The 64,385-nt window shown below is 36.1% G+C and overlaps 1 long non-coding RNA gene across 1 annotated transcript; it reads right to left on the minus strand.

Moving 5' to 3' along the window:
- Positions 1-28,301: 28,301 nt before the first annotated feature.
- LOC137440661 (uncharacterized) lies at positions 28,302-57,937 on the minus strand. The gene is made up of 3 exons (XR_010987216.1): positions 57,825-57,937; positions 38,021-38,137; positions 28,302-28,484 (listed from the first exon to the last, which is right to left on the minus strand). It is a non-coding gene; the product is annotated as an uncharacterized lncRNA (long non-coding RNA).
- Positions 57,938-64,385: the final 6,448 nt, after the last annotated feature.

The raw sequence follows: 64,385 nt of genomic DNA on the forward strand, positions 1-64,385 counted from the left end.
TCAGGATATTTTGACAGCTGCCATTGATCTCCTAAAGCTTTTGACAGAAAATTATCTAACATATTTTAGTCTCTGTATCCATTTCTAATGTTACCTGTATAACAAGTTTACTACTGTCGAGATTCTGATCCAGAAAAATAAGTAAATGCTTAATGTGGTCTCAGGAGAAATATTGAGCTTAATAGGAGTCAAACTGAACACTGAAAAATATATTTTATCTTAATTGATAAATATGCATTTAGATACATTTTTTATAAAGATGCATGAAACAATTAAATTGTGATCATTTACACTAAAAGAGTAGATAATATTCTGCAGTACCTTACACAGCTATTTACATGTTTACCAGCAACCTGCAACACAGAATTGCAGTGCTTATCATTCAGTTCAGACAAGAGGAAAGGGTTACAAATATGTGAAGTGAAAGAATATGATCCAGTATTATTGAACTGGGTAAATATAGATCTAAAACACGCTGCTTATAATCCTCTCAACATTCACATACCATGGATTCACTATATTGCTTTTCAGAAATTGAAATGCATCTCTTGAGTTGTGAGTTTCTACAGATTGCTATATTTAGAAACATTCCTCAGTGGAGAAAAAAATTAAAAATTCATTTGATTTTCCAAATTTTTTTATAGATGCCCTGCAAAGGACAGAAATGTTATTGGTGCTGAACTACATTACGAAGTCTTTATAAAGAGTTGTCAAAGCAAGAACACGTTAACTTTGACCTTGGCACAAGGCAAGAATTAATGTGCATGTTTATCACAACATGTAAACAGTATGCACTGAAGTTTGAAAGCTGGTAGAAGATAAGTTTTCTGCCAAAAACGCAGTGATATAGCAGTACGTGGCAGAGATCCCAAGGCTGAGGCACCAGATGTGAGTTATATAATTTGTGAGGAAAAATGTTTAATGTGCCCACTGCACAGTCAGTGCAAAGTAATACTTGAACAAATCACTTGCTGTTTACATAGGGGACTATGAAGTGATAGCATTAAGTGTATGATTTGGTTGGGTTAAATTAACGAGGCGGGAATTACAACTATGTAGTTATCTTTATTTTTCCCAAAAGCCCCGCCCCAAATTTATGTGTAAAATTTATTAAATTATTTACAGGTTCTATTCAGTCGCGAATTTTACCAGGATGCTTATGGACAACATTAGTACAATTTAGAGAATTCAGAAAATGAAAAATAGCTTTACCCCACTTATAATCAGAGGCAAGCCAAGAACCTTAGGAAAAGCCGATGAGAACTCCAGGTTGTACTCAAGAGGACAGAGCAGGAATTTGGCGACGGTACTTAGGTCTCTTGTCAGTGGCAGGCTCCAGGAACATGCAGGGTTTATAATCCAATTTGTGGCTAATGTGGCACAATGCAAAGGAAAAGGGACCTGCCAGAAGCAAAGTGTCCGTAGACGCAGGTGCTATGGGGCAAACTCGTGAGCAGCAGCACTGAACAGTTGAAGAAAGCCGCAGCTTCACAGCAGGCAGGGTCACTCCATGGCAGGCAGGGGAGAAGCCAGGTCCAAGTGGAGCAAGCAAGGTGGAGGCGAGAGAGCCCCAACCGTTTTCTGGCCACTCTATTTAAGGCATTTCTAGACAATGTGTCCAAGGCGAATGTATCATGGACGTGAAGTACCCTGCTAATCATAGCTCCCACACCCAGCGGACTTCCCCCACAGGGAAGGAACCTCTGCCCTGGTGGGAAGAATGGGCGCTAATTACCAGTCTCCAGGTGAAGGGGAAGGCAATTTTGCACCTTGGAAGGCAATTTCATGCCTTTGTGTTTCCCCATTCAAACCTCCGCTGATGGAGATGGAGGAAGAGGGGTTTGGAGCACACCCTAACAGTGTACACTGGTGAATAACATTTATTCCCCTCTGTGGTGGTCTAAAATGAGTAAGTGTGATACAAATTACTCCATGCTCCTGGGAATAATACCATACAGATCTTCAAGACAGCAGGAGAACACAGAGCTGATTTTTTTGTAACTTGCATAATATTTTTCTCAACTGTAAGGAAACATATATTCAGTTAGGCAAGAAACAATTGTTACTAAAAGTGTGAAATAAACTCTAACAGGAGAAAACTTCTGCCAAGCAGCCCATTCCCTGTAATCCTAGCCTTTAAAAGAGTTAAGAAACAATTGAAGTTTAATAAGTAGAAGTATAAATTAAGTATAAAATCAATATTTTGTGAAAAATGAAGAAAAAAGTAGTCAGTGACTTTACTATGTGCACTTCTCTGACTTAGATGCTTCTTTTGTCATTCACACTTCTCCATCGCTATGTTGTATTTTAGGCCCTTGTAAGCAACCTGAAAAGAGGCAAATTATTTCACTAGCTATCTTCTAAGAAACTAAGTAAAACATTAGTCTGCCGCCTAGAAAGAAGATGGTTCCCCACAACAATTTAGTGAAAGCGTAGCTAACATTACTCTATAATGGAAGCCTATAGAGTACTTAAATTGCAATATTAACACCTTTTAGTTATTATGCAGAGAACCTTTTAATGCTTATATTTGTTCGCTTATTGATTATACACACACAGAGAGAAGGAAGTGGCGAAATTTGTCTATCCATTCTGAGGTCAACTTGGTTAAAATATAATTCAAAATCAGCATCGAAGAGGTTCTGTCATTTCACTTCCTCTAATACTGAAGTGTACAAAAACTACAAAGAAAAAAAAAGGTGCATTCTACCAGCAAAATACTTAAAAAAAAATATTCTGAAATCTACTTATTGAGGGTAATGAAGTGGCAAGATATCTTGGTGCTAGTTTCTTGTTGTCTAGGTAAGCGCTCTGACCGTTACCTTAATAACTGAAGTTTTCTTCTGTGATCAGTTTACACAATAAAAAATGCATGATTACATTTTCATTGGAGCCAGATCAGGCATCCCTAGAAATTACACCTTCTCACTGTGTCCCAGAGGAGCTCAAGTGGAATAAAAGTGTCTAGATGCTCAGCCAGTGTGGTATTTTAGATTACATTTTTGGACATGGGTTTTGGATACCAATATCCTTTTTCAGAGACAGCCCCTGAACTATAGTGATTGAAATCAACCACATCTGGCAATCAAACACCTAAATAAATTATGGTCCTAATCTAAAGTGACCAGGCTGAAGTTTTCCTGCAGATTTCTCTGGGTAGAGGATTCTGAAGTGTTCTGTTGCTTGTGCTAAACGCTTTCAACTATTTGCTACTGAATGAAAGCTGCCAGTAAATATTTCTTTAGCTCTTCAGTATGTCTTTGAAGTTCACATTATTTCATTTTGTAGATCTATGCCTCTCACGGTATTCATCACATGACAAGTTAAAATTAATAAAAAGTCTGCCTAGTTTCTTTCAAATAGTGACTGATACTGTTGTATTTACAGATGTATTTGTGTGAAGAACACTATATTCATGTACACAATATTCATTAGAAAATTGAAAAGCATCTTTTACATAATATTAAAAAAAAATTCTTCACAATATCCACACATTTCTTGATTCTTCTTGATGTGCATCAAAACTATGAAAGTCTTTCTAATTATTGGTATCTGCTAAAAATCTAGTGACTTATGCTCACAATGATACCATTTTCTACTGGAAAACATAGAGATGCGTAACAGAGATTTGTTAAATTACAGCAAAACCAGTTTAGCTGAAACTAATCCTATTTGCTTCTAACTGAATTCTTGATGTACAAGTAGTTTCCCTAAATGCTACTTAAACATAGCCTATATCATAATGTTAGGTTTTCAAAGTATTGCATGGTTCTGAAACATGCTTCTATTCCCCAGTCTTTAAAACTATTAATGCCTTTGAAAGTGCTGTGGATTAATTTATGCCTAAGGCATTTGGACTGCATGTATTAAAGTTGTTCAGTAAGTGTTTGTTAATTTTCATTGCTTTGTTTGTTCTGCAGGTAGGCATAAACAATTATTTTCAAAAAGGTTTAGTGATTTTACATGCATGCAATTTTTGGTACCAGCTCAAGAGGCTTTCACTGGGCATGGATTCATGCTGTTGGAGATGATTAAACTGATGCCCAGAAATCAAAACAGTCAGCCTCACATACTGGAAAAATCCAGGATTATTGAGTAATCTTAAGCATCTGGCTGCAAATTTATTGTAGCTATAGTAGAAATTAATATATTGTCAGGAACTCTGAAAAGGTAAATAACAAAATACTACCAAAATTAAAATTATGAGAATACATCTACTTTTTATCCCTCTCTCTTTAGTTGTTGGAGTTGAGAAAGGATCTTTAATAAACCGCACATTCTTGAAGTGGTTTTCTATGTGATGAGAGTATGCCTCACCATAATGATAATAATTTTAAAAGGCAAAATAGTAAAGATTTTTAAATGTCCAGCCACAATACAGTTGGTCAGCAGAAAAGTAGTAGCAGCATTGACACAGCTAAAAGAAGAAAAATATTTAAATATGAAGGAGTCTCTTAAGCTTTTAAATGTGGTAGCTGGCAAAATTGATTCAATGTACAATGCCAATTGTAATCCATTCTTCATCCTGAAAGTGAAAATAAGTGAAACTATACTCCTGCAATACATTTTGACTTTCACTGGAGCTGCCAATAATAACAGAAAATTTTATAACCTATTTATATCCTTTTGGAAAACATACAGCATTAAACTGGGTATCTCAGTAAACTCTGATATTTCTGAACTAACTTCGGGGATCTTCCCATTTGATTACTTTTCAGCTTGTAGCATAGTCTAGAAGTATTTAAATTAGCTTAAGAGTGGTAAGCTGTGATTTCAATTCTTAGATTGTCACCAAAGGGAAGTGTCAAGATTCTGAGTGCACTAATAGTGCCTTGGTCTTGGGAAGCTGCCCTCCAAATACTGACCCACCAGTGGAGGACCCCCATTTCAGCTCAGCCCTTAGCCTGTACTGCCTTGGTTACTGTAAGGGAACTGCATTGGCTCAGGGCTGTCCATGGGGTTGGGCAGGGCAGGGCCTGACAGCCAGGTTCTGTCCCACTGCCCTACCTAGGGAGCAGAACAGCCAAGGAGGCAACTGCAATCAGCCCCCATCCTGGGCAGCAGGCATCTCCCTGGGAATGTGGGCCCAGTATGGCAGGGCCCATGGCCAGGCAGGGCAAGGCTCTGGGGAGCAGGAGGCTTGACCTGCTGCTGCAGCATCACTGGGGCAGAGGCTGATGGCCCTGGAGGGGGGCAGGCAGGAGTACTAGGCCTTAGTGCTGCCCTCAGATTTCTGGCAGGAAATTGGGAATAGGAGCCAGTCACAATCATGCAGATTTACTGGCAATGTTCAACATCTCTCACCTAGGCTAAAAATGAAAGGCATTATCTGAAAGTCCTTGATGGCTCCCTCATCTTTTCACTTTTTCATGTTGTTTATGATGTGTCTTACACTATAGTGAGAGATGCTGAATTTATTACTCAAATGAGAGCTGTGCACCCATTTAACATTCCTATAAATAATTTTTCTTTTATTACATTTAGGATTCTTACTCATGGATGCTGTCATAGAACTTACTCAAACTGATTTTCAGTGAGCCTGAAGTGTGATTTACTCTTTTAGTCACTGGTCTTAATATGGGAAAAGTTTTTATTTATTTATTTTCCTTATTATGGCTAACAAATGACAGTTGCCACATATGTTCTAGTCATACTTTTATCTCCTTTCTTGGCTAGTTATATAAAATGTTTTGCCTGAAAGTGGCTCCAAAGTTCTACTAACAAAGCTTAGGTTATCTTTGATTTCTTAAACCTCATGGACATGTTAAAAGAGTTGATATAATGATCTATGGTAACAAAAATACAGAGTTATAAATTAGATTAAATTGTATTTTGTGTTTCATGTTTCAGTTTAAATTCATTGAGGTAATCTCTGTATGTTCATAGATTAACATTTGTTTGAAAAACAGATATGAATCATTAGCTCTGGCACCAAGTTTAATAGAGCTGGACAGGCACCATCAACCATGAGTTGCACTGCTATTCAAAATAAACTTCAGTCTTCCAGTAGATCATTGCTAACTTTTCCTCTAAATCTCCACCACTGTCGGGATGAGTTAGTCAATATGTGAGCTAGTCTGAATCCTACGCAGGCTTCAAAACCAGGTCAAATGTAATCTGGCTCAGGCACAGTGTATGTTGAGCTGCAGTAGCTACACTGCTAGTAGCACTCCAGCTAATCAGCTGAGGCATAGCACAGGTATCTCACTTAGAATTCAGCTATGCAAGCAGACTCTGTAAAATGCGTTGTCTTGCTTCAGTTAAGTAATAATTGCTGTAGCCATACAAGAAAAGCAAATTCACTTAAGTTTCCATTTTCAGAGTTGTGAAAGAATTCAAAATAATTCTGTTGTCCCTCTGTTCTACTTTTGATGGAATACAAACATTGTGCAATCAGTACCCCAGAGCAATGTGCTTAACATTCCTGCAATGAATTTAGGTAATATGACCCAGAGGGGCTGGAGGAGACAGGGACACACAGAGAGCTCCCTTTTCCCTGGTAGTTCACTCATTCTGGCTGAGGCTGTCTTTAAACTTTTCTGCTGGATTTCCTCCCACAGTAAATACTACTTGTCTGTGCAGATGAAATAAAACTAATTTAGTGTCATTTTTCATAAAACATTCACACTTTGTTGTTTAAGTGTCTGGTTCTTGCAGAACTCTGAACAGATTGTCTACTATTTTAAAGAAAATTTAATCTTACCTACTGTTGCTATGATACCAAGTCAAACTTTCATCTCTTGGTTTTAGTACAAGCCCTGCGAGGAGAGGTTGAGGGAGCTGGGGTTGCTTAGCCTGGAGAAGAGGAGGCTCAGGGGAGACCTTATTGCTCTCTACAACTACCTGAAGGGAGGTTGTAGCCAGGTGGGGATTGGTCTCTTCTCCCAGGCAACCAGCACCAGAACAAGAGGAAATAGTCTCAAGCTGTACCAGGGGAGGTTTAGGCTGGATGTTAGGAAGAAGTTCTTCATAGAAAGAGTGACTGGCCATTGGAATGGGCTGCCTGGGGAGGTGATGGGGTCACCATCACTGGAGGTGTTTAGGAAGAGACTGTATGAGGCACTTGGTGCCATGGTTTAGTTGATTAGATAGTGTTGGATGATAGGTTAGACTCTATGATCTTAAAGGTCTCTTCCAACCTGGTTAATTCTATTCTATTCTAGTCTAGTCTAGTCTAATTTTATTCTATATCCTGTGCAATTTATCAAGTAGTAGAAGTCAGGATTCTGACTTTTGTTGTTGGATACATGATTTGGGTATGCTGAAATATATAATCCAGTTTCAGTAGCTTTATTTAAAAAAAAAAAAAACCTGTCATTTTTAAATCATTGAAGGCAACGCTTAAGTAAAGTATTTAAATAATGTCTTAGTATGCTGGATTGAAATAATCAATGTCCCAGGATCTCAGGATGTTAAGGGTTGGAAGGGACTTATGGACTTCCTTGGGTCCAACCCCTGTGCCAGAGCAGGACCATATAATCTAGCGCAGGTCGCACAGGAACTTGTAACTTCAAGATTCAATAAGGAAAGTTTGTTATATTAAACAGTGTTTAATATAAATTCTTATATGTTTTAAATGAAAGAATAATAGAGTCATTAAGGTTGGGAAGGACCTTTAAAATCATAGAATCCAACCATAAAGAACACTGCTAGGTCCACCAGTAAACCATGTCCCTACACAATATATGTCCAGGGATGGTGACTCAAACACTTCACTGGACAGCCTTTTCCAATGTATGATAAGCCTTTCACTGAGGAAATTTTTCATAATATCCAATCTAAACCTTCCCTGGCTCACCCTGAGGTAATTTCCTTTTGTCCTATCACATCTTACTTGGGAGAAGAGGTTAACACCCAGGTCACTACAACCTCCATTCAGGTTGTTGGAGAAAGTAATATGGTCACAGCCTCCTTCTTTTCAGGCCAAACAACTCCAGCTCCTTCAGCTACTGCTTGTAAGATAAGTGCTCATTGCCCTTCATTGCCCTTCCCTGGACACAATCCAGCATCTCTTTCTTGTAGTTAGGGGCCAAAACTGAATAGAGTATTTGAGGAGTGGCCTCACCAGTGCCTAACTTGACTTCTGTAAGACTTTCCACATTATGTCCCATAAAATCATTGTAGAGAAGCTGTCAAAGTTTGCTGGATGAACAGACAGTGAGGTGGACTGAAAACTGCCTGAAGGACTGAGTTTAGAAGCTAATGATCAGTGATATGAAGTCCAGTTGAAGCCAGTAACTAAATATATACCCCTGAGGTCAATGCAGGGTCCAATACTATTCAACATCTTCATTAATGATGCAAAACTGGAAGGAAGGACTGAAGCACCCACAGGTTGTACTGACATCCAGAGTGACCTGGACAGGGTGGAGAAATGGGCTAATAGGAACTTCAGGCAGTTCAACAAAGAGAAGTGTGAAATCCTGCACCTGGGGGGGAACAATCCAATGCACCAGCACATGCTGAGGGCTGACCACTTGGCTGCATTAGTAGGAGAGTTTGAAGTAGGTTAAGGAAAGTGATCCTTTCCTTCTGCTCAGCCCTGGGGAGGCCAAATCTGGAGTACTGCGTCCAGGTGTGGGTTACTATTACAAGAGAAACATGGACATACTGGATGGTTCAGTGAAAGGGCACTGAGATATGTAGACTAGTGCAGGTCTCCTGGAAGTACTCTCTCTTCTCTTTACTTTTCTTTGTAACTCAGGCACTTGTGCCTGTAGGGTTTCCATCTGATACTCATATTGTCTCCATACTCACACAGGAGAGACCACAGGGTTCATTGTGGCATGTACTGTTCGTGTTCAGCTGTAGGAGAGTTCAACTCTGCTAGCTAAAGCCATTGGCTCATCTGCAGTATAGCAGTGTCCTGGCTTCACACAGCCTGCTTTCAGAAGCAAGTCCCTTCCTTCACACACAGATGAGCTTGAAAATAACCCCCAAAAAATACTCCTCCATGTTGAGATAAAGAGTTTACTGAGATGATTATGCTATACAATTGCCTTAGAAGAAGCTGTGTGGGCTTTTTTGTTTATTGAACTTTAAATCGTGTTTGGGTTTGTCAATAAATTATCTAATATCCAAGAGCAGTGAAACATCCTGAAAGTAGCCATATTAAGCACCTAACAATCAGTAGAAGTCAATAATTCTTATTGGAAAATTATTTTATTATCCATTTTCTCAATAACACTGGTTTCACAGTCTGCCCCTTTTCCACCCCACCCCACCCCACCCATCCCTTTTTCCCCATTTTTCCCCTCAAATCCCAGAGCACCTGGGCTCTGTTGGAGTCTCCTTCTACCCCATGTGTGGCCACTTTGACCTCCCCACCCATTCCCCTTTTTAATCCCCCCCAGGAAAGGCAGAAGCTCTAAGCTAAGCCCATCTGAGCTGAGGGATCCTCTTCTCATCACTGGTGAGTCCCCATGGTTTGCACCATGTGAGTGGGGTGGGGGAACAAAGGCCAGGGGGCCTGGAGGCCCCCCGGTTAGGTAGGAAGAGGGTTGCTTGCTCCTCCAATATAATTTATGGGTGCTGGCTGGGCCTTCTTACTGGGGCTGAGCTCTTCTGTGTGGTAAGCTTTTGTACTCAAAATCTAACATTTATTCTAATAAAAACAAACTTTAGTATTAAATTGGTTTGTTTGTTCATCATGGCAAACAGTTGTTGCCAGTAAGATGTCCATCTTGATGTCTCTTATTGATCTCTCTGAAAAGAATCTCAAGAGGAAAAAAATGTCATTTCTGTGGAGAGAAGGAACAAACATTTGAATGGAATTAAGGGTTTAAAAGCTGCATGCAAAGAAAGGAAAAGTAAACTCTGCATCATACTGAGGCAATCGAAAACACATTTCAAATGGTAACCATTTTCATTCAGCCTTAAAGAAATTGGTTATCATTGAGGAATAAGGTATTTTTGCATTCAGCTCAGGGTTTCCCTTGACAGTTTGGAAGAAACACTTAGTCTAGAACCAGGTGTGTTATATATCTGTTCATCTGGCTCACTTGTTCTCCTCCCTAGTAAAGTAAAACACTACTTCTGCTCCCTGTTGTTTTGGAAGGAATATGTCGCCTCTAGTCGCAAGTTTAAGTCTATCCTGCCAGTACTAAACTGAAAAGCATTTTATTAATTCCTTAATTCCCCCTTTAGTTGAGATCATAGAGAGTTCCTCAGAGAGAGAGAAAATAATGTATTTTCTGAAAAAAAAACCTTTTTTTGAAACTTAGTGGCATAATAACAATAAAATGTGGTTAATTTAGAGAGGGCAGGGAGATAATTTGGGGGTTATATTTGATTATTTAAGATCATGGGGAAGACCCAAAAAAGGGGAGGAGGAGGAAGGTGACTTTTTAAAATCTTGTGGTTTTATTATATTTAGAATTGCCTATCTCTGTCCTTGAGTTTGGTATCACTTTGAGACTGGGATTCAGAGACAGAGGTATCATCCTAGTCTGACATCTTTCCAAACAGATGATTTAAGGATAGGAATCTCATTATCATTTTCAGGTACACCTTGCAGCCATTGTGAGTCTTGCAATGTACATATGAAGGCACAGGTTAGTTTAGGTGGGAGGTGCTCTGGAAAATAAATTTGAACTCTTTGGACTCAAGTACACCTCATGTCCTCAGGAATTCCTCCTCCATCAAAAAACATGAGGATCTGGAAGTGTGTTTTTGAATGCAGGCAGTTAGAACAACTTGGGCACTCCCACTGAGTGTTGGACATAGTTTGAGTATACTTACTAAAGCTGAACTGTGAGAGAAGGCAGTCAGAAGGTTTCTTAACTTATGAAACATAGACTGTTTTAGAGAACAAGATTATTCATCTCATACAAAAAGATAGGAATTGTGAATGTAAAAAATAAAAATAGAATTTTAGTAAGTACCAAGTTGAAGAGTCTTCAGCTGAAATAGTTCTCTGCACAACTCCTTGTAACTGCTCACCTATGCGCCCATGGCATGTGTTCAGTAATGTGGAATTAGCATATGTGCTGGTTTTGGCTAGGATAGGGATAAATTTCTTCAGAGTAGCTATTGTGTGACTATGTTTTTTATTTGTACTGTATTGGTAACATAGGGATGTTTCAGCTATTGCTGGGCAGTGCTTACACAGTCAAGGCTTTTTCTGCTGCTCATTGCTCCATCTGCAAATGGGATGAGGGGGAAGCTGGGACAGCTGACCTCACCTGACTGAATGGTTATCCCATACTGTATGGCATCATGCTCAGCGTAAAGAGCTGGAAGGAGGGGACATTCAGAGTGATAATTCTGATAGGAACTGATTTTGAGAAAATTGTTCCAATGTTTCACAGACACCTTTAATCTCATATGAAGAAAACACTGTATATTCCCAGTACTCTTGTTTCCTTTTGAGTATCTTTTAAGAACTGGAAACCTTCCCTCAGTACTTTTGATCCTCAGAAATAACCTCCCAAACTTAGATATGTATTACTACTAAAGTAATCGCATCTTGTTTTACAGCTTTCCTATACATTTTCATGCAAATTCTCCATTTTTTTGAACTATACCATAGCAACTAGAAATGTTCTTCTCTGATAGAAAATGGGAGCACAGTAACATTCTCTGGATAATGTTCAAACAAGTGAAGCAACAGCTGGATGAAGTGGAAGGCTATGGCTTCCTCTTCAACGGAAAGAATTTAAATCAGAATTTGCAAAATACATTGTGGTATTGGACAAGCTCATAGGAATGAGAGCTAGTCCAATACAAGCCAAAATATGTATATTTTCACATGTTTCTGGAAGACAATATTCCAATTTTACAGCTTTCCTATAGGAAATTATTTCCTCCGCTCCAATATGACCCGTATGTATATGGTTCAGTGCTAGAGGAAGCCTGCCAAAGGTCACTTCAGGTGGAAAAAAAATAGTAAATACAGTTCTTGTTAGAAATTGAGATTGCAGAAACAGAGTCTTAGCAGCAGCCAGGAACAAATAGAAATAACCCTGGAAGAAAAGAATATTCCATAATTCTCCTAAATTTTTGTCCAGTCTTACCATGCTGCAAAAGAGATTACAACAGTAACAGGAACCTTCCAAATATAGACAATTTCCACTGCATGTTCTGTCCTACAAAATGTACTACAAAATGTTATAAATGTGTTTTAAGGCAGATTCAGAAGGTAATAAAGAGTTGAGGAAAATAATTAATACATTTCAGAGAAGAAATCCAAACTAAAAACTGATTCCATGTAAATTCTTAGGACTCTTACAATTCTTGTAGACAAGATTTTTCTTGTGGCTGAACATAGTCTGAATATCTAATTTGATATATTAACATAAATGCAGAGCTAAGTCTATGATATTCCATTAGAATTATGCAATTTCACATGAATATGTAAGTCAGAAGGAAGACTGACGTAATGGCAAATGTTATACTGGAATAGAGCTGGTTTATAAAAGTAACATCTTGATTGGTAGCTCAGTCACTTCACACTTCTGCTTATTTAGAGCTAATAAATCACTAATTTTATCTCATTTTTTTCTTTAGCTTTTGTGACTATAGATGAGGAAAACTAGACAGGTATGAACAGAACCTGGTGTGGATGTAAAGAGCATTCATAAATAAGCAGAAAAAAAAATTGAATTACTGTGAATATGGCATACACATTTCAATTTATAAAAATCATTGCTATGATTTAATTTCAGTAGCATTGGGAATTTTCCATTCCTGATGAACGGCCCATTCTAATGGGAGCAACTGAATTAAGCTAAGATAAGAAGCTCTCTTCCTGAAGCAGAGTATTTAGCAGAAAATCCTGCGTGGTGTATATGTAATAGAGAGCCACAGAGCCTGCATGAGTCAAGGTAGAAAAGACAGAAAATCTGTATACATGTATTTATTTATCTGCTAATTTATGTGTTTTGATGATTTAAGATGCAGAAATCAGGTAGATGTCTAGAAGCATCAGAATTGAGCTTATTTTAAAAGCAGATTTTTTAAAATTAATATAAATTTGCTATGAAACAATAAAAGCTATATTTATGCTGAAATAAAGGCTTCTCCTAATAATCATCTGCAGCCATAATTTTGGTAACTGCATCCTTAATGATTTGTGTTATCTTCTTTAAAGTCATGTAAGCTATAAAGTTTGTTTTTTTCCAATCAGTAGACTAGTTTGTCAAAAGAGTTTAATTTTTTGTTAATAAATACTTTATTTCCTTTGAAATCTGGTCACCGTTTGTAAGGATAAATCATAGCCAGCTTATTTCCTTCATAGAATACTTTATGAAAATACAGAGATTTAGCCTATGTCTAGGATTAATGTTCCTGCTTTTGTGCAGAGCTGATAAATTTAGTATAACATGATAGTTTCTGGGCAACTGAGGGGAAAAAAAATCCTAATGCTTTTAAATCAAAATTATGAACTACCTGAACCAGCACTGTCTTTATTGGCATGAGTGGAGTTATTTTCCGCTTTTCCTATTTAACTTTACAAAACCACTATTTTCTTTATGACAATCTTACATTTTAATCTTCTATTGGATACAGTAAATGAAATTAACTTCCTACAGTTTCCAGGATATATATCCTTTTTATGATTTACTGAAACAAACCTGTACTCCTGGATCAGGCCATTTAGGATCTCCATGTGAGAAAAAGGAGTGGCTCACAGCATAAGTGTCATATCAACACTGACTAGAAAACTATTTGTGCTGTGAAAAAACTGCACCCATGCTAATAATTTTAAGAGTTTCACAGAGAAAATGTGTGTATTTGCATATCAGAGTCACCCAGACCATGGCTATAGATTTAACTGGCTTCATAAACTACTAAAATATTCTCCTGTTGTACATACAGTTACATCTTTCAATAATAAATAGGATAAAGAAATTCAAATTTTATTTCTTGTAACCTCCATAAATAGTCTATAACTGAAGGTAAGTGATTCATACTCTAGTGTAAGCAGTTTGCAGGCCTCCTTTTTGTTCTGGAAGACTGAAACACAATCTCCAAACAGCTGCAATGTAATTGAGGTAGTTCTATGGTATCATTGTAGATTGTGTAAATGTAATGGAGACTTTTAAGGTCAGGTTTCACAGGGCTCTGAGCAATCTAACCTAGTCTGAAGTGTCCCTGCCCATGGCAAGAGGGTTGGACTTTGAGGTTCCTTCCAACCCTGACAATTCTGTGATTCTATGGCAACAGACACAGAGCAAACAAATAAAAAAGTGAATCCAAGACAGCCAGCCAACCAAAACCAAACCAAAAAACCCAAAACGCAACAATAACAACAAAAAAACCAGCAACCAAAACCCCAAACAAGCCTGAAAGCCACCACATATAACTTCAGCATATCTTTCAAATATCTGTTTGACATTTGTTACTCCCTTTTATTAAATATTAATATTTTCAATATTATCAAAAAGAAGCTAACAAGGTAGCCAGGTACAAACATTAAAAAAATAAAAGAGAAAACTACATAGACATTGAGCTAAGAGTCAGGTTTATAATACTTAAAATTATTTTTTCTCAGTTTGCTTTTGTGGGGTCACAATAGTGGTTTTCATATAAATGATCAACATTGTCACACATAAATATTCTTCATAAATATATACACACACATAGACATATGTATTAAAAGCTTTTAACCCTGTAAGTCTAAAAGATCTTCACTTGTTTAGATAGTTTCTAAAAGGGGGGTCTGTTGTTTTATTTGGGGTGGGGTTTTTTTTTTGCCAACTCAAATATCAGTTAGGTACTGTAATTGATGGAAAAATGATTGCCACAAACTGATACTAAAAAAAATTAAAAGAGCTTCCCAAATCTCCTAAAGAAGCTATCACCACCCTTACATCTTGGCATAAATTCAACATTGACTTTCACTTACTCTTCTTAGTTCAATAATGTAATATTGAGCAAACACTTAGTAATCAAAATAAATGCTATGCTTGAACTTGTTTTCTATAAAGGATAAACCATATTTATCTGATCTTTTGGAGAGTTTAAGGCTTATTAGGAATCTTTTCAATCTATCTGACATTATTTATAGTAGCTTAACAAGGCAGTGCAAAACAATGGCTCCTTAAGTAGATGCATAAGTGGACTGACATGGTTGACCTGTAGCACTTTTTTGTAGCATGTCATTTGACATAGAACAAAAAAAAGAACTGATGACAGTGTTCGTTATAGTAAATTGTCATATTGTGTGTTTTATCTTCAGGTATCTTTTATATTTCATCTTTAGTATTTGTTTGCATATGTAGGTTTCATAAACACTCCTGTCATTTGTGTTGTATAGTTTGTATTTAGTATTTTAATTGCCTTGCATAATTCCTGATCACAGGAATTCTTAGAATAACTGGTAAGGTGGATAAAGACATACCACTAACCATCTTTGTATGAGGAAGAGCAGTGGAAAGTAAAATAGACCTTTTGTGTAAATTACATAAATAATTCTTTATCCTTAATTGTCATATTCTATTAAAAATATAGGCCAACATTTCTCTAAGTGCAATTGCACTTTGAACTACTCAGATGATATTTGGGTGTTTTATAGTGGATTTGATGTTGGTTTGGAAGAGGGCATATAATCTAAATGTTTGTGTTAAAGCTGGCATTGCTTTTCTCACATTCAACTTCAGATAACATTAGACAAATAGGAAAATAATTATTTTGTAAGCTGAATTTAAATATTTCTGTCTGCAAATGTAAGCTGATTTTAAAATTTCCATAACCCACCTTATGCAACTGAGTCATACACACTTTTCTGAGCATTAGAAGTCTGTGACGTCCAAATCTAGTAAATTATCCAAGCATAATGAAAATAAAATATACAATAAAATAATGTTTAATAATGTGGTTTGAAATTCATTCTGAGTGAGATGGATGATGAAGAAGAAGAAAATGGAAATCAAATCTTTGTCTAATATAGATTAGTGTGGTTCAGATTACTTTGATGGTTTTTCACTGATTTATACCAGCTGAAGTGCTGGCCTCTTCACTGCGTATTCAAAATCACAGCTGGCTAATTCAAACCATTTATTTCACCTCATTCATCCAATTTCAGCTCTATTGTGATTACACACACTATTCTGAAATTCAGTGGAGTTTTCTCAAATTTCAGTTTTCAATTTAGATTTCACACCATGTAAATGCAAAATCCATCAACACAAGGGAAAGCTCTGATAATGAATACTATAAAGTGGGTTCATCATAATGAAATTTAAAATATGGCGTAAGTACTCATCTAGAAACTTATGTATTGTGTTAGGAACAATGTGCCAAAATAACATATGTGAGCAATCTTAAGGGTCACAATTTTTGTTATATAGAATACATATATGACATTCTGTAACGTTCCAGTGGGTATAGGATATATATATAGGGTATATCTCCAGGGACGGAGACTCCACAACCTCCCTGGGCAGTCTGTTCCAGTGTTCCATCACCCTCACAGTGAAAAAAAATTCCCTCATATTTACATGAAGATTCCTATGCCTCAACTTCTGCCCGTTGCCCCTTGTCCCATCATTGGGCACCACCAAGAAGAGCCTGGCTCTGTCCTCTTGGGCCTCACCCTTTACATATTTATAAACATTACAAACAGTTTCTTCTTCCCTAAGCTAAAGAGCCCCAGCTCCCTCATTCTCTCCTCATACAGAATGTGTTCCACTCCCTTAATCATCCTCATGGCTCTGCACTGGACTCTTTCAAGTAGCTCACTGTTTTTCTTGATCTGAGGGGCCCAGAACTGGACACAATATTCCAGATGCTGCCTTACTAGTGCAGAGTAGAGGGGGAGGAGAACCTCTCCTGACCTACTGGTCACACCCCTTCTAATGCACCCCGGAATGGTATTCCTACCAAAGAAACTAGTTACAATGTCACAGAATGGCAATTATTATTTTTACTCAAAGCAATGTAAAACAAAAACCAGTTTCTGTGTGTGTATATATACACATTTATATTTATTTTATATATAGATATATTATTAGCTGGATTAGAAATCAGTGGGAGGTATGCCATTACTTTGAGTGATGCCCAAATTTTACCCCAGTATCAAAGACTTACTAGAATGCCTGGCAGTATATCTCTGTGTCAGAATAAAATGCCTTGGAGGCTTTAATATGTTTAAAAGAGTCATGGAGTTTGTTCAAGAATGATTAACTGACTATGTTAAATAAATGCTATTTATTTATGTATGATGAGGTAATCTTGTTCATACCCTCAGGCTAATGAAAGCCAAGTTAAGAATACATAAAGCAATTATGCACACAGTACAAAGGAGTTTGAGGGTCATTAGCATCTATTTGAATGTTGTTCAGTAGCCCTGAAATATCAGTTCCTGGGCCAGATTGTTTCATTAACCTTCTCATTTCCTAATACACAGTTTAGTTAATGCGTTGCTACCTTTTGTACTCCTTTCCATTGGCTAAAACTGTGGTGTCAGCCATGTACCATTTTTAAGGAAGAAGGTTTTTTGTAATATTCTAGATTATTTTTTCCTGATGCTGGTAGCATATTTTAAATTGCTCTCTCATTCAGATAGATATCTTATGGTTTTTTTTTCTGCTAAGTACTGGTTTAAAAAATAATCAAAATGCAACTTTGTAAGACTAATTGAACTGATACAATTAATACATAGTAACATGGGAGAAGAGGGGGAAATGTGGTAGAAGAAAAGGTGGTAGAGAGAGAAAGGACAAGAGAGTGCTCAGATGGCAGCAAGTAGACACAAAGAAAAGGATATATTTATAGGGATGTAGGAATAAGACAATGAAAAAAAGAAGGACCTAGGAGCTAGAGAATGTGAAGATCGGCTGACAACACCCAGTAAATCAAGTATGAACAGATTATGTCGATTCAAAACCCAAAGATGCACATTAATAACAGAATGCATATTAACTGAATAGGAAATCTAGGTTTGATCTAATTCCAGTTCTGTGGTTAGGCCTTTTACTGCTGCAAGAACTGAACTCTTACAGAGTCTGCTTGGGTACTGTGCTGAATCTGTAGCTCCTTATTATACTATTTATTTCTTTATCTATTTATTTTTTTTTTTCCTCTACCATATCTAATGGCCACTCAGGACAGAAGTAAGTCAAATTTGATGCCCTCACACCTCTGATGCTTTAACTTTGTAGTGGAAATGTGAGACAAAAATACAGTAGCAAACAGCTAAGATTAGATATGTATTATCACAATGATGTAGAAGTTTTCTTTCACTCAGTAAGGTTGATGAACAATTTGTTAGAGTTAATGAGTTCTTGGCAAAGTTAGAGGCCAAGTTAAGGGTTTTTTCAACATTTTATCTCATACCCCTTGTCAGTTGTTGTAGAACTTACATGGATAGTCCTGGCCTTTTTCATTTTTATATACTTTGTCAAACTCCCAACAGTTCACTCTCATAGACTGTATATGGTGGAACAATCCACAAGGAAGATAGTCTGATGTCTCATTAGGACTTTCATGCAAAATTGATTCATGATGGTAAGAAAAATTGTGTCAGTCTCTAAATATTTCTTTAAAAATACTCTTCAGCCTTCAGTTCATTACTTCAGCTGCTTAAGAAATTCAAGTTAGCTAAAGATCTCATCTTTGTCTTGCAGCTCAAGTGCAGCTGCCTATTGCCATGAATCATGTCTGAAACTCTTTGGGATCATGTTCCTATTTTTCCCCTTAGAAAATGTCATTTTGGCAAAAATAAAACCTTTTTGGAAGAACATTTTCATTGGAAAAGTGTTTCTTAGATGCAAAGTATGATTTCTAGCCAAATCTATGGAAAAACAGACCTAGTGTATACTTCCTAATTGCCCATAAGTTTCCAGAGAGCTTGGTGAAACAGCAGGTACCTGCATTATAGTAAATGTCACAAACACTGGGATTGCCATAATTGAGGAGTGTCTTGCTTGTCATATAGTGTAAATAATTGACCCTTTATTGGCCCATAGTCATGCAGTAATATGAAGCAGTGGCTAGGAGGTTCATTGGTGAGCTAATTTATGTGAAATATAGTCATAACCCCTCATGCCATCTGTTTCAGAAATACAGTGAGGATTATTCTTAAACACATTTAGACACAAAGGTTACTGTATCATTCATGTATTTAAGTGGTTCATAAATTTTCCAAGCATTTTGTGAACATTGCAGGAAATTAGGCACTGTCTGAGCTTTGAAATACACCTTTTTGCTACTCATTTTTCCTAGTAGTTGTGACTGATCATCTGAATCTTGAGGCATTTGTTTCTGCTTTCTGACTTACTGTCAGAAACTATTCAAGCAGGAAAAAAAATTAGTATTTGTACATCCCAATGAATGTTCATTGTGAATTTATTTCATGAGCATTTGGACATGCCATGCACACTGGAAATATTTATAAGTAATCATCCAAATATCTATCTATATCTATATACAGATTGTTTGTATTACTCAAACTTTTCCAAACTTTTCCAAAAAGCACTACTTTCTTAACAAAGCATAGATCAAGAAAAATGTTTGGCAATTATTATTACATAGACAGCAAAACTGCTACTGACCGCCAGCAGAAAATCTTGGGGTCCAGTGCCTAGGTTAATTTTCCCCAGCCAAAGAAAATTTCTTCTTTATTCTGTTAGAACCCTTCTGAGTAACACTGGGAATATGTCATTCAGTTCTGGGCTCCACAGCTCAAGAAAGACAAGGACTTACTGGAGAGAATCTTGCCGGGAGCCACTAAGATGCCTTAGCAGATTGGAGCATCCATCTTATGAGGAAATGCTGAGAGACCTGAGGCTGTTTAGCCTGGAGAAGGCAGGATCTCATTAATGCTCAATAAATATCTAAATGGTGAGTGTCAGGAGAATGGAGACAGACTCAGCAGTGTCCAGTGAGAGGACAAGTGGCAATGGACACAAACTGGAATGCAGGAGGTTCCATATAAACATTAGGAAAAAGTTCTTCACTGTGGGGGTGGCAGCGCACTGGAACAGGCTGCCTGGGGAGGTTGTGAAGTCTTTGTATCTAGAGGCCTTCCAATGGTACCTGGATGTATTCCTGTGTGATTCATTCTGGGTGATGCCGCTCTAGCAGGGGGGTTGGAAGAGATGCTGTTCAGAGGTCTCTTCCAACCCACCTAGGATTCTGTGAATTACCAGTGCCATCTACATTCCCAGTAGGTGTGATCCCTCATGTAGATATCCAGAAAGAAACACTATCAGTATTGCAAGTAATATATGTGTTTCAATTTATAAATATAAAATCCTGACTTTTCATTATGCATCTGTGCATTAACAGAAACTAGACTTAACTAAAACTTGTGGGGAAAATACACCTCATTTATATTAATGAAAACAAAATTTCAACTTTCTGGGGGAAATAGCTTAAATGTGTCTTGTGTCATTTGTGTTTCGTATTTGATAGAAAATGTAGTGGTTTGTTTTTTTTTTTTTCTCTTTAAATGTTGAGCTTTCTAGTGAGACTATTTAATCTTCTGATTTACTAAGGATTTCTCTTGTAATGTACTTGAAGATGATATTTCTAGATTCTTGTTAGGATTTCTGAGCGTGGTTCCTGATAAATAAAGGAGAATGGGGAAAAAAGGAAATTAAACAACATCTTTTATTAGGCTATACAATAGCACATATACACAACAATACTTTGAAATGTTGCCATACATTTTTTAATAAAATAAAGATTTTGGTTTTCAGCAGCTTTAAGTTTCCATGGACAAGAGACACATTAGGAAATCATTTACTATCGTTGAAATCTGCTTTCCATCAAAAAATGATGTTGAGAAAAATATTAAATTTAGCCTGTTTCTAAAAAGTAACACTGGAATAGACTGAAATTTAATGCTAGATGAAACTGAAGTTTTCCCATTAGTTATTGCAATCCTTTATCATTGAAAAGTATATTTTGAAAACATGAAAAATAGGAGCCTTGAATCAAAACTGTGCACCATATCACAAGTTATAACAGATTAATTAATTTCAACCTACTACATAAACAGTCTTTTTTTTTCTTCTAGATCTGTTTATAAAGTATTAGATACTCTTCTGTAACTTTTCATAGGTTTTTATAATTTCCTTGATGTATTACTTTCCAAGATTCTAACTTTCTTTAAAAATATGTTCTGATGATCAGTATAGATGCAGTATGAGCATCTATCAGAATTTTCAGTTCACTAAACTATTACAAACTTCCTATGCTAAACAGAAATTTTTGGCGTGGACTCAATCCTGCTCACTTAGTTCATTTTGCCTAATGTCCTCATATGATGCAAATGATCATAGAATCACAGAATCAATCAGGTTGGAAAATCATAATGAGGAAATTCTAATACAGCCTTTAATACTTCTTTCTTTCTTAAAATTTGAATAGTTGTATGAAAAATAAAATATTTATGCCAGTTGCATTGAAATACACAGCTACTACAGCAAGGAAAACTATCTTCATGTACTTGGAACATATTCCCATAGAACTTCTCTATCAGCCAGAATAGTAATTTCAGTGTTTCTATTCCACTTCACTGCTTATGCTAGGAAACTTTTCACTGACGTGGACTCTAGGTAATGCACTGCAGAGGACCAGCAATAAACTACAAATTTGCCATTGTTTTCAGTGTCTGTGAAGAGGGACAAAAATTAAACAGGCTTATTTTGTAAGTTTTATTAGGTCTGTGAAGTCAATCCGTACATGATCTGTATAAATTATAATCCCTTCTGTGTAAATTTGCTTCTACTAGCATTCTTATCAAGGTTTCTGTCAAATTTTGTCCTTGGCATATCTCTAGTTCCAGCTATCAAATCATAATTGAGGAATAATTATAGATAACACTTGGCAGTGTGAAAGAATGGATTGTTGATATTTTCCAGGGGGAAATAAAAAAAACAATGCACAAATATGTGAATAGCTCCATGTAAAATAAATTTTAAAAAATATTTTTGACATGGCAGCCTTTTTTCATTGACAGAATGGAAAGATGAGGATAAGAAACATATGCAGTAAAAGATACAAAAATTCAAGTAGGCAGGAAAGAAATGTAAGAATAACATGAGCAGTGTATTCCATGCAGCCAATCAGGCAAATTGCCATATTAATATTTCTCTTCCTTTTTGTCCCTTAATGGAATCTCATTTGGTTTTGAGAAAAAATAGCTTTGTAAAATTGTTTCCCATCCAAATAGAAATAAAGCCAAGGGTGAATAGAAAGCTTCAGACATGAAGTACAGAGGAAGAAGGGCTCTGTTTTAGAAACCAAAGCCAACATCCTTCTCGCCAACCTTTTCCCTTCAGTCTTGCTCTATGACTTTCATCTTGTCTGGAAAGAATAGCAACCTTTTGTGTTTTTCCTTTCTGTTCATACTGAGTCCTACTGTTGCCAAGCATCTGTTACAGAAGTGAGACACAGTTCTAATGCTGAGATGTTTCTAACTTCTTTTTAGGATTTCTGATGTTACAGTGCATAATAAATTTGTGAAGCCTGTGGATTTACATTTTCACTGCTTCATTTCAGTGAAGTTTCACATAAGCTTCAGAAGCTGAAAATCCAGTAAATCTAGTAAATAAGACCATGCATTCTCGGACTTGATACAAACATAAGTAGTATATTTGGTTTAGATAAGATTAAAAAGCCACCACCTCTACCTGACTCCATACTGTGCAATACAAGAAAGATAGTCAATGAACTTGTTGAAGCACTGGGCTGGGATTAAGCACATAGATTGAGGAGATGGCTATTGAGGATATGATGTGAGACCTTGTCTGGTCCAGAGAATACAATGGTTTTGAAATTCATACTTTTATTTTTTCCAATTTCAAAGTAAGACTTTGGGGAGAAATTAAGATAGAGCTGAATCTCTATCAGTACAGATGTTTGTGCATAATTAGTTTTAAATATATGTTCACTACATTATTTTTTAATGAAATATCTCCTTTCAATGCAGTTAATGGAATAAAATATATAGGACTGTACAAAAATTACTATAATGAAGTTACTGATTAGATTAGCTCTTTACTGCATTAACTAGTCCTTTTTCTACATAGTTGCAGTTTTAGGGCTTTTTTGTCCCCAGATATTCATGTTCCTTCCCTGAAAATATAATTATTATGTTTTATAGTTCATTTCAGAGCCAACTACACAAAGTTGTTCAGAGTCCAGCTAGAATGGAACAAATATGGAAAGTATTAGTCTGATAATCAGAGAAACAGTACAATGGTGACATGAATTAATTGAATGTTTACCATAGCTAAGGTGAGATGGTCAAGTGAGTTGCTAAGGAAAATCCTTTTCAGTACAAGTATGAAATGTAACCAAGGACCTTCATAATGTTTATTTACTATACAAAAAGAATATGCATTATTTTGAAGAAACCTATTTGTCAGCAACACTTAAAATGCTTAAGAGGACCAGAAAAGCCTTCATACAGAAAAATTCAGATGCAGGTGGCACCATTAGCTGCAGTGTAAAGCAAAGCAGATTACAACAAAAAAATATTTATTGACATATTTGGCTTTTAATTTTCTGGAATCATTCAACTAAGATGCCTATCAATTTCAGTACACAAGCAGAGTGAGATACTTAGGCCAGAATAGGTGAGATGAACAGGGAGAAATTTTTCAGCGCTTGGCCTATAGCAGAGGCAGAAAATAACTGTGACTGAAACTGAAACATTTGCTATGAAGCTGATTTGAATTGGTAGATTTTGTTCTGGTGATAAAACAAAACCCCAACTTCTAGTGGAATAGAGGTTATTCAAAGAGTAGAGCTTACTTACCTATAACTCAGATGACCTCTGCTCAACACCTTAACCTTTCTGAATTTCATTCTAGGCTGTATGTAAGGATATACATTTGACTTCCTTAATGAATGGCTCTGTTTTTTGAATGGGATTTTTAAAACCCAATGTTTTAGTACCTACAGCTTTGTGTGTGCAATCTGCAGATTCTTTATTTTGTAGAAGTGGATTAATAATGACATGTACTTCAAAGGTATAAGAGTGAATGTAATACATGGGATCCATCTGTAAACCTGACTTGTACAGGTTGTTCTAAAATGTTTGCTATAGTCAAGTTAGCACCAGATGTGTTTTATAAACGAGTGCGAAGAACAGTTAAGGATAAAGAGTTCAGTAGGTGTAATGAGCAGACAGAAGTCCATCTTTCAGTTCCTTTGCTGAAGACTGCAAAAATGCATATACATACACATAATTATTTTTTATTATTATTTCCTGACTAACTTGGTGAGGGATACCTGGAAAGGGTTGCATTTTAGATTGATGGTTCTAGTGACATGTTAATCTGAGCAAAACCACAGTGCTATTATTATTAAAATAATAAAAAGTTGTAAACTGTTGACCTCCTCCAGACTTTCTACTTGGTATTTTTCTTACTGTCAAAAAGCTCAAGAGAAATGCCAGAAACCAAGGATTCATAATCCTGTGCTCAAGTATTGCAAAGTGTAATGGTAGTGTTGGAACATGAATAAGACAGAAATAGAAGTTACATAAACAACACAGCTGACCTCTTTTTATCAGAGTTTACTAGAACAAATACTGTGCCTGAGAAAAGAACAGATAAAGTCAAAATACGACCAAAATAAAACTGCCATGGAACAGTGTTTGCATTAGAAGATACCTAGAGATAGATGTATAGCTGGATTTTCCCTCAACCAGGTTCCTCAAAAGTACTTTAGTGATAATATACACCACTTCAGGCACTTAACTACCCATTTAGGCAATGCTGATATGACTGTCTGTCACCTTTCTCCAAAGGCAGGTACATTCTCTCTGCATTTCAGTTTCTGCCCATGACTTTGTGTTCACAGCATCAGTTCTGATTCCAGCCAGCTGTTATCTTAACTGAAGCTCAGACTCAAAGGACTCTCAGTCTAAGAACCTTCTTCCTTAGCACACTGTTTTGTAGGAATATTCTGACCACAAGTATGAAAGAATAAAATTGCTCCAGGTATTGATCAACTACTTTTGCTTTTAGCCACAGTCCAGAATATCTAAGAAGTTCTACAGTACAGACACTTTCCATAGGATAAATTACCTCTGGTGAAATTCCTGCATCAAATTAGATCAAGAATGGGTTTAAAGCTATGTCCTGAGTGTTTTAATTGGGCCATTTGTTACACCAGGGTTGTATACTTCTGCTTATTCCTTCTGTTTTGTGTTCAGCTTTTGCCTGTACAAACACAAACAAGGAAAACTGGATTTTTTCACATTTCTCTGAGGAAAGAAGTATACAGATCTTGTAAGTCTGTATGAAAGATTGCCCATTCAAACAGTTTTGATTACCCTTTTAATGCACCGTCTCCTGTGAAATGCAGCAGCTACCAATGTCACTAATTGATAGATATCTGCATCGGAATTCGTGGGAAAGTCTATAGATATCTCAGAACAACTTTACATGAAAATATTCAGATTCATATCTTACATCAAGTGTATAGATCAGGCTGTAGATCAAGTCTTCCATAGTGGAGTTTTCATTCTTATATACATATTGTGTTAAAGTAGTAATAAACAACCAGGCCATATACCCATAATGCTGTCAGGCATAATCCCTGCTATAATAAAATTTTCTTGAATACTGTAAACTAATTTCATTAAGAAGTTTGTGGAGGTGATCTAAACAAGAATTGTGGAGAGGCAGACCACAGTACCAACATCAACATTTGCCTGGCATCTGGCAGAGTTTAAGTCCACTGATATTTTACTTCATCTAAAGTCAATCTATATATGACCTTCTTACTATCTGATTATTTCCCTCTTTAACTCACCCTCCCACCGGAGACACAAAATATCTCCAGAGAGTTATGGTGTTACAGGTTTTTCAATTTAGGAAAGAATTATGGCTACAATGGCTCCCAAACTTTATAAGGGAATATCCTGTAGCACTGGCTGAAGAAATGAAAAAGTCTGGCTTTGCATTTATTACTGAGACAGAAAGCAAAAATTTAATTGGAAATGTCATGTCAAGTAAATAACTAAAGTGCTTAATATTTCTGCTATTAACATTTATGTGATTTCTGGTATTGTCCAATTCTAACAACATGCAGAATACCTCCTAACACAGACTGAAGTTTAGTATGTCTGCATTTCCCAGCTGATAACTGAATTCCATACTGGTGTACTGGTAAGAGTCAGATATGGATGTGACAGCAAATTATTTAGATGTCTTTGAAAGGATCTTTTTTTAGAAACAATTGCTGCTTTGGAAGGAGCATGGAAACAGGCTAGACTATAGGAAAGGGCTTTTGTCTTATTTGAAATCAGGAAATATTCAGATATTTAGACATGCTAAGTCAAGCTATGTTTAAAGACTGCACTACCTAGTTTACAATAATTTGCTGAATTCTGATGCCTCACTCCTACAAGTGTTTCCCAAGTGGAATGGAAAAGCTGTCCTTTAATTAAAAAATGCAAAATGTGTGTTTGCATTGCCTGAAGGACAGTATGAAGATCAAATAAGTCATGCAGAGTTTCATGTGTTGCTACATTTACAGTTCAAAGAAACACTGAAAATGATTTATTTTTTTTTTTAAAGAAAGCCATTGTTAGCTGCTGGATTAACATCAAGACACAGTTTCAGCCCTACATATAATTTGTTACTGTGTAGGACACAATGGCATCCTGGCCTGCATCAAGAATAGTGTGGTCAGCAGGAGCAGGGAAGTCATTGTGCCCCTGTACTCATCACTGGTTAGGCCACATATTGAGTACTGTGTCCAGTTCTGGGCCCCTCATTTTAGGAAGGACATTGAGACACTTGAACGTGTCCAGAGAAGGGCAACGAGGGTGGTGAGAGGCCTTGAGCACAAGCCCTATGAGGAGAGGCTGAGGGAGCTGGGATTGTTTAGCCTGGAGAAGAGGAGGCTCAGGGGTTACCTCGTTGCTCTCTACAACTACCTGAAAGGTGGTTGTAGCCAGGAAGGGGTTGGTCTCTTCTATCTAGCAACCAGCACCAGAACAGAAGGACACGGTCTTGGGCTGCACCAGGGGAGGTTTGGGCTTGGGGTGAGGAGAAAGTTCTTCACTGAGAGAGTTGTTGGCCATCAGAGTGGGCTGCCCATGGAGGTGGTGGAGTCACCCTCCCTGGAGGTATTCAAGAGGAGATTGGATCTGGCACTTGGTGCCATGATTTTGTCATGAGATGTTGGGTGACAGGTTGGACTTGATGATCTTTGAAGTCTCTTCTAACCTTGGTGATTCTGTGATTTTGCCAACACATTTCATATATTACATTGTTGAAGAGAACATAGACATAATATCTTTATGTTGTGCTACTCATTCCAACGATTCAGCAATATTAACAGATAAATGAAAAACTCATTTTCAGACCAGTTTTTATTACTAATCCACACAGAATGAAGATATATTTGCTAATCTGAACAACTCTGTTCCAGATTCAGATACCTTGAAAGTTCTATTTTCCCTGAAAGTATTATTTTCCATAGAAAATACTCATTGATTATCACAATGACTGAAAGACACACCTATACATGACTTTTCTGTTTTAGGCTTGCCTTCTGTATCAGAGAAAAAAACCAACAAAGTATCCAGGTAAAACACAATATCCGGGAACAAAAATGTTGACATAAAAATCTCTTTGCAAAGCATTTTACAACAAATGTTTTCCATTAGTTGAGATTATCAGCTGTTTACTGTGGATTTTATCAACAAAACATCTCAATTAGTATTTGTAGGAGCAAATTGGCTACTGCAAAAACGATGCCAAAAACTACTTATTGCAGAAGTTTGTTTGAAATTAAAAGCAGGAAATGAGATTAAAGCCCTTTGAAACATGCCAAGTGCTAACATAAGTTTTGTTTGTGACATTTAGACTGCAAACCATCATGAATAAGGACTTGTAAGGGAACAAAAAAAATAAAGCTGATTTTAGAAAAATATAGATTCCAAATTTAATTGTGATTTGTCATCTTTCTCCATCAGAAATAGCATCAGTTGTTCCATAAGAAAGGTTCTGAAAATTAATGCTTCATTTAGATTTTTATCATTTTATTTTTTCCTCTATAAAATCTGAACATATGATAAAATTCAAAGGAAAACGTTCTGAAGAGAGTTTCTTTTTCTAATTTTACTTCTCTAAAGTTAAGCATGTGTGAAATATCAGTGTGAGAGGCCTCAGGCACAAGGCCTGCGAGGAGAGGCCGAGGGAGCTGGGAATGTTTAGCCTAGAGAAGAGGAGGCTCAGGGGAGACCTTATTGCTCTCTACAACTACCTGAAGGGAGGTTGTAGCCAGGTGGGGGCAGGTCTCTTCTCCCATGCAACCAGCACCAGAACAAGAGGACACAGTCTCAAGCTGCTCCATGGGAGGTTTAGGCTGGATGTTAGGAAGAAGTTCTTCATAGAAAGAGTGATTGGCCATTGGAATGGGCTGCCCAGGGAGGTGGTGGAGTCACTATCTCTGAAGGCGTTCAAGAGGGGATTGGACGTGGCACTTGGTGCCATGGTTTCGTCATGAGGTCTTGGGTGACAGGTTGGACTTGATGATCTTTGAGGTCTCTTCCAGCCTTGGTGATTCTGTGATAAGCGTTATTTTGTATCAAGAAAAAAACAAAAACCTTTAGCTACAACTAATTGCACCAGCTTTGTGCCATTGCTAGATCTCGACTTTATCATTATTATAAAGTGGACTTGGAGCAAATTGACAGAAGTCCCATCCTTAGAATGTTAAAGAACTAAGAACAGTGAAAAATGAACTAGCTGTCCTGGAAATTTTTTTTTCTGTTTGTAATTTTTGGAACATCCTTCTAAGAGATGTGATTTTTTTTTTTTTCTGACTCTAAGAAAAGTAAGGTTAAGAAATACCTGGTCCATTAACAAAATAATTCACCTTTTTTTTTTAGGATTTTTGTGTAGTTAATTGGGAGTACCCTTGTCTACAAGAATTACACAAGGAAACCAGAGCTTCTCTCTTACACCCCCCCCCCCCCCCCCCCCCATTTCATTCTGATGCAGTAAAGGATCTAGTATGGTCAGCAGGTAACTTAAAGTAAATCACTCTGCACTGTTTCTTTTATATCAACTATGCACAAACCACGTCTCTATGTGTTCTTTTGCATTAAAATGGCTTCACTGTGTTTTAGAAGCCCAGTATTCAAAAGCTATGCTTTTGTATAATCCCCTGAAAACTGGAGAATGTGACATTGTGCACCCAAGGAATCCCTCATGCTTAAGGAATGTGCCATTGCCTTTTTGTTAGTCACAATAAGAAAACAAAGGTGGATGAAAGCAAAATCAATTTATTTTTTTAATAGATAGGAAATTAGAAATATGTACTTTCTGAAGTGTCAGCTTTTAATTTTTCTGACTTTACCAGTTGTCTGTAAGTGGGTGAAGAGTAGTAGCATATCCCCTATCACATTCTATTATTGACACATATGCCCTATGCATTTTAAATATAGAATATATAATTCTGCAGACAGGTGTGTATTCCTAATTAATAAGCATTCATTCTAGAGTGTGACTATAGATACCCAGCATGTCATGCTAAGTAAGACTAAGTCTTAATTTTATATCATTTTATGAGAATAAATTCAAAATACAGTATTATGAAGCAATTAACAGGAAATAAAAAAAACAAAAAAGATTTCACAAATAAAATGAGGGGGGAAAAAAAGTTGTAGTCCTTCATTATTGTAATCTCTACTAATACAAATAAGGGCACATGAACTACAGTACAGAAAGACACTCCAGCCTATTTCCTGAGATAACAGCAATGTAAACAATCGGACATTTATACAGCCTTGGGAAAAAAAGTAAATGCCAACTTCCCACTGAATGCTTGGCAAGAGCTGCCAATATCATTAGGACTTTCAAAAGGTACAGCTAACAAAACACCTAAAAAAAAAATCCCCAAAATAATAGAACTTCAAGAATTTTCAGTGACAGATTACAAATTCAGAGTAAGACTCTTGATCTTTGTCTGATAATAGTAAAAGGTAAAATACAAACTAGATGAAAAAAAACCCACCCCTTGGCATCAGTTTTGAAAGGTGTGTGTTTAGACATACCAATACTTTCATATTCAAGAATTTAAAAAGACTAGAAATGTGTACTTGCTTCTGTTTTAACAGATACCTTAGACTCAAATTATTCTAACTTTTGCTTAAAGAAAATCAATCTTCCCAAGAGAATTTTCTCAGGTAGTAGGCATCTTCTTTCTAAAGAAAGTTGATTCTTCTGACTGATCATCTTGCCAGAGCCAGGATTTTCATAGGTCAGAATAAGGACACATTAAAGACTTTCGAGACTTTATGGAGCACGCTTGAACTGTTTAGAAGAGTCAATTGCCATCCTTTTGTTTGTTTGTGTTTTTGTGGGGGTTTGTTTATATATATATTATAAATATTGAATGTAGGAATTACTGATACATGGATTAAAGCAATTCTGTTAGTATTTTCTGGGAATGATAAGTATTACTAGTGCTGTATTAATATTTTTAAAAGACTCTTTTTGAAGTGATAACAATATTGACATCATTAAGAATTAACCACACTATGCTGATATTGTCACAAGATGTGAAATTTAACCTGAAGTTCTTATACGCTTTAAAATCACTACAGCCTTTATTCTAAAAGTTGCATATAATGTGTTTGTTTTCATAAATTAATTCAGTATAGTATTAAGCTTATATACTTCTTATCATAGAAAAGAACACTAGTCTGTCTGACTGAATGCACCACTGTGCTCTTGGAATGCCTAACACATGGGAAATTATTCCTCATATCTAAGTGTTCTGATAGATGTGTCATAGAAGATTCATAATTTGAGGAAACTGGGATGTTGTCTTATATTAGCAGCTTTGGCTTACTGATACAAGCGAGTTATGAGCAGTGTAAAATCTACTGTAGTACCACTCAGCTTTTTCTCATGGTCTTAGCATATTTTTTTGACATACACTATTCACATAAAAAACTAGCACTAGCAGAATGTTCAAGATTTACCAGTGCAGTTAATCATTAACTTCATGCAATCATTTTAAGCATTCACTTCTACAAAAGATCTAGTTGGGTTTGGGTTGGTTTGTTTGTTTGTTTTCTTAAAATATGTTGCTTTCAGAAGTTTCTTCTTTTGGGAAATACTTTGTCAAAAATTATAAGTACACTGTTTGCACATATCAATCTACAATGTATTTATTTTTCCCCCCTTTAGACATCAGATATCATACCGTGCCAAGACATCTAAAAAGGAGTGTGCACTTGCTACTGTTTTAACAAATACCTTAGACTGGGTCATTATAATGTACTACTTGCAACAGAATTATTCTAATGTTTACTTAAAGGAAATCCATCTTCCCAGGAGGATTTTCGTAGGTGGTGGGCACCTTGTTGCTTCATTTCACCAAATCCAGTCTTTTCATGGGTTATAAGGAGAGAAGCTGTCAAATTTTATAAATGAACGTCTGGATTATTCTTGCTTCTGAATAAAAGCCGAAAAGCAATGTACTCGGTCATTAAAATATTTTGAGATAAAAGATTAGGAGATAAAGGAAGTAATTAAAGATTCTGATGGCTTTCAATAGCTGCAAAACCATCCCACTTTTTGAAGCCGGTATTTTCAAAAGTGATTAAATATCTTGTCAGTCCTCATTAACAACAGCATTTGTTCACGTCACTTTTCCATCTATATGAAATTTTATTTGCTTACTGAGTCTGACTTTCAGACAGGATTTATTTTATATGTGTATACATGCCATGTAAAGTGGACAACTCTTTGTAAATAACATAGGTAGGAGATTAAATCAATTTCTTAACCAGACTGAGATTTCCAAACAGGCCTGTGGCTAATTATGTGGTATATCCATCATATAACTAATATGAAGATCAGATATTTGACAGTGTAATAGCTGTTTGTTCAAAAATACCCATTTCACTTTCAAGAAAATAATTTTGACCATATCCAGAGTCTGATAAAATGTCCATTAACATTACCAAAAATCTCTCAATTGACTTAACTGATGGTGTATCAGGTTGCCAAGTTAAAGCATAGTATTGAAAATAAAATCTGAGATGTAATTTTACCATATGAAACATTCAAGTATATTCAATTTGCTTTGTTCATTACCATGTACATGTCCTACAATAACAGAATATGCTTGATTTCCTTCAAGAATCACTACATTTTGGAGTCCTCCCTCAATAGAATTGTTTTTTAGCTGAAATGGTGTGCCTGACACGGCTGATGTTAAACCAGGCCAGATAATGTTTCTAAGAAATAGTGATTCTTAGAATAGGAAGAGGTCATATTTCCAGCTCCAAAATTTAAGGGAATCATTTTCAGAAACTTTCTTATCTGGAAGTAATATTTTTTTTTATCTTTTTTACTTTATTTTTAATCTGAGATTTCATCTAGTGAAATTCGGATTGCTTTGGTATGACTGAGAGTAGAGTTTGACCTACATAGCTGTTTTGTTTTGGTTTTTTTCCTACATTGTTGAAATGTTGGCTAGTCTCTCATAAACAAGAAAAAATCTAGGGAGTATTCATGTAGATAGGAACATGGGAAGTCTCATTACTCTTGCCACTTCAGTCTGTATTTTAAATTATTGTTAGTCCACATATCATATTTTATTCAGATAAATTGGTCTCTTCCTACAAAGTTTAAAAATTAGGCTAAGTATAATATACCATCATTATCTAAAATACACAGACTATAATGAGATCTAGCAGTCCAAGGAATTATATGTCATCAAATTGCTGAAGATGTTAAACATCTGTGTTAGTTATGCAAAGTTTATCAAAAAGCAGCCTCTAAATATAAAATGGAAACAGGTCAGATTCAGGAGAATATGCTTACTTTATACTTACATTTTGAGTAGCAAATACTTCATCCCTAGAACTGTAAAATAGTAGTGTGGCTGATGCAAATTCTCATTAGATGATCTCAAGACATTCTTTAAATGGGCTTGTAATAGATACAGAATCAAATATCAGCTACTGGTGTGAATCATTCTTTTGAATTACAGCTTAATGAAAATGGCCCTATCACAATTTACCATCTGAACAGTTCTTCCAGCTTTTACTTAGTGCCAAAAGAGCGATAGCCAGGGTAGCTATTTTTCCATGATATCCACTAAATAATGACAAAAATACAGATTGGTAACAAAGCTTATGAAATAGGAATGCTTAAAATGACAGAAATCTGAGATAAGGAATTATTTGGAAGAACAATCTGAATTCAACAGCATCAAGTTTGAACAATGCTTTGATCTTACATCCAGAAACTAATTTAGTGGCCATAAGGCTTTAAGTGCCATTGTCTTAAAGTATCTGTATTTGGAAAGGATAAACAGTGATTAGATTTAACTGTTTTAGCTTTTCATTTTATTCATTGATGTGGAAATAAAATGTTTACTTTTCTGAAACAGTTATTATGAAATACTTTCTGAATAGTCTTAACAAAAAGGTGCTAAAAAGCCCTGGAATCTTCACATAACTTAAAAATACTTCACATAAGAATTACTCATCAACAATGGAAATACATACAGAAACATTTTAAAGCCTGTGTCCTCAATAAAAAGCTGAGATATTTAAGCACATTGTCAAAAAAGCAATTATGTGTCTAGATAGGATTTAAGTACCTAAGTAATGCTGAGGATTTGGATGTTCTTCTGTGGAAATAAATCATAAGGCTGAAATCACAAAGTTGTAAATTAAAAGATTAATATTCCATTACATTTAATTAAATTACTAATAAACTTTATAGTGCTTTGCAGAGTCTTGGCAAAATATTATGACATTTTTAGACAGTAACAAACTGAGACATATGTCAGAGTTTAAACAAAATTAGTCCATATCCTTTGGAAGTAAACTTAGACCTTGTTTTTTCCTTTCATTCTGCCATCTCTTTTTACATTTTATTAGTACACTCCATTCCTGATGTGTATTGAGCTGAAACGAATTTTAGTCCTAGAGCTTACAGAGCTTTCTACAAGTCCAGAATGTTTCCTTTTCTCATGATGAAGAAATATATGCTTACACATCTATCAAAGGCCACTCTGTTTTCCATCACTATGCTGATTTAGCTGACTGTTCCCTTTTTATGCATGGAGCACACATTGCTCCTAGTGCCTGTTTTTCTTTTATCATAAATCCCAGTCCCCACAGAATAGGAAGATATTTGTTCACATTATTTATGCTTTCAAGTAGAAACATGAAGTTCAGATTCTGAAATATGTTTGAAAATAAAAGTCAGAGCTGTTGTTATTAGAAGGAATTCAAACTTCTTGTAACACTGACATGAAACATTGCTCTCATTGTTATGGGAGAAGGTCAGTAGTTCAGATAGAATCTGTATTACAGACAGTTCCAAAATGAAACTAAAGGAGTACTGATAATATATTTTTTAAGCACCTTTCTCAATGCTCAGTTATGTTATTCATAAAAGTGTGGTGGTCTTGCAGCAGAGACAATGAAGGCAGTGATTTATAGAATAGGCTTATCACAACATGTATTTAAAAGTGTAAGTAAAATGTAGTCTGAGATTTCATAGTCGATCCTATTCATTTTGCCAGTTTTTAAGGAACTGTGTGTAACAGAGAGAGAGGCTGCTAATGGAGATGTGTTTGCCTTTAATGGAAGGGAGTCCTACCAGTAGAGGAATGGGCACTTATTGAATAACACTCAAGTATTATAGACAAAATTATGCCAGTGGAATCCTAGTAATAAGAAAGCATGTAATATCACTGCAGTGCCTGAATTACAAACTTGATGTCTGTCATCATGTTCTTAAATAATAAACTGCAGTAATGATGTCTGATTAGTCTTTCTTCTTAGGGCTGTCAAACAACTCTAAAAGCAACAAGATACCCTATTTTTTCTACCAACCCAGAATATTTGAATTCCTCATTCTAAAATGTTACATACACTCTTAAATATACACTAGGTTAGAAGTTTTGGGTTATATTTGCTAGGGAATTATTCAGATGTACAAAATTTTCTCTTTCATTATTTTATATTGCAGTGTGCTCAACACAAGCTCTGATGTGTTGCTTATTTAGGGTGCTCATCCTATGTGGCTATTTCATTATGCCTGATAAAAATACCTCTATCCTAAACAGGGATAAGACATAGCATAAGATTTTCTAAGCAGATGAACCAAACAACTCTTACTTGTGTATCTAACATTATAATATCCATGACAAGCTGCTCTCCTGTGGATGTGGGATGCAGTGCTATTTTGCATTGTCATTTTTCTGAGCACCAGCCTATTCATCCATGATACAGCATTTTTTTCCTCTAAGGAAAAAGAGTTGCATTAAGACAATATCATGCTACAAAAGAGCAATTATTTTTGAGTGCTGTAATTTACAATACAACAAACAATATAATTATGCAGGCCTGTGGTTGAGACATTAAGTTGGAAACCATGACTAAGCCAATTTTAGCAGCAACTTAAATGAAGTCTTATTAATTACTAGCAAGGACCAAGCTGTTGGATGCCATAAGTATGAGATTAGTGTCTCTATGTTCCAAGATTACTTTAAAGGGAAAGATTATCCCTCACATTCTTTACACTACAAAAATTTAACCCTATTAGCTGCTACACAAACATCAGTCAGATATAGGCGCATGTTTTCATTTCAGTAATGTAATTGTTGCATTTGTTTACTGACAAAATACATCCATAGTAATTTATAAAATATTTCTTTCCAGTATTTTTATGAAATACTTATTTTTGCCAAGTTGATGAAACACAAAGAACTGTAACCAAGAAGTATTTAGAACAGGCAACTCTTGACTCTAACCAGTGACTGTTTTTTTTCTGAATACCAATTGGATTTACAGGTGTCTTGGAAAACTCAGTAGTATGCAATCAGTGCATCAGAAGCTAGGACTAGATACACCAAGCTTAAGCATTACATCTCTTACCTATCTGTTGTGTAATCTGACTTAGACATCCACCCTTCCTTAATGATGTAGAATTAGGTGAAGTAGTTGAATGAAATTAGGAATATAGCCTGAGTGAGTCAGACCTTTGAGACTGAATTTTTTACTCCAAATTTTTGGAGTGAAGTTCAACAACAAAAAAATTAGATTCTCAGGTGATTTGGTATCTTTCTCCCGAAAGATTTTCTATGAATATAGCCTGTAAATGAGATTTTATCTTTTGGTAATTAATAAAACTCCTCAGGAGACTGAAGCTAAATAACCTCACCCCCATTCATTTCTGTCAATACAGTCAAAAGAGGACTGAAAATCCATAAACTTTCACTTACATGGGCTGTTTAATTTGCAGTTGTAGATGTCAAAGCAATTTTCTTTATTATATATAGTTGAAATATTCCTCTAGCTTTGGCCAGGACCTGCTCAGTACTTACCAACTGAAATATTAAATACCAAGTTACGTTGAAGGAGGCACAATCACATTATTTTTTTCTGTTATTTACTAGCAATAAAATTTTAACAACGCATTTCCTTTCCCTAAGAAGTGATTTGACATTGTTATTCACAGCTCCAAAATGTTTAAGAACTTAAAACCACACAGATTTGAAGCAGTAAAGGAACAAGCAATCGTTTATTATGCACAAAATACCTGCACCAAAAGCAGAAGACACATAGAATCATAGAACTGTTGAGATTGGAAGAGGCCTTTGAGATCATCATGCCCAACCCCTCACCTAGAGCTTTCAGTCCCATGACTACTGCATACCACTAAACCACTTCCCTGCAGACTTCAGTACAGCATAAAGTGTTCATCATCTAAGTGAAAGAGATATATTTTATGTACTGCCAATTAAAAATATAATAGTTCTATTTGAAAAAGTAAATATTTAAAATATATTTAAATATAAAGGTATATTTTATATATATTAAAAAGATATCTTTATCTTTATATATTTTTATTTTATTATATGCTAAAAGATATAATATATATCAAAATATATAAACATATATTTAAATATTTCAATATATTAAAAAATATTGTGGTTCCATTTAATTGTTTATTCAGAATGACCACAACTTGCTGCAATCCCTATGGTGATTTACCAGATTAGTGATTTTGAAGGTAGTGTTAAACTACTCTCCTACATTTACTTATGGAACATATTCTATTTAAAAAAAATGTTTAGGTTCATTTTTGCTTTCTATTTTTCTAAAGATTTATCATAATCTTAAAGCACCAGAAATTTTCAGCTGAGGTCTGAAATTTATTACAGATTTCTAGGATATTAATTAACCCTTACTCAAATCTAATGTGTGACCAGTTTAACAGGCATTTAGAGGGTTACATTTCAGTTGCACATTTGCTTTCTGCTAGCATAGGACTCTGGCCAGCAGAGGTCATACTGAGTCAGTGTGATGAGCTCTTCAGGTAAAGCGTCCAACAAAAAAAACCACCAAAATAATAATTCCAACAAAAATATCCTATGCTGCTTTAATATTCCTAACATGCACTGAGCCATTTCTTCCCTAGTCTTTAGGTTGCCAGCCTTTAGCCTGCACCCTGACACAAGTGTCTCATAATTATGGCAAAGTCAATTTGCTAAGCTTCTCTTTACTACCTTATATCAAGCCCTTCTCTATAACTGTCCACCCAAACAGCACAAACTACCTCACTGGTAGGTGTCAGTTGTACAGGTTGTAGAACAATTGACCACGGCAACAATGATTTACCTTGAGACACAACTAGAACTAGCACTTTGATCCTAAACTGTAGCTGAACATGTAAATCACCCGCCCATACTACTTTTCACTGGATTGTACAGGATGGCTAGCTCTCCTCAAGAAAAATAATTTAGGACTGCCTTGGCCTTAGTAGTTGTCAGTCCTTTCACAGCAATAGCAGAGAATGCAGTGGGGAAAGCTATGGATTGTGATGGACTGAACCAAAATTGAAACATGCATGCCTGATGCTTCCTGGGGGAGCAAAGGCAGGGACAGTAGCATTGCATGTGTCCACCCACAACTCCAGTGCAGCACTCAGGAGACAAGAGCAAGATCAGACGTAAAATTGGTTCCAGGAGGCAGCTAGTAGGAGCTCTGTGAGAAACTGTGGCTAGCAGGTTGAGCAAAGTTCTTCTTCCCCTCTACTCTGCCCTAGTGAGGCTTTACCTGGAGTATGGTGCTCAGTTCTGGGCTCCCCAGAGGGTCATGGAATAACTGAAGATGATTAGGGACCTGAAACATCTCTCTTACGAGAAGAGGCTGAGAGATCTGGGACTATTTAGCCTGGAAAAAAAGCAGACATAGAGGGGATGTTATCAATGCTTATAAATATCTAGACGGCAAGTGTCATGAGGATGAGTCTGGGTACTTTGCAGTGTTGGCCTGTAAGCAGTCCTGACTAGTGGACAAGCGAGAATCACCCAAGGTTTTATTTGGAGAGCAACAGTAAAAAGCAAATAAATGCTGGAGTGTAGGGGCAGAAATGCCTCCTATTTGATTGAGTTTGTAGACACTATACATATTTGTCCTGTCACATCTAAATCTCACTGCTTATATTAGGTGCTGTATCATCTCTGAAGACTGATAATGTTATTTTGAACATATGCAAGAGTAAGCTTTATTGTGATTAACTTAGTTTGCCAGGCTGACCTGAGAGTGAAAGACGTTTTTAGTATGTCTTCGATCTGAGAGAATTTGTATGTCAGCAGAACAGCCTGGTTATTCAGCAATGCACTAGGCATGATGAATATATATTGGATGATTATGTTTCATATTCTGTTTGATAGAACTCATCTTGCATCCTGGAAAGCAGGAAAAGTTCTTTTCTTGTCCAATTCTGATGGTTGGTTGGTTGGTTAAGTGTAGATACATGTCTTTTGTTTCATGCCTTCCTTGTTGGCTAGTAGTTAATAATATATAGAGATCAGAAGATGTTAGTTATGACTGAGACATTCTGATATTAACAGGTTGGAGCCCATGACGATATGAAGGAACACTCCTGATCATGATATCCTCGTTTTGTATCATATGTTGACCCTAGGAATTATTAATCACGTTCATGCCTTGTTTATCTAAGACCTTGAGTAAAGTTTATTTAAGGAGACTACTTTTAGGAAATATTCTCCTCAACAGGTCTGGATCAACCTATGTAATATTTATATATCACAGTATCACAGTATCACTTAGGTTGGAAAGGACCTCGAGGATCATCGAGTCCAACCCATCAACACAGACCCCATGACTAGACCATGGCACCAAGTGCCACGTCCAATCTCCCCTTGAACGCCTCCAGGGTCGATGACTCAACCACCTCCCTGGGCAACCCGTTCCAATGACGAATTACTCGCTCGGTGAAGAACTTCCTCCTCACCTCGAGTCTAAACCTCCCCTGGCGCAGCTTGAGACTGTGTCCTCTTGTTCTGGCGCTGGTTGCCTGGGAGAAGAGGCCAACCCCTTCCTGGCTACAACCACCCTTCAGGTGGTTGTAGAGGGCAATGAGGTCACCCCTGAGCCTCCTCTTCTCCAGGCTAAACAATCCCAGCTCCCTCAGCCTCTCCTCATAGGGCTTGTGCTCAAGGCCTCTCACCAGCCTTGTTGCCCTTCTCTGGACACATTCAAGTGTTTTGATGTCCTTCTTAAACTGAGGGGCCCAGAACTGGACACAGTACTCAAGGTTCAGCCTAACCAAAGCAGAGTACAGGGACACAATGGCTTCCCTGCTCCTGCTGGCCACACTATTCCTAATGCAGGCCAGGATGCTATTGGCCCTCCTGGCCACCTGGGCACACTGCTGGCTCATATTCAGGTGGCTGTCGATCAGCACCCCCAGGTCCCTCTCTGTTTGGGAGCTCTCCAGCCACTCCGACCCCAGCCTATAGCTCTGCATGGGATTGCTGTAGCCAAAGTGCAGCACTCGGCACTTGGACTTGTTGAATGCCATCCCATTGGACTCTGCCCATCTGTCCAGTCGGTCGAGGACCCTCTGCAGAGCCTTTCTACCCTCTAACTGACTAACATCTGCCCCTAACTTTGTGTCATCTGCAAACTTGCTGATGATACACTTGCTGATGATATACTCTATACTATATACTGTAAACTATCTAGTATCTATCCAGATACTATATATCATATAGCTCTTTTATAATTCATTTTAGAGAGAAATAGATTGTCAATTATTTACACAATAGTCAATGAAACAATGTTTTTGTAGTGTATATATAATATCTATGTATATCATGTATTTATTATATAAATTCATGTGAATCATCTTGAATACAAAATGCTCTATGGACTGCTGTGGTTGACAGGGTCTAGCTCTACAGGGTTAGACTTCTACAGAAAATAAATCTTTTCCTGCTATTTATGAAAGAAACTGTAAAGTTTAGAACACTACATAGTACCAAGTGGTGCTTTCTCATATTCTGGTATTTTTATACTGTATGACACATCATCTTATTACATGAAAAGAAAATATGCAAATTTACATATAGAAAATAATAGAATAGAAAGAATAGAATAGGAAGAATAGAATAGAATTTACCAGGTTGGAAAAGACCTTTGAGATTTGTTGTTGGGTAACACATTAATTAAAAAAATAATGGTCTGGTACAAATAGCTTCATGTTTGGTTTACTGCCAAAATATGCTGATTTATATAATATTTGGTGAAACTTGAATTTAAATTGAAGCACACTACTGGTTAATTACTTTTCTGTTACCACAGTTCAGCATAACTACTGCATGTAGTGAATATAACAGATAACATAATGGACTGTGAACTATATTACTTGCTTGTATCCCTGCTAGAGAAGAAAAAGCATCTGAGAACACTTGGACTGTGTGGGGTTGTTAGTTATTTTTGTGCAGTGGTGGCCTTTGTGGTATTCCAGGATATTTTAGGATTCAGTTAGTAGGAGTCTGCCTCTTTTCCACTTTTCCTGGTATAACACTATCTAAATAGCATAACACTATCTAAATAGTGTAACAATATTTAAATAAAACTTTATAGTTTGTAAGAAAAATAACCTCTTTCATAGTCAAATGATATGAACATGAGAGAAGAGAAAACGAAAAGGTGCTGAACATTGAGAACTTCAGGAAACCCACTGTGTGTGTATTCTGCAACTCAGCCTAAGAATGGAAATACACTTTATTTCTACAGATTGCACGGTACTTCAGAGTACTGTTCAGACTGGAACTGGAAAACAATTCTGAAATGAAGATTTTTTTTTTTCCTGGGGGTAGTTTCAACTATACAGAAAATATTTCTCTTTTAAGGACCATTTAGTACTTCATCCTTGAAAAACAGACATGTATTTGTAGTGTGAAATATCAACTGGCTAGCAAATGCTTGGGTGGATTTCTAAACTCTGCTAAACATATTGATTATGTTTCATTTCTTCTGAGATTCAATGTGGCCTTTCATAGAAGAAATTATGAGGAGATTTGAGGACAATTTGTAAACTGGTTTTAAAGGGATACAATAATATCCTTGCATCAGTTTGATGTACCACAGTTTTTAGCATCATTAGTCAGTAATAATTATAAAGGAGTCAGGTATAAATAGGAAGGGAAACGGACAGGTCTCTCTGACACTTTGGTTAGATGATGTAGCTGTAAAGACATTCCATTGAAGATCACTGATAATATGTAAGAGACACATTAAAATTCCTGCTTTGGTTAACAATAGAATTAGAAATGTTTGCTTACAGACAAACCCAATTAACTCAGAATTTATTTTCAGTATGGACTAAACACAGCTATGTATCTATTGTGCTAAAAGTATCCAGTGGTCAACTATCTTTACTTAACAAGACAGCCCATTTCCCAACAGTTACCACATTGTGGGATTTAAGATAATGCCTTTTACCCTTTTATTATTTCAGACACCACTTTGTACTGACTTGGTAAACGCAGACTTTTAGTGTTCAACTGAGCTGTCCAAATATTTAAGTGATCAAAAATTCAGCTCTGTTTTCCTACTTTAATGGGAACTTTTAGTGATATTTATGTGGTACTAATAGATGAGCACCTAAGAAAACTCTCTTAAGAGTTTTTTATTTGAAAAGAACTTTAAAGTGAGAAGAAAATCTACAAAGCATAGAGTATGTCAGCATCAGTAAATGAACAACAACACATATAAATGTCAGGTCACTGATAACTCATTGTGAGATGCAGTGTTTATAAGTCACTTCATCTCATGGAAATGCATGCGTGCTGAAAGCATTCAATGGCTATTTTGTGAAGATTTGAAAATATTATTCTAGTGGAAAACTTTATGTAATATTGGTAATACTTTTGACATAATAATGAATTTAAATTGTTAACAGAAGAAGTGTGAGATATTCCTTTGTTTATTTCTAGATGTACTACATACAATTTATAAGAAATAGGTTTCCTTTCAAATAAAACTTTTCTAGAAGTCTTTCTGAAACCAATATAAGGGAAAAATCATAAGCCAAATCAAACTTTTATTGGAAAGTACAAATTAACACAAGTATAATATGATAATTAGGAGGTAAAATGTTACTTTGAAGAACCACAACCACAGTGACTCATGTCACTATTATATGAGCTATTATAGCTCATCAAAGGAACATTTGCCTTGTGGTTATGGCAGGGCACTGTGACATAGTTTTCCTATGTAATATTTGATCTTAAGGTTAGATTAAACAAACAAACAAGCTTGATGATACAATATTGAGTAGCTCTTTTCCTAACTCACTTCATTGCCCCCCAATTCCTATATAGTGCATAGGACATGATCAACAACACAGCGTATCACTTCATGCTGGCCTGACATGATCCTGAAAACAGGAATGTGGTTTTATTCAAATCTTTATCTTATATGTAAATGTTTTTCTCTGTATTGCAGAGTTGAAATCCTACTCTTCAGAGAGCTGCCTGTATCCTTTCTTTCAAAACCTGTCTAGGAGAAGTGATAGTGATGCCTTCTCACTTTTGCTTTTATACAGTACCTTACTGCTAAAGCACTCTCTTAAGATAAGACCCAGATTCAATACACTATTTTGACTGAGAAAACTGAACCCAAGTTCCTTCAGCCTTTTAATCTCTGTCCTAATGACCAACATATAGGTCATTAAAAGATAAGTAGTTTCCGCCTCCCTTATTTAAACAATTCTGTTATGAAAAAACAAACACATAAGTTAGGGCAGAGACAACATCACAAAAGCAAGTAGACCTCGTAGCCTAGTGGTAAAAGTCTTCAGCTAAATGCAACAAGATTAAAAAATCATCTTCTAAAACATCATTCCTATTTCTATTGTCTGTGGAAAAGTTTTCTTTCCCCACTTCCATTAAACTGACCATTTTTTACAAGAAATTCTACTACGAATAATGAAACTACAGAGGCTAGAGCACTACACAGTGCAGATTAACACTGGTTAACATAGATATAAGTTTTGCAGTCAGTGCCAAATATGGGTAGAAACTACAGCTAGAAATTGGATTTATATTGCATCTTGAAAAGAAGTGAGTATTCATGACTCTTGCTTAATCAAAACTCTTTAGTTTCAAGTGAAAATGCTTTATCAAATTGTTATGGATCTTCTAAATTAATTCTCTAAAATGTATGGTGTGTTCTTCAATGAGACCGTAAGGGCAGAGAGAAAAAGAGCTGTGCAGACAGCAGTCTTAAGATAAAAGGATAAGAACTTCATGAGTTGTTGACTCTTAAAATCTTTGTGACTTGGAAACATTTGGTGTTTTTCATTATGTATTTCATAAAGGCCCGCAAAAGTGTTTTTTAATAAAGTATTTTGGTTCATGGTGTCTTTAGCATGACACAGGGTTTATACTGCTGTGGTTCTCCTCTCCTTTCAATACTGATAATTATACAACAAATGCTTGCTTAACTTGTGCTGATAACTAATAATCTCCAGTAGAGTGTAGCTTTGCTGTTGGCATCAGTGGTCTAATCTGACAGGTAAACAGTGCAATCAACTTTGTTATCAGTAAGGCAATGGTCTTAAATTTATGTACAAAAAAAAAATTGGCAACTGTTTATTGAATCTGAATTCTTCCGTCAGACATCTAATTTGAAAAGACAGCTTCAAGTAATGAAGGACATGCCATAGGACTGGACAATATGTCTGGCTCACAAAATCAAAGGATTATGTTACTATATGAATGTCTTTTCCCTGAGGACCATTTTCCTGGCATTCTGCACTAAGCTGTCTGCCACACTTCTTTCATTTAAGTCTGTCAAATACTTGGATGTCCTTAGACACCACAGGAATCGGTGAGATGAGGATTGTGTTCTTTGCACTTCACAGGATTCATCTGCTCATTTCAAAACTGGCCTCATTGTTTTCATTACTTATTGCATCTAACTTAACTGCAAATTAGAATGCAATAAAGAAGAATGTATATGTAGAGTTTGTTTATTTTTAAACTTTCATATATTCCTTTTGGTTTAGAGAAGTGGTGGCTGCAGCATTCAATTTATTGAACTTCTCCTTTTTACTTCAGTATACTTTTTCACAGAATGAGCTCCTATATGAACTCCAGCTTTAGTAAAATTACCTTTGCTTGTGGTTATACACTTTCATCTGCGCTTTAAAGCAAGTTCATTTGTAGATTTCTATCTCCACTCAGCATTAGGTCACACATGTATCTCAAAAAAAAAAAAACAACCAAAAAACCAAAAAAGGACAATAAGCCATTTTTGTCATGAGATCTGTGCTATATGTGACAGTGATAAGCATCTTGTGTGATGTGGTTGTTTAAGAGATGATCTGTTAATGAGGATATGCAGATCCATAATGACAGATACAAAGGATCTGCAACTTTAAACTGTTGAAGGAAAGCAAAATAATCTTATCTAGTACTGTGAAGCAGTTACCACATTGCAAATTTCCCTGCTACCCAGATAATTCAGGCTGTTTCTGTCATGTTCAGAATGTTTCAGGCACATAGTTGGTCTGAGGGGAAAAAGGTTCTTCTATCTGGCTATCAATGTAAGAATGCCACGAAGATATAGATATATTTTCTACTACTGCAAGCAAACAGTGAACGATTTAGAGATTCAAGAGAGGTTTCTCTTGTCCATCTGAATATTGCTCCCATCTAGTCTATGGTTTATGCAATAAACCACAAGAACATATTTCTCCTTCAAGAGAGATGCATTAAAAAGAATTATATCAACATTAAAATTATAAATATCTAAAAGAAATGGTATGGCTGAAGTCCCTCACAAATAGTATAATGTACCTTGTTCACTCTCTAGGGCATTTATCATCTTTGCATGCAGTTGTTGTGCATTGCATTTGAAAACTGAACACCGAAAAATATCTTGTAAAGCTTGAAGGTTAATGGCATTAGTCTGGCCCTTGACTATAGGAAGCTGTCTATCTAATTTAAACTGACAGATGTGCTTTTACAGCTGGAGGAGTACAGAGATACTTAAGTTTTGGCCTTCTGGGAAAAAACAGTAGGTAAAATAGCAAGAAATGTCACTGAGTAATTTTCTCTAGGAGAGACTGATCAAAGTTTGGAATGTGTCCTGTCCTGAGAAGCCCCAAGAATTCACAAGAGTCTCTCTAAAAAAACCCTTTTTTGATGACTGAAAATTCAATTATATAAAAAAGAATGTATTATTAGTGCAGAATTTTATGGTTTTCTAGTATATTATTTCATCTAAGAAATAGTTGTGAGTTTGATGGCTTTAGTGTATTTGACAAACCCAATGGATAATTTTTCTCTTTATACACATTTTTTTATCAAGATTTTTTTTAATAGTGATAATTATATGGGCAGAACTTGCTTTTACATCATTTTAATGTTAATAGAATGATAATATATACATTTTAGGAGACAGAATTTGAAATCTCAGAAACTGTCAAAGTAGACATTTGTTTCCATAAAATAAACAAAGCTAATGATTTCTGCAAGGATTTCTAATTTGTGTTTCATCTAAGAATACTGAGGAAGGGAATATATGAAATAAGAAAGGGAGTGTTAAAACCACTGGTTACCCAGAATGATCCTGTAACATCCTAAATATGCACAAAAGCTGCTCTGTCTTCAGAATTATTCACATCAGAAATGCTGAACTATTGTACGTTGTAGTTTATCAAGAAAAAAAAGACTCCAATACATTTTTTGTTTGTTTATTTGTTTTTTGGCATAACTAGGGATATTCAAAGAGAAGCAAAGATTACAACATACTTGAAACTTAATGGATTCAAGAGTCATTTCCTCATTCTTTGTAGAAAGTGAAGAAAGTGGTATAAAAAGTGCTACTGTTGATCTCTAAGGGCTAGCACTGAATTCCCCTGAGATAATTCACAGATAGCATCTAAAAGTTTGTTTGGAGTAGAACTGCACTGAGGTCACTGTTCAAGACAACAAACTGTCTGCTGCATTCTCTGACCCTGAAAGGTTAGAGTTTAGGAATTTCCTGGAGAGATTCTGTTTGGTCTAACATTTTTATGAAAGTATCAAGGGGATAGTTAAGAGCAATAGTAAGGTTATTTTCCCCAGAGCTGTAAAAGTCTTTTATCTAGCCAAAAAATACTTTCAGGGAGATGCCTGTTAAGTCTGTGTGAATACAGAGGACAAATCAGAAAAAGAAAACTTGGGGGTTTTGCAGGGTTCTATGAGCACATCAAATGATTTTTATATTTTTGAATATTTGTATGTGAGTTTTAAGGAACATAGTATATTTTTAGATCTACATTTGTATGACATGAAGAAAAATGATTTCACAATACTCATTTTTTAACCTATTTTTGTGTACAAAACTCTTTAAAATAATGAAATAAAACAGACACATTTTTTTCCTTGATGTAATGAATTTGCTAATGATGTGTCCTGACAAAGCAGCTGGACACAGCTGACTGGACTTTTAAAGATACAACTGTATTCATGATAACCAAGAGGAAGTCAGAGGAAAGTTAGCTTTGTCATAATTGCATTTGTTCAGTTTTCTTCCACTTGATTTGCGGAACATTTAGATTCTAAACATGTACTGCACATCATGCCATTATGATAAAACAACATTTTAATGAGCTCCATAATAGTGTCTATAAGACCAGTAGTTTTCTCCGCAAAAACACCCTTACTGTTGTCTTTCAAGACTAGCAAAAAAGATAAACTGTAGCCAAACTCAGCATGTGTTTTTCATCAGTGTCTAATTTAGGGTGTTAGTAATAGCTCATTAGTACATCTCTAGTCACTAAACAACCAAGGCAGCCAAATCTTCTGAAGCAGGAAAGTGCTGGAGTCAAATATCAACATGGTGGACAAAAATCCATAGTGTGACCGCTAGTAACACTGTACAGCCAACGCTCTTGAGGTCAGCATAGCAAGCGTTTCATACGGATACATCAGAGGTGATCTTGTGGGGCAGGGAATAATGTCAGAATATATGTTAAAACCCTGTTGTATTTTATATATTTGTTGACTGTGACTTAGGCACTAGTCACCAAGCCTATCTCATTTCTTCTTGATCTCTTGTTCATTGAGAAAGAAACAGCTTGAATTAATGTCCACATTTAGCACTTGCATCTTAATCAACTTTCAGAATTGATTTGTTTCCTTCCTTGAGCACTTAGCTCTTATCTTTAGGGGTCTGTTCAAGTTTCAACTATATGTAACTCCAGTCTTGTTCATAACAGTGCATTCCCTTAACCAATTTTCATCTTCTATACCTTTGTCACATACTCCACTGAAAAGCTTAGGGCTCTGGCAAAGATGTCACTATATTTGAAATGGCCATCTCATCCATACGGTTTCATATGGATTTGTAAATTTTTCTCCTCTGGGTCATAGAAATACAAACACTTAAGAATAATAGGGTTATAATCCATACAGGTTTAACTCTTACTATTGATAAGATTACCTTTCATATAATTTTTTTGTATGTAATTTTATTGATTTGGACTGGGGATTATGTGGGTGGTCACTTTCAGTAAAAAATTTCTTTGCTAATGGAGATCTGCTTTATTGTTCAGTATTTCTGACCTATCTATAATAAGATCTTCAAGGCAGACACTATGTCTGCTTTTTGTGCTGTCAACCAAATCTTTATAACCTCCAACTCAGCCATGTAAATGACAGACCAGATTTCATGCAAAATATCAGAAAGAACGTTCTGCCAGTTGGATCCAATTTTGGTTATCAGAACTAAAACTGAAACAAACACCCCTTGTCCATCATGATATCTCTTATTCCCTAGCCGTGAAGGATGATTAGATTAAACACATCTCCCAAAGGGGACAGTTCAGTTTCAATCAGTACTGAAGGTCTAAGTGATATATTACAAAAGAGAGTCACTGAGTTTAAGCAATAGGTTTGTTTGCATCTATCTTTTCCCATGCATCTATTCTATACATCTTATTATCTTATTAACAACATAACAAATTTTATTACTATTTCTAGGTGTTTTATTTCTTCTTGTGTTAGCAACATAATACTTTTTGTTAACCAATCAGCTGTGAGATGCTCATGTAGCTGCTAACAATGTGCTGTTCAGGTTTTGGCATACAGTAATTCAGGGTTTGGCTGTGTGGAATTCTGTATCTTCACGCAACTGCTAGATTACCTATTTTTATAAAACTTTCTGCTATATAAATAGCACTTATTCTGGCAAGGACTTCTACTGATTAAGAAAGGAATCAAGAATATGTAGATGTAAGATCTGACCATAAATTTCAGAAGTCAAAGAATACTAAGTTTATTCAGAGTGGTGCTATAGCAATTCATGAGATCTAAATAAAGCTACTATTACTTTGGAGTAATTTTCTAGAGATTGCTTTTTTTTCTATCGCCATTTTTGTATCTACTAGTAAGGAGAATGTTTATGTCTTTCTTGCATTGCAGTGTGCTTTAGAGAAGTGTTAGGTAAAGACCTTTGTCTAGGTTGCAGAAAGGAAAAAATACAATAGCTCGCTCACAGGGTTTGGGAAGAGGTAGATAAGGGTATCCCTTAAACTAGTAACTGTCTGAGTGAGGATTAGGACAGCCTGATAAGTAAGGAGGGTTCATGAATGTTTTCCTTCCAATCTCAGTTTGTTTTGGGATCTAGATGAGGTGTTCCCATCTGCTAACAACTGGTCGATTAAATCACACATTTTCTGTGCAGAGTTAAGAGTGGAGGTAATCATCACTTGAATATGAAAGTATATCTGGTAAGAAGGGAATCATGACCTGTTACAGAGTTCACAGATGAATTTATGAACCTGTAATTTATGAACACAAAAATAAATATTAAAATTCTATGTTCCTTTGACTGTATTGCTTTTAAGTCTGGAAGTGAGATTCCATTGCACCATTAGTAGTACTACAGCCGATTTTTGCTTTGGGTGGCTGTAAAATAAGATGCTATGGCTCTGAAACCAGATTCTTAAAGATATCTTTCCTAATAGGAGGCATAACAACTAACTTGGAAATTCCAGGTTTTCATAATGACCTTGCACTTGAATAGCTACTTTTATTGCCAGAGGACCACAGTGGCTCTTAAACTTAATAGAGCAAAGTGGTTTAAAACAGGATGTAAAGAATCCTTCACCGGTTGAACCAGTGCAGTAGAAAGAGCAGGTAAGTGGTATTATTTCATAATGACACCACCTTGAACAATTCAAGGAGGCAATCTGTAGGTAGTATATGGAACAGAGAGGCATATATTTTTTTCTTAAAATATGCCTATAGAAGTCTGAATTTTAGTTGCATTTGTCAATATATGTTTTGTTGCTGAGGTTTTGCGACTGATTCTTGCTTATGCAGCTTTTTGTTCTAAACAAAATAAAAATAACCTACGAATTTCAAAATTATCAGCCTCAAAGCCATAAATAAAACTTAAATAATTTTGCCTTGCAAAAAATGTACTGTTTAACAGCCGTTTAATGGGCAATAAAGCTGGTCCCTAAATGCACTATCCCCTGTAGTTTGTCCTTGAACTCTAATGCCTCCAGCTGCTGGCAGAGCACCACGCTAATATTAGTAAGAGGTATCATTAGTGCTACTAAATGTGAAGAGTATTTAAGTTACTGTGATCTGGAACATAAATAAACAGTGTTAGTGTTACTTCATTTCCTCTATTCAACACTCCCTCTCTTACTCTCTGTGGCAGTGTTTACATCTTCCTGCTGGGACATATTATGGCATGCCCTACACTCCAAATCAGGTACGTACTCAGGGAGTGTCATGGTTCTCATCCAAATCAGAAACCTGTGAAAGAGGAAAAACAGGTCATGGGCGAGGAAAAAAAAATTAAAATAGAAAGAGTTCAATCTTCCTGGGGTTTCCTCTGTGACTTCAATAATTCATAGGCATCCCAGTTCCTAATTTTTTTTATTTTTTTTTATTTTTTTTTTTTTGTCCCCTGTAGGTATTTTTTACAATGGCAGTTTGACCTCACATTCATGTAAAGTTTTAATTTAAAAAAATGAACCTCGTTACATGACAATAATTTTATTTGTACCAAAATAAAATGTAACTGTTTAGGCAGTCTAACAAATGGGTTTGGCCTATAGATTATGCTGTTAACTATTCTACTTTAAAAAAAAAAAAAAAAAAAATTACAAGAATTGGGGAGAAAGATTTTATTTTCTAATACTCCTGGGCTTCAAGATATAAAGTCCTGTGCTCTATATTTGTGTCCTTTGAGCTGTGGTTGTTAAGTGAAAGTTATGATACGCTGCCTAATTTCACTGTTCCCACCAACATGGCATGACTCTGAAACCTTCAGAATGAAAGGAGACATGAATAAAAACTCTTGCATTCCAGAGCAGGGGGTATACTCAAGAAGGGGAGGGAGCAGCGGGCTTTGTCTTCCAAAGCATAACAGCATGTTTATAATAGAGGAAACACATACCCTTTTAAAACTGACTTGATTGGAAGAAAATTACTTTTAGCCAGCTACTGAAATCCCTAAGCACATGCTGGTTTGTTTAATGGGAAGCGATTTTGAAAGCATTTATGGAATGTATAGAAGGATCCTGTCTGAAAACATATACAAGGAAGGCATACCAGCTGCAGTTATTCCCTTCATCCTCACTGACATTAGCAATTTAAGATTTAGCCAAGCACAAAACACCCATGACCTTCTGAGCCATACAGTCCCAAAAGGAAGCAGAATTGGGCTCTGCAGTTATTCAAGTAATTATGAAGAAACATCACTGTACCACAGAAGGCCTAAAATAAATCCACACCAGTATTGAGAACTGTGAAACACTCAAAGTCATAAATCTGTTTTTTCTCTCCTGTGTTGCAATACTTCACTCTGAGGCTCTCCATCCCTGCAAAGCTAGTGAGAGAACCAGACTGAAGAGGACTGTAACTTAGCATGTATTTCTCTGACTGAATTTTGTAGCTTTACAAATCAGCCAACAGCTAATATTGAATCATTCTTCTACTTGATTTCTTTCTGGAAAAAAATAATCCATGTACTATATGACTCTCAATTCTACCTGATGTAAATAATTAATAGCTCCCTGTCAGAAACATGGAGAATTAAAGCATAGTGACATCTCTATTCTGGCTCTCTAGGCTGCCTTTTTAAAAGAAGGCATTATAAGAAAATGTATTTGTCTGCTTTAAGTGGCTTTTCTTTTTTTTTTCAGCATTAGTGTAGAATCACTCAAAAGATAACATTCTGGGTTGCATTTTATTATTATTATTATTATTATTAGTAGTAGTAGTAGTAGTATTTCTCTAGTTAATAGTTTTTCACTGATGTTGCTAATCAGGATTTTTGCCAGTGTTATAATTTATTACACGGCTTTCAGAACAGGTGCATCACCATGACTTGAGGGAAGCAGTGAACATGGCAAGGGAGAGAAATAGATGCTGGAGACAAAATGGGTGTGGGGATTTCCTAAGTAAAACCACTAAATTACAGTTCTAAAACCTACTCTAAAGGCATTAGCATGAGTAATTTCATTACAGCTTTTAAATTTATTTTCTCAGATTGAAAGAATTTCAGCAGAACAGATTGAGAAAAATTTACAAAGCATTTTAGCATTCCTTCAGATTCTTAGGTCGCTCATGAATTCTATTGTCCATCAGATAGCCCAAGGAATATCATTTCACACTTAAATATCTTTATGGTGTAAGGTATTCACCTATTCCAATTGCAAATCAGAAACTGGTTTGGGATAAATAAAATTGTATTTGAATATAAATGAATTATGATTTACAAGAGAACAAAGAAAAATATCCACCCTGATACCTGAATTAAATTTTCTGGGCAGAGATTGGGTCAGTCTAACAAACAACACCACCACCAAAAAAAAAAAGGCATTTTTTAAAAAATATAGACTGATGGTTAAAAGTGATTTTATGATACATAAGGCTCTACAGGGCTTTTAGTCAACATTCATCTTCTCTTTAAGAGAAAATTTGCCTCATTCTGCAGAGTAAATAGAAGAAGAAACGCCTACTAATGTTGCCACCATTCTTCAGAGAATTATAGAATATATTTAGCCACTGAGTTAATAATACTAAATCATGTCATTATAAACGTGCCTCAGTATTGATGTGTATAATATATAAAATTTGAATGCATTATGAAAGTTCACAAGCTGCCCAGGGCACACTAAAGTAAGCACAGGGGATTTAGGCATAATTTTTCCCTTATTTTAACAAGAGCGAATACTCTTAATAAACAAGTGATGTTAAAACATAATGAAGAACTCTTTCTCATCAGCATTATGAAACATATTTTTCATTGACCAAAAGCTAGTTATAAGTGAATTATTTTAATTTGATTAAACTCACTTCTCTCACACATTTTACATTACCTCTGCCTTTCTCAGACATGCCTGAGAAATAAAGACTTCTACCTTACTGCTATTAGCTTAAATATTTAAGTATTTTACAGTTTCATAGCATGAGAAAATTGTATTTCAGATGGGGAATAGGAAAGAAAAAAATCTGTCATTCATGCCTCCTATCATCTCTCTGTGTAATTCACAATATAAAGTGGTTGGGTTTTTTTTTTCATGCTCCTGGTCATTCTCATGGGCTGTGACTTACTATATGCTTTTTTAATGTTATTTTTTTCAATTTGAGTGTCAGAGAGTTACTCTATCCAAACTGAGCCACAGAATGCTCAGATCTTGCTTTGCACCCTTATTCCACCAACAAAATGATCCATACTGTCTAATATATTGCTAATGAGACACTTACTTTGTTGTCATATTGGAACAACACTAATTTCCCTTGGCAAATCTCTTTCACTGAATGAAAAGCAGTCTTCCTATAGTGTGATTGCTTCAAGAATGCTTTGCAGTTATGTGGTTAGGTCAGTCTGATGTCAAGTTTTTGTCATGTGCAGGCAAAGCTCATCTCCACGGAGGGTATGCCGAGAGTATGATTGTCTAACTCAGAGTACACAAAGTAATACAGTGCTATGAATATACTATTTTAGCAGTTTGGGTTTGATAGCTGGCATTCACTGAGTAAAGGTTTTCACTGAATCTTCTACAATTATCTCTCTGCTCATCTTTCTTCTTTCACTGAAAGAGTAGGTACTTCAGATCACATATAATGTGAAAATGTATGGTACAGGAGGAAATGAGTCTTAAAGAAAAAACTCTGAATGAAAAAAAATGAAAGAGTAAAAAGCTGAAACTTCTACTGAACGTGGGCAATATTCAGAAATTGCCCTTTTTTTTTTTTTTTTTTTTTTTTAATTTAAGGTGTTTATCCAACTTACTGAAAACTGTTAGAGGAAGGGAACTAGCATGGAATCAACAGACCTTAAAAGCTCACCAGACTCAACTCCAGTCCATAAACAGGGTTAGCTAAATCTACATAATTCCTGGCAGATGCTTGTCTAGCCTTAAATATCCCCTGACAGATATATCATATGGCCTGGCTGAAAAGGCAGATTTTACTGGAACTCAGGGGAAAAAAGATTTTACCATCTTTGGAAGAAGGGCCAGGCAACCCGGGAAGACTTTAAGGATATTGTAATGCTATGGAGGGAGAAAATGAGAAAGGCGAAAGCCCAGCTAGAAATTAATCTGGCCACCACCATAAAAGGTAACAAAAAAAGTATTTTTATAAATGCATCAGCAACAAAAGGAGGGCCAAGGAGAATCTCCGTCCTTTTTTGGATGGGGGGGGGAACACTGACACAAAGGACAAGGAAAAGGCTGAGGTACTTAACATTGCCTTTACCACTGTCTTTAGTAGTCAAATGAGTTATCCTAAGTGTATTCAGCTATTTGAGCTAGAAGACAAGCAGAAGAATAAGGTCCCCATAATCCAAGAGAAAACAATTAGAAACCTGCTACTCCGACTTAGATGCTTACACAGCACATGCCAGACAATATGGGGATCATGTCCATCCAGAATGGTCTCACAAAGGGCAGATCCCACTTGACTAACCTGATCTCCTTCTAAGACCCGCCTTGTGAATGAGGGAAAGGCCATGGATGTTGTCTGTCTAGACGTTAGTAAAGCCTTCAACACTGTCTCCCACAGCACCCTCCTGGAGAATCTCTCTCTTTATGGCTTGGATGAGTGTCCTCTCTGCTGGGCAAAAAAACTGTCTGGATGGCTGAGCCCAGAGAATGGTAGTGAACAGATTTAAATCCAATTAACAACTGGTCGCAAGTGGTGTTCCCCTGGGCTCAGTACTGAGGACAGTTCTCTTTAATATGTTCATTGATGATCTAGACAAGGGTCTTAAGTGTACCTTGATAAGTTTGAAGACAACACCAAGTTGGGTGACAGTGTTGATCTGTTTGAGGATAGGAATGCTCTACAGAGGAATCTAGATAGGCTGAGGCAAATTTTATGACGTTAAAACAATGTAAAGCGCTAGGTCCAGCACTTGGGTCACAACAACCCCATGCAATGTTACAGGCTTGGGGTGTAGTGACTGGAAAGCTGCTTAGCAGAAAAGGACTTGGGGGGTGTTGGCTGTCAGCTGAACATGAGCCAGCAGTGCGCACAGGTGGTCAAGAAGGCAAACAGCATCCTGGCTTGTATCAGAAATTAAGCTGGTGAAGGGTCTAGAGCACAAGTCTTATGAGAAGCAACTGAGGGAACTGGAGATGTTGGGCCTGAGGAAAAGGAAGCTGAGGAAAATCCCTATCACACTCTACAACTACATGAAAGGAGATTGTAGCAAGGTGGGTGTCAGCCACTTCTCTCAGTTAACAAGGATGAGAAGAAATGGCCTCAAGCTGTACCAGGGGAGGTTTAGATTGCAACAAGGTGCCTAGGAGAGTGGTGGAATACATGACCCTGGAAGTGTTAAAAAATGTGCAGATGTGGCACTTAAGGACATGGTTTAGTGGTAGACATGGCAGTGTTGGGTTAATGATTGGACTTGATCTTCATAAGGAGCTGCACTTGTTGCTCAGATAGAAGAGAGGAAACATTTTAAATGAGGTTTTTAAAGAGAGTCTTTTCCCTTAGGAAAGTTTCTTTCAACCTGTGAGAGAGGTTGAATAAGTTTTTTAACTTTTAAATTACAGATTGGATAGAAAAAACAAAGGAAAAGATACACACTTACTTGCTGGTCACTTCAAAGAAGCATGATAAACATTTCTCTTGTATGGGTGCAGAAGCATTCATGACAAAGAATTTTTTCCACTACTTAAGAATTTAGAAGCAGGAATTACTGAAGAGTTATGCTGTTGAATGTGTTTCACCATTTGGCATGTCAGCAACAGGATTTGAGCAGGTGCCTATGTGTTTATGTACATTCAACACCTCTTTAGAGTCAGTTTTTCTTCACACTGTCTGTTGGGCTGCATTCAGCACATAAGATGTTTCTCAGGGATAAAAATACCATAGATGTTTGATTTTGCAGAAGTCAGTAATGTTTAACAAGGAAGACTGAGTAGTTTTGGAACAAGCTGTGGGACCTGTGGTAAGGCTGAGAAAATGGAAAGAGATTAATATTGGTTCTCTACAAAAAGAAAGAGATTAATATCAGGCCTATACAACTGATATATCTCTTTTCCTAGGTGTGTCAGTATAGAAAGTAAACCACTGTGAGGTCTGTGCTATGGCTATTAGGCCTACTCCCACAAATAAGGAATAGACAAAGTAACTTGAACAGTACCATAGAGAAATTGATTTCTTAGGTATCCAAAGAAGCAGTTGAAGCTACAGTTCTAAGATTTTACAGCAAGATATTTTAGATCTTTTCTACAGATCTCAAGGAGGAATATGCTTATGTGAAAAAGAAATGAAGTATTTCTGAAGGAGTAATGTGAAACTAGACCAAAAGGAGTCAAGATATCATTAATTTTATACTGATAATTTGCAGGCAAAATCAGTATAGCTCTGTTTATGTTAAGAGAAATGAACCATTTTACAGTTTGGCTTTCTTTTCCTAAACCATCAAAATTAATCAAGCTTATTACCTTATGAGTGTTTCAGCTAGACAGTTGTTATTGAAACCACTTCACCTCACTGAATGAATCTTCCTATTTTCTGATGTCTAACTACATAATTTACTAAGGGTGATTGATTCTTACAGAAATATGATTTTACAAATATAAAACAATTTTAAATAGGTACCTTTTAGAGACTTTCAAGACAATATTTCTATTCCTTGTGACAGCTTTTAAATTGATGAGTGTATTTCTGGAATTAGGAGTAGGTAGGAATAAGATCCAGGGTAATTTCTGGAACTGTGAAAAGTCAGGTTCATCCTCTGGGATTTTGTGATTGGGTCAAAATGCAGGCAACATAGTACTTTGATACACTACCCTTTAAAAGAATTTTTAATAGGTGTAGCAGATGTTTTCTAATGCAATTTGAGTGCCCCAATTACTTTTAGGTAGTGGGTTGGCTTTTTTTTTAAGTGACAGAAGTTTGGTGGGCAAATGAAAGAAACCATACCTCAGCTGACAATCAGTAACTGGAGGAAAACTAAAGGAGTAAGTGAAGAGAAAAAATTAAATGAAATGTGATCTTCCTGTGAAAAGTGTCCTCTTTGTCTTCTCAGAGTGGAAATATGGTCATTAGAAAGGTGTTTTTCTTCTTTGACATTGTAGCATTGATAATTATTTTGGGGTTGTTATCATGTTTTGTACTCATAAATTAGGGACTTGAATGTCAAAGTAATTCCTGTATTCTTTTGTGCTCAGTGAATTTGCACAAATTAATACAAGCATACTATAGAAAGAAAACTTTAAATGTGTAAAATATACTAGTTTGTAATCTGTAATTTAACTTTATTCTTCCTCATGGCAAGCAGCTGAAGTTTAGACAGAAGATAGTTTAATTTCCCTCCCCATTCTCATCTGCAGATCTGACTGGTTATCATCTAATTAACGAACACAGCTGTGGTTGGTTTTTGTGGTGTTTTGGAGGTTTTTGTTGTGGTGGAGGCTTTGGGGGTTAGGGTTGTTGGGGGTTTTGTTTGATTGCATTTTTTGTGCATTTGTTGTGTTTCATTCACTTTTGTTCATTTGGGTTTTTGTGTTATTTGGGGCTTTTTTGCTATTTTGATATGTGACTTTGTGTTGAATTTTCTTCCATCTAATTAGATTTCTGACAAGTAACTATTCTTGATTCCTGGAAAAGCTCAGTGGAAGAGATCACACAAAAAAGCAAAATGTAATGTCTTATTTTGTGAGGCTCCAGTCTATTATTATTAGATCCTATGTAGGCCAACAGTCTGGAACATCTATGTACAGGCAAAATTTTGGCAAAAAACACTAGCCAGAAAAGATACAGAAACAGCTGGTCCAAATGTATTTGCATTTGTAGTAAGGACAGAGGGATTTGACATTAAAGACAATAAAAAGGTATCTAATTTCTGAATCTTGAAATGTTATTATCTCTGTAAACTGTTCTGAATGCTAAAAAAAGCCAAATGTTTCTTTACTACAAGTTAAGAGGAACTCTTGTACTAAAACTTCTGCAGAAGTTTGTATATAGAGCAGTACAGTTAGAGGAATGTGTGGGAAACCCGGAAGCTAGAAAGGAAAATGAGTAACTGATCGTCTGAGTACTTTTCATTGAAAGAGACATACCTGCTTCATTTTGGAATACTGCTGAGCTGGATAAAAGAATGCCTCTGAGGATAATATTCCTGCCTCCTTATTTTTTTCCTTTGTGTGTTGTTCCTGCAGGCGCTCATTTGATTAAAGATACTTCAAAGGGTATTAATCTAGAAGCAGAAGACCAAAGCTTTAGATTCAATTTACCCAATACCCTGTTGATATTCATGTGTGCTGTGCTTACCATATCATTATGTACTAGTACATCATGTAAAACATACCTATGTTTGTCACATAATAAAATACTAAATTCTGTTTCATTTTTAGTCCATAACTTAGGTAATAGCACTGTGAGATTATACAGCGTTTAGAGCGATTAGAATTCTTAGTTTCAAGAAAAGTGTAAGATTGACCGGTCTATAGAGTTTTATGGCTCATATTCACCCTTGGAATGAGTAAATGAAACCTAATGCTTTTTTACCATCTTAAAATAAATTACCTAGCCCTCAAAAGTTCATGGTGGCTACCCTTTTCACAAGCCAAAGTATGGTGTGCGCGTCATGAGCCTTTAGCAGATGCAAACAGACAGAGAGATCATTGCTATGCTAAATTTTTGTGGTCATTGCAGCAGGATATTAACAAGCAAGGATCATTCACTTTGTTTAAACCCAGTTTTCTTCCCAGTTTATATGTGGTCTGTGACTGCCAAGCAGTCAGTGAGGAAAAGGCAGTCCCTTCATCAGGGAGTGAGTCTTAAGCTTAGAGTCTCTTAGATAAGGACACATCTCCCCTCAGTATTTAATAAAGAGGCAAAACACAGAAAGATAAATTCAGACAACTTGGATAACAGATGCAAAATATGATGAGCTTAGTAAATAGACAACTGGGGAAAAAATGGGTTAGGAAATGCATTTTTAAACTGGCATCTCCTAAAAGAGTTTGAAGTCACTTTTAGGGATAATTAAACTTAACGTTTTCTAGCACTGGTACAGGATACTTTAGTAACTAGAATAATGTTGTGTGTCATACTGCAGGAAAAATAGACTCTACAACAAGGAAAACAGGTACTGTTGTCACTAGACTCTGACAACACTTCTAGAATATTGTATGCAACATTGGTCTCTGAAAGGAATTCTCAGTGCACAAAGGAAAGAAGAAACAAAAGTTATGATGATTTTTAAGAAATTTGGCATGTAGTCTATGTTATGGAAATTTAGATAATTTTAATACATTTCTTGATATTTTTTTCCTTTAAAGTCCCTTTGAAAGATCCGTTAAACTATTTTTTTACAATACTTGTGTTTTTAAGTTGACACTGAATTTTAAAAAGCAATTATTTTAAAGACATAAGATGTTAAGCCTTCAGTCATTATTATTTTACCTTGTTCATTTTCTTTAGGGAAAAAAAAAAAGTCTCTTGGTTATAATTATTTTGGGCAATATAGATTAAGAAGGTTGTGGTCAGTTAATATAGTCCTTAACACCTGGACATGATCAACCACACCTATGGCATGTACACTAATTACATTAATGTGCACATACAATGAAAAGAGATACTCAGAAACCAGAAATTATCACAGTATTGCCAAGGTTGGAAGAGACCCTGAGGATCATCGAGTCCAACCTGTCACCACAGACCTCTGACTAGACCATGGCACCAAGTGCCACGTCCAATCCCCTCTTGAACACCTCGAGGGATGGTGACTCCACCACCTCCCCGGGCAGCGCATTCCCATGACCAATGACTCGGTGAAGAACTTTCTCCTTACCCCAAGCCCAAACCTCCCCTGGTGCAGCTTGAGACTGTGTCCCCTTGTTCTGGTGCTGGTTGCCTGGGAGAAGAGACCAACCCCTTCCTGGCTACAACCACCTTTCAGGTAGCTGTAGAGGGCAATGAGGTCACCCCTGAGCCTCCTCTTCTCCAGGCTAAACAATCCCAGCTCCCTCAGCCTCTTCTCATAGGGCTTGTGCTCAAGGCCTCTCGACAGCCTTAACACTAAGAAATCTAGTAGAGTGGAGACTCTTTATTTTGAGTGTTAGAAAGCTAAATTGGTGTTTAAAAAGTTTAGGATGTTATAAGGCTCAAAATAGCGTTATATGACTTAGTAGAATCCTATGGTTGTTTTTTTCAAATTAGTATCTTACACTGTTTCAAAAATACTCATCTTTTGAATTAAAAAACTCAGTGCCAGTCAAGAAGCTGTTCCTTGCCATACTTACAGTGCAGACTATGACCAGCACAAATCTTAAAGGTAGTCATCGTAAGATCTTGACAGCAAGCCTTTGTGTGAAATAACAGGGAAAGTTTTGTTACCTAAAAATCTGAGGCTAAATGCCCTACTGTTTTCCCAGAGCTTTATAAATGTCATAAAAATCATGGACAAGCCCTTCCTCTTTTAGTCAGATATATAGAATGAATATTAAGTTGCAGACCAATTAGCTGCATGGATTTCCTTTAGGGGAAGATAAGTAACAAAATAATACGTTTTAATAGCTTAGTTGGGTAGTGGAATAGTAACCATATAGTACCGGGCACTCAAGGCACAAATGCTACATTAGAGATAACTGTAAAAATTATCTAATAATTTTCAGTGATAATTTAGATTTAGAAATACTAACATTTGGGGTTTATATAAAATACTTATTTGTATTTTGTCACCACTATTGTTAGAATTCGGTTACCTGAATGACCAGTTTTAAAAAGAAATCTCAGTATCTGACATGCTTAAATTAGGGACAGGAAAAGCTCAGTCTTGAATGCATATGTTTGCTAAATCTGTTTTTAATGCTATTATGATATTAAGATATTTAGGATAGGGATTTTTTTAAAAAAATCAGTGCTAAAAGTTGAGTGAAATTGAGTCAAATCATTAAGTATCTAACTCCATTACCTACCCAAGGAGGAAGTATGGTTACTAAACCTTGAAAAAATGGATGTGACATCAGTATCCCATCTCCCAGAAGAGTTCCCTATTTACTAGATTTTAAAAATTCTGCTTCTTGGTTTTGACCTATACTCCCCCCCCCCAAAAAAAAAAACAAAAACCAAAAACCAACAACTTTAAATGCTGTTTCATGAGCTCTTTTAGCTCTAGAAAAGCAGTTCAAAATATAGGCTGAATTTGGTGAATTATTACTCTCCTGAGGGGAAAGATAAATCTTGTGACTTTTGCATCTGGGATAAATGACCATGACTCTACATACCTTGGTGTGCTTAATGTAGCTGGAGCATACTTCAGTGTTTGTTTATTATTAGTGTTCTAGCAGCCTAAATCACATACTAAGAAGAAGGAAAGGATGATTATTTTCATTATTTTTTAACCATGGCTTGCTCTTTCTAAGTGAAGTGCTACTGAATCATAGGCTGTTGTCTCATGGCTTCTTTCTTTTTATCTGTCTGAACATACAGTACTGAATACTGACATATCTATTAATTACTGATAATTTAAGGTGGTTCCCGAAGACAATAAATTGGTGGAGAAATAATTGAGAGGTGATGAAACATTATCTATTGAAATATGACAGGGTTCTATATGCATGTTGTTAGCTGGAGAAAAGTGAAATAGAGTGACTGCTCCTTTCTTCTAGAGAAAGTGCAGATTTCTGGTTGTCCCTTAATGTAAGTTTTCTTGGTTAGACTGCTGAATACATAAAACTAAGAAGATGCTACAGAACTCTGTGTCAATATGTTTTGGACATATCTAGGCAAGCTGCTGTTCTAATTTCTATTTTTATTCTGTTTACACATGAGATTTTCAGTATTTCTTTATGATCATAGAAAGCACTGAAATACAAATTCAGCTAAACCAAGGATCACTCTACCAAATTAGAGATGGAGAGCTGATACATTTTCCTTTTCATCTACTGGATAATATTTCTATTTTTAAAAAAATGGAATTGAATGTTTATGCCAGCTAAGTTCCTTAAAACAACAAAGCAGCATCATTATATGCAATTCTAAAACTCAACCGTCATGTCATTGCTCAGGCATAATTTAAAAGGCTTAAGTAGACTTCCCAGGGAGGCTCATTTCCATCCAAATCAAATCTATCCTGAGTGTAACCCCACCCCATTTGTAATGCCTGGTGGGACACTTAGGGCTTCTGTTGTTTATGAAGTATTGCAGTGTAAGTAATTTGCCTGCGTAAGAGATCTATAGCTTGAAGGTCAAAGGTCTTGAATGCCTGTGACCCAGAAACAAGAAATGTTTAGCCTTTCTGTGTACATAAAGTTTGGCCACTTCAAAACCTTTAGAATGTGCCTGTGCTGTGCCTCTGCAGTTTTATGTGACTCTTCTCTCAACCGTCATTGTGTTAAAAATTTCTTTTAAGAGAGTACCTTGCAGGGACTGCTTGGCCTCCCAGAGGGTGAATAAAAAACACATTCACTGCCATAATCAGACCCTCACCCTAATAATTTGTTGCTGTCAGTTACTGTGTTACAGCAGCCTAAACTGTGATTTCAAAGATAGTATTTATCATCATGGCTTTAATGACCTGTGCAACTTTTGAAATGGTAATTAGCCATGCTGTTTTGGTTTAGTTTTGTTTTGTTTTCTATTCTGTAACGTCTCAGCATACAAGAACACAATATATATAAATAACTTGCATGTTACCTGAGAAAAGAACTTGGTTTGGGTAAACCCAGGTTATCACTCAGAGGTAGAAAGTATTTTGCCAAATGATCTGGGATTTATCACTGCAGCTGCTGGACCAGGCAGCAAGGGAAATTAATCCAAAAACATGCTAAAAATTTGAACACAAACAGGAATTTAGGTGCAGTCTCCCAGTTTTGAGTGTGATTTGAGCAACATTTTAACTCTTTATATTTAAAGTACATTAACCACTGTATGATGCTCTCTTAAGGCTCTTGGCAGTGAGGTTATGATGCATTGAATTTTTCCCTTGCCTTGGGGCTCTGTCAGTTCTGATAACATTCCTTTTTTGGTAGGGTACTACTATGTTACTAAAAGCCCTTTAGAATATAGAATGTAAATCCATATTAGGTAAAATAGTTCTGAGGACAGTCAATCAAATCTCATTAGGTCTCCAGTTTACATATTTGTTCCTTTTTACTACCAATTAATGGAGACTGGTAGCAAAAAAAGAGTCTTAAAAGAGAAAAGATGGGGGGGGCGGGGGAAAGGCATTATGTTATCATGTCCTGGAACTAGGGAATGGTAAGTTAATGGGGAGAGCAGGCTCTTCCCTCAGTCATTCACAATACAAACTTACCCTAATTTTAAGAAGAAAATCTCTCTGACTTTACCCTTGCAAAGAGCTTCTCTTGCACACTATGGTGGTCTCCTTCAATATGCACAGCTGAAACAAGACATAGAGTATGCAAGTCACAGTCAAGTGAGATTAGGATAAGACTTTACACCTGGGACCTTGGAGCTATTCTAGAATAAGTCATTCAGATCTGGTGTCTAATTGATATTCTGAACAAATTGAGTGTCCATATTGCTCTGGTTATATGCCTATTTAGATGGTTTAGTATATACGCCAATTAAATGATGACATTTGACTTAAGTTATTATGTAGGGCCAGTGTCTGAACTAGTTCCTTCTCAAATGTTTCACAGTCTTTTTTGTGGGTTTGTTTGTTTGGTTTTTTTTTTTTGCAATCTTTCTTATGCAGAGAGGGACTAAAGAAAAGTATATATAATCAATATTTAGGCTTTTATGTTTTCTTCTTAATGGTAGAAAGAAAACACATTACTCTTGAGTGGGACAGTAAATTATTATAAGTAGTTTATGTAAATCAAATATCTTTAATTCATGACTATACCTTGTCATAAATAATGTATTTCAATTCTTACTTTTGTTCCAGTCCTCTCAAGGAAACTTCAGAAAACTATTTTCATGAATTTCACTAAGCTATGTACCTTTTCTTATTATGTAAAGCCCCACAGTTGAACAGATGTTTGTATGGTTAAACAACAAGAAGTGGGGTTGAGTGTATATTTCTATAGTGTTTTACAACATCTCTGTTCAGTTGAAGCTTTTGTTATATTCAAATTGGCTAAAGGTAGGATGAAAACTGACAAACCTAGATGTAAATAAAAACTAGGGTGCATTTCTCTGTGTGGTTTGTAAATTATTCCCATTGCTATTTTATTTGTTTCAGTTGTCATTGATTCAGAAAACTGCTTTAAACTGGAACATAATGTGCTTTTTAAACAGCATCTTGCTGCATATCATGATACATTTTAGCAGTAGATACCAGTGTACTCCTACAGGGAAAACACAAGATGAAAAGTAAGTTACTTAAACAGTTTAATTTTAATTCTGAGAAAGACATGGCAAGCCTGCATTTACAGATTGTCACAGTTTAATTGCTATAGCTGGCAACATTTTATCTCTTTTATACATGGTGCTTAGTCTTTCCTAGATTAGAACCAACTATTCATTTTCCATGAAGGGATGGGGACTTACAGGTCAGTGCTGACTTTAAATCACCATTTAGTTTCAAAGAAAGTCACATAGTCTGTTGACCATGTGGGCCGCTTTTCGCTTTGGAAGCTACTCATATTGTAATGCTATTTGTCACTTTAAGACTAGGAATATGATCCGAGTTCCCAAGCCCACATAAC

This window comes from Melanerpes formicivorus, unplaced genomic scaffold, assembly GCF_026170545.1.
Source record: "Melanerpes formicivorus ecotype bairdi unplaced genomic scaffold, bMelFor1.0.p_v2 SCAF_4, whole genome shotgun sequence".
In the NCBI taxonomy this organism is placed as follows: Eukaryota; Metazoa; Chordata; class Aves; order Piciformes; family Picidae; genus Melanerpes; species Melanerpes formicivorus.